Source organism: Chanodichthys erythropterus, chromosome 10 (genome assembly GCF_024489055.1).
Source record: "Chanodichthys erythropterus isolate Z2021 chromosome 10, ASM2448905v1, whole genome shotgun sequence".
In the NCBI taxonomy this organism is placed as follows: Eukaryota; Metazoa; Chordata; class Actinopteri; order Cypriniformes; family Xenocyprididae; genus Chanodichthys; species Chanodichthys erythropterus.
The window spans coordinates 39,229,951-39,301,006 of NC_090230.1; the positions used below are offsets into that span (position 1 = coordinate 39,229,951).

The following is a 71,056-nucleotide window of genomic DNA, read 5'->3' on the forward strand; positions in this document are numbered from 1 at the left end:
TCGCGTATCAAACCGCGAACAATTGAAATTTCGAAAAAATTTATGACATAACAAAGCCTTGTTTACTGAAATCACGTGACTTTGGTGCTGCGAACCACTGATTCAAAACAAAAGATTCGTAAAAAGCTTTGAATGTCATCTTAAGGCCCCCTTGGTTGAGAACCATTGCTTTATACTCTTTCTTGAAGGGCTAGACTGAGGCCTATGAAAACTCTAATTGTTTAATAATAATAATAGATGTATTTTAATTTAAATAATAATATCTGAATAATAATAATTTAATTTAAATAATAATAAAATTATATTTGAATAATAATTATTATTATTAATAATTAAGTTGTTTAATTATTATGAATAATATTATTTTTATTTTTATTTTAATTAAACTATTTTTTGGGCATTTTATTTGGTAATTGTGTCACACCCTTCAGAACTGCACAACATGAGTCCTTTAGTTTGATACAAGTGCATTGTGAGACTGTTTGCTGTTGCCCTGGAGATAAAGAGAGGGTGGCATGATCGCTGAAACACAGGCAGGTGGAGGAATTTCCCAGGCTTGTTCGAGATGGAGAGAGATGAGCGAATGCCATTTAAGAGAGAGAGAAGTATGGTTGAGAGAGAGTCAGAGTGTGAACAGAGGAAATTGTGAAATGAGAGGCTAAACTTAAAAGGCTCTGGAGTTTAAAAGATTCTGGAGTTTGGGCCCCCAGGAGGACGAGAGGCCTAAACAATGGCTGCTTTCTCTTTCTGGTCTGGGGATCAGGACTGCAGAAAGGACACTGACTCATTCAAAATCCTAACCTTAATTTGTTTTGGCAAGTCAAAGTCATTTTGCCTAAGAAAACTGACTTCTACAGAGATTTCAATTAATCCTAAGACTTTCACAAACTAGTCCTTTTCAGCTAAATTAAGATGAAAACAATTTTTTGTTATTCACCACCACCATTCTACATGATTTTTGTATCAAAATCTTGGTTCAAGACCTGTTTTTTGTTGTTGTTGTTTTTTCAGCAGGGATTTTACAGGGAAGTATATGTATTGGAATGTGATTTAGTTTCATTCTCATGGAAGAAAATGCTAAATTCTAATTCATTCTGTCTAGGCATGGCAGCACTGGACAGTCGTGCCTCTGGAAAGATGGGCATGCGTGCCGTCATATACTATATGACCACCACTTTCATCGCAGTGTTTATCGGCATCATTATGGTTCTGATTATCCACCCGGGCAAAGGCTCAAGGGATGAATTCACCAAACAGCAGAAGATCGAGAATATCAGCCCAGCTGATGCCTTCCTGGACCTCATCAGGTAACTGGACAGGTGTAGCCCATCAGTTACTCCAAAATACTGATATTAAACAATTTTACAACTTTATTCAACACATATGCTCTTTTTGCAGAAACATGTTTCCACCTAATTTGGTTCAAGCCTGCACTCAACAGGTAAGAATGTTTTTCCCTTCATCCTATCACTCAAAATTTCTCATAAACAATTATTAAATATTAGCTGTTTGCATGCTGTAACGTTCGATTACTGTAATAGTGATATGAAGGAGATGATTAGAAACACCCAGTCTTTAATATAATGGCAAACTCAGGAGAATAACAACAACATTAAACGCAGACAATGACTAAACTGAACAGGGAATACATATGCAGGGGATAATCAGGAACTAAATAAGATACAACTAATGATAATTAATCACAGGAACAAACAGGAAGATAACCGAAACTAAACAGAGCAGGAAAACATGAACTAAACGAAACAGAACAGAATATCAAAATAAGAGTCCATACCCGTGACACATGCATTATGAAATTAGAAATGGCCAATTTTCTTGCCTAAAATGACCTTTATCACTAAAATAATATTAAAAAGAGATCATTAGTAATTTAATTTAAGATATAATTTAAAGGATTTGTTCACCCAAAAATGAAAATTATCCCGTAATTTACTCACCCTCAAGCAATTCTAGGAGTATATGACTTTCTTCTTTCAGTCAAACACAGTCTGAGTCTCATTCTTATAGATTTTTGAAGTCCCAAAAAAGCACATCCATCCATCCATAAAAGTAATCCATATGGCTTCAGGGGGTCAATAATGGCATTCTGAAGCAAAGCGATGCATTTTGTAAGAAAAATATCCATATTTATAACTTTATTTATAACCCTTTAAGTGAATACTAAAGAGGAAGATAATTAATATACACTAACATCTGAATGAAAAATTAATGATATAACATCTAAATAAAAAAAAACATATCTATTACACTGTCACACAATGTTGTTTCTAGGCAAAAAATGTTATATCATTGTTTATATAAATCATATAAATACTTTATATAAATGTGTGTGTATATATATATATATATATATATATATATATATATATATATATATATATATATATATATATATATATATATATATATATAAAAATTAAACATAAATGTAAATAATACATTTTCATATAACTAAATTTTGAATTCTTGAAAAAAAAAAAAATTAAAATGTACTCACCAACAAATGTGAATCATATTTTTGATGGGTGATAAAAAGTCTCATAATGCTGCCATGCCCGAGAAAATGATTTTTATTGGGTTATTATAATTTTTTTTCTGAATTATTAACCACTTTATTGCCAATTAGGTATTGTCAAAAAATTAAGACCCATATTCATATAGATAGACTCTATTGTACACTGTAAAAAATGACCGTGATTTTAACAGTAAAAGACTGTAAAAATGCTGCGGTGAAAAACTGTCAATTGGTTTACAGAAAGTTTCCGTACTATATACGGTGAATAACTGTAAGAGATCTAACGGTACATTTAATGTCATTTTACGGTAAAATACCGTTAAATTCACAGTTTTTGGAAGTGAAAAATAACAATTCATTGTAAAAATTTACAGTGAAAAACCGTAAATTGACATTCCCACAATTCCCTGCGTGACACTTCACATTTGATATATTTTCGTTGAAATAACTCTGTTTCTTCTTAGTTTTTCTCATTTTTTTTAATCAGTTATGTACATTAGGGTTTTATGTTACATCTAATGTTGTTAAATTAATGTTTATTGCATTTTTAAAATTTCATGCATGTTACCATGATGGTGTTTAGTGTGTGTGTGAATGACACTGTGTGCACCTTCTATATATTAGTATTGTCCTCCTCAGCTGGTGGAAAATCTGCTTGTGATGAACTTTGATTCATCATGTGACTCTTATCACCACTGTGTTTTGTGACTATCAGTGTATTATAAAGGTACAAAACAGATATTAGTACTTCATTATGTTAACATTATATCAGTTAATGAAATACGTTATTTTACTGTAAATTTAACAGATTTTTTTTTTTACGTTGCTACTGTATTTTTTACGGTAAAGTTCTGGCAACCACAGCTGCCGGTTTTTTACCGTAAATTTTACTGGGATATTTTTTACAGTGATATATAATGTTGTGTGGTTAAATATGTTCAGGAGACCGTTTGAAGTGAAGTTCTATGTTTCCCTGTTCAGCAGGAAATCAATTCATCATTAGACTTGATGAGGCTTGATGACATCTCAAAGGACAGAAATTTATAATTTATCATTCTTGGATCAAAACGTTTTTTTTTTTTTTTTCAGGGAGTTGTACAAATATTGCTTACAAGTTTGACAATGTTTCATTTTTCCTGCTGCTGGCCCAAGCATGTAAGGAATAGACATTTAGCATTTTGAGAATCTGGCTTGAGTTGGACCCACAGCTGTGCTTGGACCATCTGAAAGCTTTGGCAGAGCTGTGATGGTGCCACAGTTGGGTATAATAGGACAGAAATGGCCACACAATGACACTGAAGAGCCTGACAGTGGCTCACAGTATGTCCGGACACACTCCACAGGGACACCCTGTAGTCAAGCAGATCTAAAAAATAACATATTTCAGACATATTGAAAAGTGATTTTCTCTAAATCATGGCTGTGGAATGTTTCTAGCAATTCAAATCCCTAAATCAAAATGGATCATATGAAATTGATTCTTAAATCAGATTGATTCTTGCTCATTTTTAAAACTAGTTCCCTTCTTCTCTTTTTCCTCTGGTAGTTCAAGACCCAATATGGCAAGAGGGTCATTCAAGTGAAGGTGATTGTGAACGATTCTATATTCAACCTTACTAACGCCACCCAGGAGATTGCCCAAGAGGAAGTGATTCCTCTCCCAGGTGCCACCAACGGGGTTAATGCCCTCGGTCTGGTGGTGTTTTCAATGTGCTTCGGCTTGATCATTGGGAATATGAAGGAACAGGGACAGGCTCTCAGAGACTTCTTCGACTCCCTCAACGAGGCCATCATGCGACTTGTTGCTATTATTATGTGGTGAGTGATCCCGGACACACAAACTTTTGAGTTAAAAAAAAAAAAAAAAAAAAAACGTGTTTAAAAAGTAAACTCATTTTAAAACTGTGTTAATGTAGCCTAGGGCAGGCTTTATAATGCTCGTTCCTTATTTGAAACATATTAGTTTACAATAAACCTCAAGAGGGAGCATAACATTTCATCAAGTGTTCCTTAACTGCTAGCATTAGATTTAACTTAGAATTTTGCCATCACATTTTTAGCTCTTTAATCTAAAATTATATTATATTATATTATATTATATTATATTATATTATATTATATTATATTATATTATATTATATTATATTATATTATATTATATTATATTATATTATATTATATTATATTATTCAAAAGTGTGGGATCAGTAATTTTTTTATATAAAAAAATACTTTTATTCAGCAAAATGCATTAAAATTGATCAAAAGTGACTGTAAAGACATTTGTAATGTTACAAAAGATTTTTGTTTTAAATAAACGCTGTTCTGTTGAACTTTTTATTCATCAAAGAAATGTATGACTGGTTCCACAAAAATATCAAGCAGCACAACTGTTTTCAACACTGATCCTATATATAATCCTATATATATAATAAGAAATGTTTCCTGAACACTAAATCAGCATATTAGAATGATTTCTGAAGTATCTTGTGACACTGAAGTCTGGAGTAATGATGCTGAAAATTCAGTTTTTGCTGTTTTGTTAAAATTACATTTTATTACTGTTTTCACTATATTATTAATCAAATAAATGCAGCATTGGTGAGCATAAGCCATATTAACTATTATCATTTTAAATGCATAAATATTTATTTGAATTTATTGGTATTTATTTGTTTAATGGAGTAGTAATGTATTGGAAAGTGTAGCTTATTAGGAGGCTTAACAAAAATCAACTTTGTTGCTTGTCATGTAAGAAACTTACAATAAGACATTCATAATAATTCATCACAGAAACACCTCATAATAACTTTCACCTAATTCTAGAATTAGATGAATTTCCTCTATGTCTGGACAGAAATGTGCCCTGTGCTCTAAATTTGTATGACCCTTTTTCATGACCTCCTTTTCATCAGCATGTGTAACTCATTGACATTTTAGGAAACCTTATTAACAAGTGACTCTTCTTGAAGCAGATCCATCCCTGATGTTTAATCGGTTTCCTTTCCACCGTTATAGTTTGGAAGTTTAGTTTAAAATAAATCAGAAATAACAAAACTGAAACTTTTGTAACTCAGAATTAGGCTTGCTTTGGTAGTTGGTTCAGCCGCAACACCGGTTACATCACTTTCCCACCATGGCACCACCCCCACTGTCGTTTTTTTTTTAATATAGTAATAAAAATCATTTAATTCTGTTAGAGATACTACAATTACGCTACAATTAAAAACTGAATGCATCTGCTCAATTCAGCATTAGTCGAACAAGAATCCTTGCACAGATCAGCAGCAGGAGTCAGATTTCACTTCACCCATTTCACCTCTCTCCTGACTGACAAGACAATGGCGGAAGATTTGGTTTTAAAGCGAAATGTAAATGCACCTATTTAAGCAAGTTTGTCATTGTACCGTTTTGTTGTTGTGTTTTTCGTTAGGAATTATAATGAACCCACCATTCAAGCAATCGATGTCCCCGAATTGCGCACGGGCCTTCATAATGGTGCGTGTCCACTGGTGCAGAGCAAAACGAGCATTTTTAGTTCATTTCTTTGGAAGTTGAGCTTCCATAGGAATGAATTGAAAACTCTCGCTCTGCACCAGTGGAAAAACTCCAGTGTTCCCCGCCCTCCCCCGGTGATACCGTTATTGTCGGTGTTGTCACATGTTGATTAACGGGTGGGAAAATTTCCTCATCCCTACTCAGAATGAATGGTGCTAAATGAGTGCACTGTGTCTTTAAACGCTATATCCTGTTCCCAGGTACGCACCTATTGGTATCCTCTTTCTGATTGCTGGAAAAATCGTGGAGATGGATGACATCACTGAGATGGGTGGTCAGCTCGGCATGTATACGGTTACTGTGATAATCGGCCTCATGATACATGGCATGATCGTTCTACCGACTTTGTACTTCGTCATCACCCGAAAAAACCCTTTCGTCTTCATCACGGGTTTGCTGCAGGCCCTCATCACGGCTCTCGGCACCTCTTCCAGGTAGATCCGACAACGTCAAGCTGCCGAAATCAGTAATATTGTGCTATCATTTCAATATTTTTTTTTTTTACATTTTTCGTCCCCCAGCTCTGCCACTCTTCCGGTTACCTTCAAATGCCTGGAAGAGAACAACAACGTCGACAAACGCGTGACTCGATTCGTGCTGCCCGTTGGAGCCACGATCAACATGGATGGAACAGCACTGTATGAAGCCCTGGCAGCCATCTTTATCGCCCAGGTTAACAACATGGAAATGAACTTTGGGCAGATCATAACAATTAGGTCAGATTTTTTAAATCTAAATAATTTTATACATAAAATGTTTGAAATATAAAATGTGATTGATATTCTCTTGAATAATACAGCATCACAGCCACTGCTGCAAGTATCGGAGCAGCCGGAATCCCCCAGGCTGGTCTGGTCACAATGGTGATTGTGCTGACCTCTGTCGGACTGCCAACCGATGACATCACCCTCATCATTGCAGTTGATTGGTTCCTGTGAGTGACCTCTTGTAGAATCGTGATTTGATTTGGTTTGAAAGGGAATAACAATGCGAAAAATATATTCATTGAAGAATTTTGTGAAAATGACTGCGTTTGGCACTTTATCTGGTCTCTTATTTGGGACTCCCTTCATTTTTTTCCATTATCAACCCAGGTGACACACTTTGATACGTTCCCATGAGACTTGCTCCATTTTTTTCATGCATTTCATGTAATTCAATTGGTTTTAACATAGAAACGTAATTAGGTTGGCCAAATTAATCATTCCAGATAGATCCCCTTTCCCACAAGTTACACAGCTAAAAGAGACTCTTTTTAAACTAGGATGAAAACTGAGCTGAAAGTAGGAAACTTTTTGACAACTAATCAAGTATGGCTGATATTTATTGTCTCAGGGTGAAATACACGGATTGATTCTTCATTTTCTGTTTTACTTACTTTTTTGTTGCACTTACAGGGATCGACTGCGCACAACAACTAACGTCCTGGGAGATTCTATAGGAGCTGGAATCATAGAGTTCCTGTCCAAAGATGAGCTTCAGAGCGGCGATGTGGAATTGGGGAGCTCTGTGCTGGAGGAGAACGAAGTGAAGAAACCTTATCAGATGATCCCTCAGGAGAACGACTATGACAATGAGAAACCACCACGTGACAGCGAGACTAAGATGTAGAAGGCTGCATATTCAATGCCCAACCAAGGATTTTTTGTGTGTTTGTGTCTGTATATGTACAGTGGCCCCAAAAAATATATATGAACACTTAAGATACACTTAGAAATGTAAGAATTGAATTGCATTATATAAGAAAATATCAACCTAAATGCATTTATTTGAAAGAAATATTGCACAAGCATGCTATTCAAGCAAAACAAAAAGTATTTGGACCCTTTCTGGTTGTGGAACGGAGAATTATATTTGTAATTAGGGAAATGAACTACACATGATTTCATACGTTCACTAACAATAACAGGGAACGTTCTCAGAACTTTGGTGAAGAAACATTCTTCCAATAACGTTAATAGAATGTTTGTTCAAAATGATCCGGTCTTTAATAATGTTCTCAAAAACATTGTTCATGGAACTTGGTTCATCTAATGTTTTTTAAGTGTTACTGCTTGTTCAGAGAACATTCAAAAGCAATATTCCATTGCAACATTCTGGCATGTTTGCAGAATGATAAAAAGGAATGTTTCCTTAAAAATGGGATGTTTTGAACGTTCAGACAAAAATCAGAAATAACATTTTCATAACTTAAAGGGATAGATCACTCAAAAATGAAAATTCTGTCATCATTTACTCACCCCCAAGTTGTTTCAAACATTTATGAATTTCTTTCTTCTGCTGAACACAAAAGGAAGATATTATGAAGAATATGGGTAATAAAACAGTTGATGGACTTAATACAAAAAAAAAAAAAAAAAAAAAAAAAAAAAATACTATGGAAGTAAATGGGGCTCATCAGCTGTTTGGTTACTGACATTTTTCAAAATAGTGTTTTCAGCAGTAGAAAGAAATTCATGCAGGTTTGGAACAGCTTGAGGGTTTTTTGGTGAACTACCCCTTTAATATGAACGTTCGTAAAGTGTTCTTAGAATTTTTTATTTTTTTTTAAGCTGGGATTACATTGAAAAAGAATTTTGATATTTTGCTATGCAATAAAATGTATACATTTGTGAAGTGTTGCAAAAGTGTCCAAATATTTTTTTTATGGCCATTGCATATATAGATACATATATATATACAGTATATATATATATTTTGTTTTGTTTTTGAATATTTTTTCAACCTTCTTTTGTCATTTTACTTTAATTTTGTTTTTGTGCTTTGGTTTGGTTCTCCAGGTCATACCGATTGTTATTTTGATTTGGCAGGAGAGATTTACCTTTACAAAAATATATAATAACCATTCCTTTTTTGTATTGCTTTTTCATTATTTTAATAATTAGCTGAAATGTGAATCTATGTAGGATATGAAGGGCATTGGTATGTTGGTGACCAACGGCTGTCACATGAGCTACAAGAATGTTAAAATGAACAGGGTCGTGAATGTACACAAGACTGATTTTAAGCAGAAATTAATGTCAGTGCTTTTCTCAGAGTAAATTATTCATCTGATGAACAGACAGAAGTTCATTTCACTTCGTTTGTGCCAAGTTCTGCACTTGGTGTTCAGCATGTGCAGGAGTCCAAGATCAAACACTTTTGGGCTCCGTTTATAATGTGATCATCTATAAAATATGTCTTATTGTAAATATCAAGAGAAAATTATGTTTGGCTTTGAAAGCTGCTTTACACATCTTTATGTATGAGAAGACTCATTGATATTCCTCAGTGTTTCAGCAGCTATTTGAGTTTTTTAATTAAACAACAGCTCGCACAACTAATTCTAACTGAACTAACACATATGCGTTTGAGATTTTTTTTAAAGTTGTTTTCTATTTTGCTATAGTTCATCCACTGACCCTTTTATTGCCATTTGCTAACATTAATGATACATAGAAATAATACGTAGCTGCTACTGAATATTAATTGTAGAAAAAGAGACTGAATGTTTACAGTCTTGTGGTTGCAATGACATACAGTCATTTTGAAAACTGTAAATCTTTTGAAAACATGCTATAACACAGGTTGGACTCACATGTACTCAGCTGGAAACTGTGATCTTATATTTGCCTTTTTTAAAATTCTTAGTTTTTTCATGTTGCTGTATATTTCTTGTCGAACTCCATATAAAAAGCAAAATGGGTGATTAGAACTATAGAATAAAGAGCATACGCATGTTGTGTGTTAAATATAGTTTTGAATAAAATGGAGAGTGGTGATGCATTGTGTTGGAATTTTGATTAATTATAGATGAGTAGCTTTTGATATTGGAGAATTAATCTTAATTACACATGACTAGAATGTGGAATATAATTAATATATTCAAATCTATTTATTTAAAAATGGCCAGAAATTTTTTTTTAAATAGTTTATGCAAATATAAATAGATCAATAGTCAACACAAACTTATAGTGGATAATTCTAAATGAACTCATGCTGCCATCTAGTGGACAATAATTTTCTTCAGGCAACAAAAGCTCCTTTTCAAATAAGATTCTAGTAGTCGATAGGTGCATTTTAAGCGACTATGTCCAAATGACTAAATTGGCTGAATGCATTATGCACCGCATTGTCATTAAAAAGCTCTGATGAAGGAACATTATCCCTGACCCGGACTCCACTAAACCCCTGAAGGTGGTATTTGGCACCAACATGCCAGCAGATCCTTTAAATCCTGTAAGTTGTGAGGTGGGGCCTCCATGGATCGGACTTGTTTGTTCAGCACATCCCACAGATGCTCGATTGGACTGAGATCTGGGGAATTTGGAGGCCAAGTCAACACCTCAAACTCGTTGTTGTGCTCCTCAATCCATTCCTGAACAATTTTTGCTTTGTGGCAGGGTGCATTATATTGCTGAAAGAGTCCACAGCCACCAGGGAATACCGTTTCCATGAAAGGGTGTACATGATCTGCAGCAATGCTTAGGTAGGTGGTACGTGTCAAAGTAACATCCACATGGATGGCAGGACCCAAGGTTTCCCAGCAGAACATTGCCCAAAGCATCACACTGCCTCCACCGGCTTGCCTTCTTCCCATAGTGCATCCTGATGTCATGTGTTCCTCAGGTAAGTGATGCACACACACGCGGCCATCCACGTGATGTAAAAGAAAATGTGATTCATCAGACCAGGCCACCTTCTTCAATTGCTCCGTGGTCCAGTTCTGATGCCACTTTCGGCGGTGGACAGGGGTCAGCATGGGCACCCTGACCGGTCTGTGGCTATGCAGCCCCATACGCAACAAACTGCGATGCACTGTGTATTCTGACACCTTTCTATCAGAACCAGCATTAACTTCTTGAGCAGTTTGAGCTACAGTAGCTTGTCTGTTGGATCGGACCACACGGGCCAGCATTCGCTCCCCACATATCAACGAGCCTTGACCCTGTCGCCGGTTCACCACTGTTCCTTCCTTGGACCACTTTTGATAGAAACTGACCACTGCAGACCGGGAACACCCCACAAGAGCTGCAGTTTTGGAGATGCTCTGACCCAGTTGTCTAGCCATCACAATCTAAAGAAGAATATTTTTAAGAAATTCTTTCCTCCAGACTAAAATTCCAATATAAATGCATGCAATTTATTATTTACAATAATTGTTGGCAAAAACCATGACTTGACATTTTTTGTTCATTACCTTTTTTATAGCTGTTTCATATTTTCTACTGTTCAATTCAGACTTGTAAAGGTTAATTATTTGCAGGTTTCATAGTAACAATTAGCCCCATATAGTGTGATAATACTATGTCTTGTCTTTGGGGCAAGTTGTCACAAAAGGTCACTGGGTGTTCAATGAACACCTTTTTTTTTTTTTTTTTTTCTGGTGGAAATGTTTAATAGCTTTTTGTAGGCAAGGCAGGTTGTTTTATATATTTCATACACAATGGTATTTCAAAATGCTTTACATAGAAAAGGACTTATAATAATCATAAAATAATCGCAACATATACATAAGAAATACAAATATGGGAAATAAAAATAACATCGTATTTAACTAAAGGTTGCCTGAATCAATCTCTAACTGCCCGAATCACTAAGTTCGGGGTACTAAGTTGTAGCCAAGACTTTAAGGATTGTGCCTCTACAGAAGCAGACTGACAAATATATAGGGCCTGTTTCACAGACAAGGCTTAGCCTAAACCAGGATTAGGCCTTAGTTCAATTAGGGCATTTAAGTATCTTTTATAAAAGTTCACTAGAAAAAAAAAAAAACATTACTGGTGTGCATCTTGAGACAAAACAGTAGCTCTGACATATTTTAAGATCTGTCAGCACAAGTTACTTTCAGTAAAAACAGCTCAAACATGTATATTAGTCTAGGACTAGCTTAAAGGGATAGTTCAAATTTGATGTTTATCTGCTTACCTCCAGTGCATCCAAGATGTAGAGGACTTTTTTTCTTCAGTCGAACGCAAATTATGATTTTTAACTGCAACCGCTGCCGTCTGTCAGTCAAATAATAGCAGTGATTGGGAACTTGAACAATAAGAGTCGAAAAAACTTCCATAAACAAATCCAAATTAAACCCTGCGGCTCGTGACGGCACATTGATGTCCTAAGACACAAAACGATCGGTTTGTGCGAGAAACCGAACATTATTTATATAATTTTTTACCTCTAATACACCACTATGTCCAACTTCGTTCAGCTTCCTGTTAGTGAGGTCAAAAAACACGTGATGACGGAAGTGATGTCTCGCGTTCATTGAAGTATATGGGCGAGACATCACTTCCGTCTTCAGAACGCGTTTTTTGACCTCACTAACAGGAAGCTGAACGAAGTTGGACATAGTGGTGTATTAGAGGTAAAAATTATATAAATACTGTTCGGTTTCTCGCACAAACTGATCGTTTTGTGTCTTAGGACTTTAATGTGTCGTCACGAGCCGCAGGGTTTAATTTTGATTTGTCTAAGCAAGTTTTATTTACTGTTATAGTTGAAGTTCCCATCTACTGCTATTATTTGACTGACAGACGGCAGCGGTTGCAGTTAAAAATCATAATTTGCGTTCGACTGAAGAAAAAAAGTCACCTACATCTTGGATGCACTGGGGTAAGCAGATACACATCAAATTTTCATTTTTGGGTGAACTATCCCTTTAAGCCTTGTGTGTGAAGCCTTGTCAGTGTTGTAAAAAGTGTGCCCCTATTTGCCTGAAATATTAGTGTAGTACCGTGAGGGGGCGATATTGAGCTCACATCCAGATGCGTGTACATACAGCATGAACAATAACACCTTGGTTCAATATTAATATCAAATCTTTGTGTAATATCTACGTTCACACACATTTTCTAATAAAAAAAATAATAATCTGATTTTAATTAGTCAATCAATTTGATAATAATTAGAAAAGATAAGCCAAAACACCATTTCACTGGAGAATAAGGTAAATATTTTAACTAACTGATATCACAATACTTCCCTCGCAGGAAATTAAGACATTACAAGTTTTCTGAAATGTTATGTTTAAATATGCAAATAGGGCGTTATGTAATCAAAAATTAAACTTATATAGTACATTTGCAGACCATAAATATGTAAATTGGATAAAGCCAGGTTCAAAACTCATTTTGGTGACAGGCATAGATTTTAGATAATGTTGTGAACAGTCAGAAAATACATGTTTTTAGGAATGAAATGTTATATAAATCAGGAGAATGTACTGTAGAAACCTTTATAATATATGTATATATATATATATATATATATATATATATATATATATATATATATATATATAGAGAGGAATAAAACTCGAAAGGCTAAGTGCTACTGAAGTGGATTTTTTTCTTCAAACAGATCAAGTGTGATAAAATAAACACTTATATGTGTATTTTTCCTCCACTAGTCTGAAAGAAGACATGCTATGGAAGGAAAATAGCCCAAAATTGACATGCATGAAAAAACAATGGTTTGCCTATAGCGTCTTAAATTAAAAAGTGTATTTTGCAAACAAGGCTCCGCGTTAATGGTACGCTATACACATTTATACACACACACACACACACACACACACACACACACACACACACACACACACACACACACACACACACACACACCTGATATATTTGAATTACAGTGAGAAGAAGAGATGAGGGAGAGGAAAGCAGAGTGGAGGATGATAGAGGAGAGGATGGAAAGCAACGGATGGGAGAAGGAGGGAAGGGGAGGAGAGCAGGCAGCGGAAGTCGGCGGGTCGCTGCTGGTTGGTTCGGCGCCGGTGGAGGGAGTCATTCCTGCAGCAGTGCTTCCGGTCGGCATTTTGTTCTGCGAGAGAGAGAGAGAGTCTGTGTGGATTCTTTTATGAGCGCCCAGGAGCCTTTCGGCACCGAATCCTTTCTGCCATCGTCCGGAGTAAAGTGCGAGCTTCCGCGGGCGCCTGCGAGAGGAATGACCGCCGCCCGTCCGTCTTCATGTTCGCAGTGAGAGGAAGCAGTGCGACCCGGATTATTGTTGTGAGAGGGACACAGCGAGCCCGAACCCCTCCACCTTCACCTTTCAACAGCAGAGCCTCAGGTAAACGCGCCGGACCCGTTTCGCTGGTTCCGAGTGGGGGAGCACAGTAGCCAGGTGTCGGGGTGAGACGTGCTTCGGACTTTCCGAAAGGTTATCGGTGTTGTGCAGCCCTCGCTCAGTGTTAGCATATGCGTTAGCTCGGTGCGGGCCCGCAGGCGAATCCGCGGTTCGGATGGTTCGCGAGCGAAAGGCCAAAACGGGCCGTTTAAACGGACCCAACCGGTCCAGGGGGCTCGTCTGGAGATGCAGGTGTGCAGCTGAAGGCAAAGCCCGGAGATAAGAGTCGTACAGGCCTGCAGCTCCGCAGACCAGAGTAAACAATACTGTCCTCTCAGAGTAAACCTCATTCACCTTCCATTAGCGTAAACAATACTGTGCTTTTAGAGTAAAACCGCTTTCAGTTTCTGTCAGAGTAGACAAAACCATACCAGAACCATCTTTAATAACTAGAAATCAGAATAAACAATACTCTCATATTGGAGCAAAACTTATTAGCCACCAGAGTAAACAATAGTCATACTACAGCAATCCTCATTAACTGTCTGTCAGAAAAAATAAAACTTTCAACTTATTTGCCATCTAGCTGAGTAAACAATAACATGCACATCTAGATTAGATAGCAAACCTAAATAAATCAGAATAAACAAAACACAATTCTTAGAGCTAAACTTATTTGACATCAGAATAGTTTTATTAATGAACTTCCAAAACATCTCATTATAGCAAACATTTGAGCATCTGTCAAAGTTAAGATTCAAGAACAAACAATACATTTCTGTATTGAGTAATACTGGTCTTTAATTAACCAGAGACAGTGTATAATCATATATCTTGTCTTGGTCATGGTTTGGACAGAATCATTATCAAAATATTCATAACTAGCTGGCCGTGTGAAGGGAATATGAATGAATTATTGATATTTAAAGGCCTTTAGCTGCAGCTAAATAGTAAACTAAAAGAATAAGATAAAGAGTTACTGTTTACTGTTAATTATCTCTGACTTGAAGATAATGTAAAGCATATTCAAATTAATTAGTGAGGTTAATGTTATGATAAACAAATATCGTAAACATTTGTAATGCTCAATCTCTGAATATATATATATATATATATATATATATATATATATATATATATTATATATATATTATATATATATATATATGCTAATATTATTTCTTTATGTATATAAAGAACAGAATGAAACGAGTCTTTTATAAACAAAAAACTGTCAATAACCGTCATATGTAAACAGTTTTTTTTTTTAAAAGAAAGTGCATTTTAAATATTTTGTTTTAAAACAGAATTTTGCACATTTGTGGATTTTAAAAACAGTTTGGCTTCAAAAAATAAGATGTTTTTTTGTGACCGCTAGGAAGGAAGGAATGAATGAAACAATGAATGAATGAAGGAATTGCCCTGAGGTTTAGTTAGCTTTAGCAGTTCATATCCAATGTGTGCTCAATTTGAAAACCAAAAGTAAATTCAAAGTTTTGTGTCTGTTGACAAGATTGTGGATTCATAGCAGTAGGAATTACAGCTGAAATTGCTCACATTTATGACAAGACCGATTTGTTTGCTTAAATTGTGGTGGTGTTTTATTGGAGCAGCTGGTGCTGGAGAAACCGTGAGCTGTGGCTGTAATCTATGAATTAGATTTAACAGAGGAGACCAATATTAATGTATTAACCTTTAATTAAAAAAAAAGCAGGTGTGATAAAGCTTGTCCTGAGCTGAACTTAAGCCTTCATTTGATGCTTTTGCTGTAGATTTTGTTCGTCATTTCACTTTTTCATTTTTATTTGGATCAATGTTTGTGTAATAACAAGTATAGTCACTCAAGAAAATATGTTTTTGTTTTATTGAATCTTCTTCTGTACATAACTTCAGAGCAGCACTTTTCCTTAGTTTTGATGCACTGTCGTCTAGTCTATAAGGCATCATGAGTCATATACGTATATAGCCAGTGCTGGGTAGTAACTGATTATTTGTCATCTGAATTACGTAATCAGATTACAGTTACTTTTTTATTGATTACATAATATTCACAGAATGGCAGTAAATTATTAACCGATTCTCCCTAATTCTTTGTTTTATGTTTTAAATTTTCTCAAAAGTTTTATGAAATTGCACACACAGCCTGGCCACTAATCAGGCGAATATAATAACATGGAAAATTGAGAGGCTGCACAGCATAAACAAATTAAATATTTAATCTTTTTTTAGTTAATGTTTTATTTCGATTGTTTTTATATACTTATAATTTAACGTTTTTTTTTTATGATTTAATTAATTATTAGCTTAAACCCCTGCAGTTCCTTCCCAGAAACCTTGACGTAATGTAATGTTCAATGCACTTTATGTTGTTGATAGCAAAAAATAGAATAATTTTTGTTTCTCTCTCTTTTTTTTTTTTATTATATTATATGGTACAAGATTATTCTATTCAAATCAATATTATAAAAAATGTTAGGTCAAAAGTAATCAAAAAGCAGTCAGATTATATTATCTAATAATGTAATGGATTACGTTAACTACAATTTTTATTATGTAATTTGTATTCAATATTGGAGTACAATTTGTAAGTAATCTGCCCAGCTCTGTGTGTGTATATTTATATATCTAGAGCTGTTCTGTTTGATTGGGAGTGTCAATATAGCGGCCCTCAAATTTGAGCTATATTGGTGTATATACCAGCCTATGTAATCCAAAAACAAAGTATGAGAGCTGTCATGCACGTCTGAGTTTGTGTTGCACAATGTGTGATTCTTTCTGATTTGTTGTTGTGCAATTATGGTCTGAATTTTACTTGATTGTTTCCCTCAATTTGAGATTACCACCTGTAGAATTAGTGAGTTTTTAGTCCTTCTATTTATATAAAAATTGTACCTGATGTTCTCGAATGCTGAAGGTTCATCACAAGAAATGAACTAAAAGTGCAAATCTCTCTCTAAATGCAAATAATAATATTAATCCATTCTCTTCAGACTGCAAAACATAAGTGCAAATTATCATTACATAATAAATATATATGTATAATAATAATAAATCATTATACATTGTAAATATTGTATTATTATTAATAATAATTACTATTATTATCAGTAATAATAATAATAAATAATTATGCATTGTAAATATTGTATTATTAATAATAATAATTACTATTATTATCAATAATAATAATAAATCATTATGTGTTGTAAATATTTTATTATTAATAATTAATATTATTATCAGTAATAATAATAATAATATTATATATATATATAACATGAATATTCTGTTTTTATTGTAGTTAAAAAGCAAAAATAATACATTAAATATTCCTGAATATCATAATAATAATTAATAAAAATTATGCATTGTAAATATTGTATTATTAATAATAATAACAACAACTTATCAATTATTATAATATATTTATTTACCATGCATAACATGTTTTTAATTATTGTAGTTAAAATGCAAAAATAATACATGGAAAATTATCCCTGAATATCTGTTCTTAAACATTTAAATGTAAAATGAATCTATATTGGATGTGAAAAAAAAAATATTGGTGAATCTCTTTTCTTGTTTACAAATAGCCATTATCGTCAGAAAAAAAAAAAGTTTTTCAATTACTCTCAATTTTCTTCCTCCTCTGGTTGTATTTTATGAATGTTTTCTCCGTTCTAATGCTCCCAGCTCTTATAGCAGTAAAACGCGGGGCATCCAAAGGCAGCTGCACTTCTTTTATGTTTTGGAATTGATGTTGGAGCCTCACTGAGACTCTGGTGGTTTACGGTAGAGGAAGCGATTGGCTCTTTAGCAGCTGAATGTAGCTGAAGCCAAACTCGGGCTTCTTCCAAATTTGTTGCAACCGTCTGGGGAAGACCTTCCTGTTTCAACAGGACAGTGTCTCCTGCAGCCTGTCCCAGTGCCTGATGGGAAACCCTCCTGGAGTGGAGGCAGTTCTAGCAGCATAGGGGGAGGGGCAACTACAAAATAAAGCCCATTTGATGAGCAGATGCGCGTGTAGTTTTGGCCATGCCTGGTACCTCTTTTGTTCTGAGCATAATGCATATGGTAAGTTTAAAATGAAGGTTTTTGTTTTTATGCATATGGGTCTATGGTAACATTGTGTCCACACAAGTAAACCTGATGTAAACCTGACAATGATCAGAGTTTTACTGAACACGAGCCCTGATAATTTCTTTGTGGATAGTTACTTCCTTTGGTATTTCCACATTTTAATTTACTGATTTCCAGATGTCAGTGCAAGCAAACATTATCATGTTGATCAAAACATTGACTAGTGGTCATGCAATGAGAAAAACGAGGGGTTTGTGAAGTTATTATTGCTATTAAACTATTATGAAGGCAAGAAGTGGCAGTGAAAAAGATTATACACTACCCTTCAAAAAACATTGTTTTACTGTATGTCTCTTATGCTCACCAAGGCTGCATATATTTGATCAAAAATACAGTAAATATAGTAATGCTGTGAAATATGATTGTAATTTAAAATAATTGTTTTCTATTTTAATATGTATATATTTTTTAAAATGTAATTTATTCCTGTGATGATAAAGCTGAATTTTCAGCATCATTACTCCAGTCTTCAGTGTCACATCTTTCAGAATCCTTCAGAAATCATTCTAATAATATGCCGATTTGGTGCTAAAGAAGCATTTATTATTATCGATGTTGAAAACATTTGTTCAGGATTATTTGATAACAAAACAACATTTATTTGAAATAGAAATGTTTTGTAATATCATAAAGGTCCTCACTGTCACTTTTGATCAATTCAGTTCATCCTTGCTAAACAAATGTTTTCATTTCTAATGGAAAAAAAATCTTACTGAACCCATCCTTTTAAACAGTAATGTATAAACAATAAAAAACTTACAAATTGAAGTACAGATAAAAAGTAGTGACCTTTTTAAAACTATAGTAACCTTGGTTTATACTGTTTATAGAGCCTTGCTTTCCTCATCTAAAGCTTTGTAGTATCATAAGATTCAAATGGAATATTTTAAAAAATGTTTTAATTATAATACAGTGTTATTGTTTCCATATGACAGAAAGGAAAGCGCTGTTATCATTACAATGGTTGTGCATGCTGAAAATGATGCTGATGATATCATGTCCTCTTCTTCCTCTTGCAGCAAAAGATGTAAAGGTGGATCAGTGAGCAGCGACACTGAGCGACCTGTGCATCCACGCGAGCTCCCTGCCCTTCTTCAGCATGAATGGGGATATGCCTCATGTTCCTATCACCACTCTCGCTGGGATCGCAAGCCTCACCGACCGTAAGTTGTGCAAAAGTTTTGTAACTGAACTTGTATAACGAATCCAAAGCTTGCTTATATTAATTAAACACATTGTATGTTTTAAAGATGCTTTTAGAATTGGAATATAATATGAATCTTTTAATATTTATGGCATACTTGAAAGTATACGATAATAGGAGTGGTACCAAGACATAGTAAATAGTGTTCAGTTGATCATGTGACTTCAACATGGTGGCAACCTTAAGAAGGAGACCATCCTTCTATAGAATAAACCATATTTTGTGGTCAACTGATATTGTTGAAGTTTTCATCTCATGTGAGTGTACATAATTTAAAAGTAGTTTATTGAAAGTATGGCTTTTTATCGCCGCACTTCAAAGTGCACGTGATTCTTGGATTAATTGCAAAGTTTAACCATCATAGAGCGAAAGTTTAGCGTTTTCATGTGTTTTAGGTCCTGTCAGTTTAAACATTCAAGTGATTTTAAAACATGGGTGCAAGAAGATGCAAAAGAGAACTCAATTCGGAACTCACACACCGTTTTCTTTTTCACATCCATTTGTGTTTGAACACATACACGCAAAAACACAGTTGCTTATGGCTTACGTTAGCATAAACAATTGAGAAAGAATATGGATGTGTATCATTATTGGATCCGTGCATTCGGTCTTAAAGTGACAGCATCCTAATAAACCTGCTGCTGATAAATGCCCTGTTTTGATTGGCTATTGAAGATGTTGATTAAATGTCTGTTCGTACCTTTCGAATCAATTGGACTTTATTTGTTAAGGCAATAATTTTCTTTGAATTGAGTAAAATATTTCACGCCTCCTGTTGTGATAAGGAATAACTCATGTTTTTGTGTTTATTTCTTAGTGTTAAATCAGCTGCCTCTCCCCTCCCCTCTACCTGCCACCACCACTAAGAGCCTGCTGTATAATGGGAGGATCGCCGAGGAGGTCAGCTGTCTGCTGTCCCGGCGGGACGACACTCTCGTGTCCCAGCTGGCTCACAGCCTCAACCAGGTGTCCACCGAGCACATGTGGGTATCTCACCTCTGCCTTACCAAATGTCTTTATCTTGTACAATAAGTGCAACATCTGTGTGTTTCATTCCGTGTTTGCAATTCTGCATGCAGAGAGCTGAAGGACAACTTGGGCAGTGATGACCCGGAAGGAGATGTGCCTCTACTGCTACAGACGGTGCTGTCCAGGAACCCCAATGTCTTCAGGGAGAAAAGTACGCCCACCCGATACGGGGTTCAGGGCGGTAAGGAGAAACTGCAGAAATAAAGCTGTTTAGTCTGGGCATGCTTTTACTCTGTGGCCTCTGTTTGAGCTCCCTGGATTAAAAATCCCATTTTCCCAGTTTCCAGACTGTAATTAGTGTTATTTAGTGGTAACATTAATTATAATTTTAGACATGAAATCAAATGCCTTTGAAACTGCCAATATGTAATCGTTGTACATTTTGGCTCTATGCATACACTACCATTTAAAAGTCAGTAAGATTTTTAAAAGAAGTCTCTCATGGTCACTAAAGCTGCATTTATTTAATCAAAAAATACAATAAAGACAGTAATGTTGTGAAAATATGTTTACAATTTAAAATAACTTTTTCTTAACTTTTTCCTTTACTTTAACATTTTCTATTTTAATGCATTTGAATTTTTAAAATGTAATTTATTCCTGTGATGGCAAAACTGAATTTTGAGCAGCCATTACTCTAGTCTTCAGTGTCACATGATCCTTCAGAAGTCATTCTCAAATGCTGATTTGGTGCTCAAGAAATATTTCTTATTTTAATCAATATTGAAAAATTGTGCTGCTTAATATTTTTGTGAAAAAACGTGATACATTTTTTTAGGATTCTTTGAATTATAAATCTTACTGACCCAAAACTTTTGAACTATAATGTATTTCATAAGTGTTTATTTTGTTTACATTTGGATCGCAAAATGTAATTTCATTTTATTGCTGACCAAGATAAAACTAATCTTGTTCTAGTCAGACAGCATAGCAAACGTGCTTAAATTGCCAATTGCCACATGATGTCAACATTTTAAACCATGGTTTGTTGACACTCTTTATTTTATATTTTGAAGGTTTAATGCAACAGCCAATGATACCACCGTACAAGATGGCTCCAAATTCCATGCATGGAAGTCCGGCGTCAAACTACCAGCAAACCACTATCACTCCGAGCCCTCCCAGGTACTGTTCCAGTTTCCTTTTTATTTGGGTTAGATAGGTAAATGGCCAACAGCATACCATTTTAACTGCAATTAGTGTGAATAAAAAAAATTAGTTCCATTTTCAGCCTGTATACTGACCAGTTCCACTCTCACTCGACAGCCGATATGTTCAACCTCAGGCGGGTTCTGGTACCAGGTACATTCCCCAGCAGAACAGTCCAGTGCCCAGCCCGTATGCACCACAGAGCCCCGCAGGCTACATGCAGTACAGCCATCCACCCAGCTACCCTCAGCACCAACAGATCCAGCAAGGTGAGTCCACGCTCTCCTCTCTGACGAGAACCTCAAGGGGATTGTCACCATTTTCAGTGTCTGTAGTCTTAAAACACCTCAAGACTCAAGGAAAAGTGGATTTAATAAGATTTGCTACTAGTGAACCTTCTTTTATCCGATCCTGGCTGTTAAAAAAAAAGTGAAATGTGCATTTACTTTCTTAATGGATGCTTCTGGTCTTATTTTGATTAATTAATCAGTAGAGATTGATCCAAATAAAAAACAGTGATGGAGTTGTTGTTGTTTTTTTTGTGTCGCAGTGTCCGTATCCAGTCCAATAGTTCCTAGTGGCATGAGAAACATCCATGACAACAAGGTCTCTGGTCAAGTGTCGGGCAACTCCAACCACAATGCGAGGCATTGCTCCAGCGACGAGTACATCAGCATCGTCCAGAGGCTTGGAAGTGATGTGAGTGCTTGCCAACAGAAGGTTTTATAACCCTAAAAATATTTCTGCCTCCAAATTAATTTTTCTTAATTCAATTGGGCCTGGATTGGCACATTTTTCAACCCATGTTGTCTGTTTTTTCACAGGAGAGTGACCCCGCTATGCGAAATGCCTCCTTTTCTGTTCGCTCCGTCTGCTCTCCTGCTGGAAGTGAAGGGACTCCGAAAGGTGGATTGCACCTCCATTTTTGTACATATAACATTTTTTAACTCTTAGGCTTCTCCTTCTACCCCATTGGTCTTTTTCACATTGTACTTTGGGTACATTTGCGTCATCGTGTTTACTAGCGGCTGCTGTGTACCACAGTAAGTAGGTAACAACTCAGGGTGAGATAATGCAACAATTTATTAATGTTATTGTCATTTTGAATGTACATTCTTAACACGTACGGTTGTGCTTATCTGTCATGGATGTATAGCATAAGTATGCCTGCTGTTCTCCAAAGACAATATATTCAGAGACAAGAAGCTGTGAGAAATTATACCACCCACTTGTTAAGTAGTGATGTAAGGAATACTGTCACACACATTTAAGCTAAGCTTTAAAAAAAACTAATGTGTACACTACAGTCTCTGGGCATGCAGTGTCTCAGACACCAATATTTTAAAGGGTTTGTTCACCCAAAATTGAAAATTCTGTCATCATTTACTCGCCTTCATGTTGTTCCAAACCTGTAAGACTTTCGTTCATCTTGGAAACACAAATGAAGATGCCCTACGCATCTACCACTTTGACGCTTCAAAAAGTTCATAAAGAGATCGTAAAACTAACCCATATGAATTGAGCAGTTTAGTCCAAATTTTCTGAAGAGACACAATCACTTTATATGATGAACAGATTGAATTTAGGTTTTTATTCATATATATAAACTTTGATCAGCGAACATAAAGGGAAGCTTAACCGAACCTGCTTGATGCTTGAGAACAAACCTCATTGGTTCTTGCGGAAGCTGAAACATTCTGTGTAACGCATGAGAACAAACCTCATTGATATTTTCACATCAAGCAAACATGCTTGAGCTTCCATTTACCATAACTGATGTGTGAGCTGATCAATGTGTATATGTGAATAAAGTCTCAAATTAAATCGTATAAAGTGATCGTGTCTCTTCAGAAAATTTGGACTAAACCACTCAATGGATTTGAATTAGTTTTATGATCTCTTGATGAACTAACCCTTTAACAGTTTATCACTCTTTAGCCAACTGATATTTTGTTATGCAGATAAAGGGTTAGGATCATGAATTTTCAGTACTATTAAAGCACACCATAAGTGTATATTAGCTCCGTATGTTGTTTGTTTTGGGATCTGATAGTGTTTGGACTAGGAAACTGTGATGTGTGATGTAAGATTTAACAAGTTTATAGTGAGTGTGACCGAGGTTGTGCAAAGATGCAGAAATTGCACCAACCCAAAAAATGAACTCTGACAAATTTGTTTACACCAAAACAATTCCACTGAAGTTTTTTGCTTTTTGTTTAAATTTCAGTTGGATCTCGGCCGCCCTTGATTCTTCAGTCTCCTCCACCCTACACCTCCCCAAGAGATGCTGCTCCTGACCTCCTGCTGGACTCGCCTGAACGGAAAAAGAAGCAGAAAAAGTTAATGAAAGAGGAGGGGGGTAAAGGTGCCATGTATGACATTGTCAGCTCGCCCACTAAAGACTCCACAAAGCTAACGATAAAGTTGTCTCGAGTGAAGTCGTCTGAGACAGAACAGTCAGCTGAGCCGTTGTCGGTGCTAGAGCATGGCTCAGACGCTGAGAACGAGCTATCGTGCAATAGCTTACCATACCATCGGAACCCCCAGGAGCGGCTCTCTGCCGGCCAGTGTCTTTCGGGGGAGCAGTCGGCCTATCAGCAGGTTCCTGTATTACAGAACACTGGGGCACTCGCAGCCAAGCAACCTGGGGTAGTTAGTGGAACCCCCTACGACGAGGCAGAGTTGGACGCTCTTGCGGAGATTGAAAGGATTGAGAGGGAATCCGCTATAGAACGAGAACGCTGTTCTAAGGAAGTTCAAGATAAAGGTTGTTTATTTTCCTTTTATCACTTGACATGCATGCTTTTGATTGATTAATATAACTGCATTAATCTGTATGGAAGCTTTTATTAATGGTGCTTGTAAAGGTGTAACGCACTAGCAATGTTTAGGACCACAATTGTTAATAGCAAGTAACACCTCAGGCTGTATGTCCACCAAAGCATTTTTTTTCTGAGGCTAGCATAGGCTGTTCTCAATGGGTGGTTTTTTTATGGTCACCGAGAGTTGAAGAATGTTAAACTTTGGGGAGAACACAGCACTCCAGTCACAGTGGAGGAGGTGGCGGGACAAATACCACACCAACCAACCACCACATCCTGGTTGTACAGCGGCAACAGATGACAACAAGCACAACAACGGAACAAAATAATTTAAAACAAGAGCCAGAGAAAATACTTTACATTGTATCGACATTTTTATATTCAGAAACAGGCACTCGCAGCTAGGCGTTTCCAGCTGGCTAAAACGCTTTGGTGAGCACACGGCCTTACTTTAGCAACTGCAAAGCAGTGCCCTGGTAACCACGCAGAACATTCCAGCAACCACACAGTAATATAGTAACACCTTACCTTAATATAATAATAATAATATAGTTAGGGTGCTCCGATTGATTGGGTGCCGATGGTTATCGGCCGATAATAGCTTTATATAGTTTCATTATAAAGGCCAATCAGATGACGCAAAACTTGCGAGACAATTTTTCTGTGTGCAGCTAAAATTGCTTCACGACATTTCTACCAGGCGTCTGAAAAGGAAAATAAATTTGCAGTGTCTCTGTGGACAGCGGAGACATTGCAAAGAAAGCAACCCTACAGCAACAATGGCAAGAAACTAGGGCTGTGATATTTTAGTGCATTTCTTTCCTTCACAGTGGTGCACTTTCTTTCCTCCCTAAAAGCCCAATCCTAACATCCAAATCAGCTTGATTAGTGATTGTCTTAAAATACAGTCTACTGTTGCTTAACTGCAGCATATGTTTGATAATAACAAGAGTTATTAAAATGGCATTAAGTGACGCTGTTCTCCAAGCGGCTTTCTGTGCGCAAGCTCCAAGAATCCTGATCGGAGCACCCTTATAATATAGTAACAACTTACCTTAGCAACTGCAAAGTAGCACCCTAGCAACCACATATTAATATAGTAACACCTTACTTTAGCAGTTGCTCTGGCAATCACCCAGAAGTTGTTAGCAACCAGATAGTAACATGTTAGTAACCAATCAGAAAACATTAGCAACCAAAAAACAGTGCCCTGGCAACTACCCTGAACTTCCTAGCAATTGCATAGTAGCACCTTACCCTGGCAAGCTTCTTTAACATCCTAGCAAACACATAGTAATATGCTAGCAACCATTCAGAACCCCTTAAGGACCACATAGCAGCATCTTGGAAACGACCCAGAACATCCTAGCAACCGAGTAGTAACATGCTAACAACAAATCAAAACACCTTGGGGACCACAAAGTAGTCAGTGACAGCATATTAACATGTTAATAACCAAACAGCTTAACAACCACATAGCAGTGCCCTTGGAAGCACATAGTAACATGCTAAAAACCATTCAGAATACCTTAACAACTGCATAGCAGTGCACTGTCAACCACAGAACCCCCTAGCATCGAGCCAGCAAGTTTTGCCCTGGCAAACAGCACTCAAATTTCTTGATGAAAGTGTCAATATCTAGTATTGAACACTGCTTCTTACCTGTGTGATTATAACTCTACAGATAAACCTCTGAAGAAGAGAAAGCAGGATTCATACCCTCAGGAACCAGGAGCTGCTGGCACCGCGGGAGCTTCTGGAACACCTGGCGTGGGTGGTGGATGCAATGCTGGGAACAAATTGGTACCTCAAGAGGCTTGCGCTGCTAGCAATGGAGCCAGTCGGCCGGCCTTGATGGTCAGTATTGACCTACAGCAGGCAGGCAGGGTGGAAGGGCCAGTGGACTCCTGTCCTGTCCCTGCAACAGAGGCCCAGCGCTGGCCGGAGGAAGGCTCCGAATCCACTGGTGTCTTGAGGCTCAAATCGAAGACTGATGGAGAGGTGCAGAAGACAGTAGATGGTCGTCCAGAGGTCATCAAGCAACGAGTGGAAAACACACCACAGAAAACCGCTTCAGATGGACGACCAGAGACTCCCAAACACAAGCATGAGAACCGCCGGGAGATCTCAAACAAAGTGAGCTCAGAAAAGAGATCGGATCTTTCCAAGCACAGACATGATGGTAAGCCTGACAAAGTAAGGCCTGAGGGAAAAGGTCACGAAACTTCCAGAAAACATGAAGGACGATTGGAGTCAACTCGAGAGAGCAAAGAGGAAAGGCACAGAGATCGAGACAGTGAAGGCTCTAAAGTCCGTCGATCAGACACATCTAAGTCCAACCGGGTAGAGCACAACCGAGACAGGGACCAGGAGCAGGAAAAAGATGGGGACAAGGAACAGGAGAAAGATCGAGACAAGGAGCTGGAGAAAAATCGGGACAAGGAGCTGGAGAAAGATCGGGATAAGGAGCGAGAGAAAGTGCGGAACAAGGTGCGGGAGAAAGATCGGAACAAGGAGTTGGAGAAAGATCGGAACAAGGAGTTGGAGAAAGATCGGAACAAGGAGTTGGAGAAAGATCGGGACAAGGAGCTTGAAAAAGATCAGGACAAGGAGCTGGAGAAAGATCGGGACAAGGAGCTGGAGAAAGATCGGGACAAGGAGCGAGAGAAAGTTCGGGACAAGGTGCGGGAGAAAGATCGGGACAAGATACGGGAGAAAGATCGGGACAAGGTGAGGGAGAAAGATCGGGACAAGGTGAGGGAGAAAGATCGGGACAAGGTGCGGGAGAAAGATCGGGACAAGGTGCGGGAGAAAGATCGGGACAAGGTGCGAGAGAAAGATCGGGACAAGGAACAGGTGAAAGATCGGGACGGGGAACGAGAGAAAGATCAGGATAAGGAACAGGAGAAAGATCGGGACAAGGAACGAGAGAAAGATCGGGATAGGGTTCGGGACAGGGATCGAGACCAAGAAAAGAAACGCCACACAGAATCAACAGAGCACCGGGACAAACGTTCTCCTGAGCAACGCTCGCGCCCTGACAGTCCTCGAGTGAAGCAGGAACCCCGTAGTGGAGCAGAATCCAGAACAAAACCTGAACGGTCAGTCCACAAAACTTCCAACAACAAAGATGAGAAACGGAATGGCGACAACAAGAACCGACTTGATGGACACAAGCCTCCATCCTCAGACAGTAAAACCGCAGAATTTCCCAACTACCTACTGGGGGGCAAATCAGGTGCATTAAAGAATTTTGTCATTCCCAAGTTAAAACGGGACAAAGATGGTAACATTATGCAGGAAGTGCGACGAGAGCTGTTTTCCGAGCCTTGTGTGAAATTGGAAAAATTGGACTTGGTGGAGGACCTCAATAAGGGTGCCAAACCTGTTGTGGTTCTGAAGAAACTTTCCATTGATGAGGTCCAGAAGTTGATCAGTAATTCGCGCAGCTCGAAATCAAGCAAGAGCAAGTCATCTCATGGCAAATCATTTGGAGGTAAGTCCCTGTGACCACTGTTTTCTTGCTTTTTCATGACCAGAGAGTGTTTAGTTCATTGTACACAGATTTGACAGACTCTCTGAATATGCATTTGAAGATTTTGAGTAGCCCTCCCTGTAGGGGGATTCGATGATTTAATATTGATGGAACTTTGTCATGTCCTGCCAGAAATTGATTCCCGTATGCCACTGTGTGAGAGGGTGAAAATGAATAAACGCAGACGCAGCGCCACTAATGATAAGCCCAAGTATGCCGAAGTCAGCTCAGATGATGACAGCAGCTCTGTAGAACGTGAGTAAATATGCTGAATCTAAGGTCGTTTACACACTTAGAAATCAGGGTTTCATCATTATTGTTAGTAGAACTGGAAGCTGTTTGTTGTCAAGTTTTATGTTTAAAAACTTGAAAAAACAACAACATGGAAAACAATGTTTTCTTTTGATTTATTTTACTTTCACATTCATTAAAAACTTTTTTTTGTTTTGTGGTTCACATGATCCCCTTCCATTTCTAATGGCTTTTACATTAGTCCAGAATCAGTCTTGATAAGAATCAAGAATCAGAACACTTAGTGTTAAAGTCATAGTTTGTCTGGCTGTCAGTAATCATTCCTCTGAATTATAACATGTCCTCTGCTTAATTATTTGAGTTGAGAACTTTGTAGGTATTATAGATTTATGTATTTCCATTGAAATTGTATTCCTTCCTGGCTTTTAGTGGCCCCAAAGCGGTCAAAAAAGGACAAAGACAGAACGTGGGAATATGAAGAAAAAGACCGGAGGGGTTCTGGAGATCACCGGCGGAGTGACAGTCGGAGAAGTTCAGGCAGTCGATACAGAGAATGTAGCCCTGTGGACTCGGATGAAGATTCTCCCCCTCCCAGCCTGAGTGACCGTAAGTGACCAGTTAGACGTGTTAACATTTATTATGTTGGTAATGGTGGTAGTTTTGTTGCTCAAATGGGTGGAAGGGTGGAAATCAAATAACTCTGACCTCTGACATCCTTCAAAACCAGTCGCCAGAAAGTTAAAGAAGAAGGAAAAGCAGAAAAAGAGGAAAGCCTACGAGCCCAAACTGACTCAGGACGGTAAGTTCGCAGTTTGTAATCAACTATGATCTATCTGAGATGCTAAGATCTTTAGTAATCTACCTTGTGCTTCTCAGAAATGATGGACTCCTCCACATTTAAGAGATTTTCCACCAGTGTTGACAACATTCTTGAAAACCTTGAAGAAGTGGACTTGACATCATTAGGTAAATGTGCAAATATGGAGAAATTATTACATTTGACATTGAAAGTTTAAATTATTTGAGATTTTATTGTACTGGAATGCTTCTGCAAGTTGGACAGTAATTGATTTAATGAACTTTTCTGCGGCGGCAGATGATGATGAGATTCCTGAGGAACTGCTGCTCGGAAAACACCAGCTCTCGGAGTTAAGCAGTGAATCAGCCAAAATAAAGGCCATGGGCATCATGCATAAGGTTGGTAATGGATTACTCTGTCAACAGGAGAGACTGAGACCAGTATTAAGAGACATCATAAATACCAAAGCAGGTTTTTGTTTACCTCATCTTTTAATGCTAACTACTTATATCTTTAGATTCCATCTGATAAAATGGTGAAAGTCCAGAGTATTTTGGAAAAAAACATTCAGGATGGTTCAAAGCTCTCCACTCTCATGAATCATGTAAGTATCACTGTAGTTTCTATTGGCAGAGTGGCTTTGCCATCAAACCTCGCTGACAGTTTCCCTGTCTTTGTGATTTCAGGACAACGACAGGGACGACGAGGAACGTTTGTGGCGTGACCTCATCATGGAACGTGTCACCAAATCTGCTGATGCTTGTCTGACGGCTCTTAACATCATGACCTCAGCACGAATGCCGAAGGCCGTTTACATTGAGGATGTTATTGAGAGGGTCGTGCAGTACACCAAGTTTCATCTACAGAACACACTGTACCCACAGTATGACCCCGTCTACAGAGTGAAACCTCACGGCGGTCAGTATTGCACCTTGACACAGTGTCCTAACCTACAATATCCTTTCTATTCCATGCTAACTTCAGTTTTTGTCCTTATCAGGCAGGGCCACAAAGTATTGTCCAACAAGACATCTTGTCTGTTGCTTTGTTTATATTTTTTTATCCCGTCAAACTATGTAGTCCGACCTACCGTGAAAATTATTTGGTAAAAATCTGTTTCCTTTAAATATGTTCTGGGCAAATTTATTTTTAAAGGTTCCATTTTTTTCTTGTCCAGTGTAGACCGCCTCAAGCTCTTGCCGTGCTGTTGTGTCTGGTGTAGAAAGTGTTAGCATCTCAACTAGGGTCCAAAATTAACACTCGTCAAGCAGCAAATGAAAGAAATTAAGACAGCCATCAATATTATTATTGTCATTTTACTGTTGTTCTGTAAGATAAAATGATTAGGGGCCAACCGCAGAAGGTGTGTAGGCATCGGGGGAAAATCAGTTATCAGTAATCGGCGCTCACCAATCTTTATGTGTGAACTACTCAACAACGAATCGAAGAGGCTCGCTGACACGTTGCCAATACCTCGCAGACGGCAGACAAATATCTAGCATGCTAATTATCTGGAGCTGTCGGCCGACTTTATATCCTGTGGTGTCACGTGTTCTGACGCAACAATGAAATATACACTGATGTCTATGGAAGCAGCAATAGCAATCCATTCAAATAATTTACAGACCTTTATTCATATCAGATACACATTGTGTAAGTAACTATAAAGCTCACTCACTTTATTGTTCTCCCAGTTCACCGGCCACATGTACTTCAGGACAAATGGATGAATTCATTTTATACATTAAGATCAAGGTCATTATATAGGATTTTAAATGACAAAACACTCACTTGCAGATATTTGAGAATCAGAATATCAGATAGTTGAGTACATGGTGAGAAAAGCAATACATCTCTCATACAGTGTGGCTGGCTGGCCGCGGTGTGTCACGTGACAAGCATAACGCGTCGTCATGGAAACAGTAAAGGGAAACGTTAAAAAAATAACAGTCGGCTTAACTCTGGGAGGTCAGACAGAATGTTTTAAATTTATGTGTGACAGGGTTATTTTAATTAAATTTAATTCAAAATTTAGTCTAATTTCCTCCCAACATCCATTTTCAAATTAAGTAGTTGGGTGACAGTTGTCGTCAGCTCGTGTAGTGTGTAACCTCCTGTTGCAGATCATTTTACGTAGTGTAAACACCACAACGACTTCAAGACTCCACAGCAAGTCACGTAGTGTGAACACCACAACGATCTGCCGACGTTTAAAGTCCTGTAGTGAAAACTTGGATTTAGTCTATGGCAGCCCATAGAACTGCTTGTGGGAAAATGATGAAATTTGGTACACAGATAGGGGGCAGTCTGAACATTATCCATAGCAAATTTGAAGTCTTTAACTCAATCCCTCTAGTGCCACCAACTGTTTACGTTTATGCTAATAACTTTTGAAATGTTAGGGTAATGATCTCACTGCACCCTATTTTCACCAAAACTGTTTCTCATCATCTTCAAATCATGATGGCAAAAAGTTATAATTTTTTTTTTTTTTTGGATGAACTATGCTATACTTTACTGAACAATTTGCCCGAAAATCATAAAACTGGTCACTTTAATGCAGCATACCAAGTCAAATTTTTTCATGTTGATTATTTTGGACGTCTGCCGTTTTACATTTTTTATTGTTAAATGCTGTATTTTTTTTTTACAAAACTTTCCCATGGTTATCGTCACCATTCCCTGAAAGTATCAGTGATACTGGCCTTCATTCATTGTGCTTAGTAAAAATATGCCATTAAACAAATTTTTAAAATATACAGTTTTTATGTTGTTTCTACATTATTTTCAAGAATCTATATAAAAAATATATTAAAAACTTTAATGTTAGGTGCGATTAATCATGATTAATTACAGAAAAATGTGCGATTAGTTAATTAATTAATTTTCTTTATTGATTGACAGCGCTATAAATATTTATACTAAAATAATTATAACAGTTAAATATGATAATACCTATTATTATTATCATTGTATCGTAATATTTAATGGGGGGAAATTAGGTTTTTTTTCTTTTTTGTCCTTGGCTGATCACCACATGTCTGATCATGACAACAATTTCCCAACTTATAGCATACCTGTTCTTGCTCCATTTCAGGTGGAGCACTAAGCTCAAAAGCCAAGCGAGCAAAGTGCTCAACGCACAAGCAGAGAGTTACTGTCATGCTCTACAACAAAGTTTGTGATGTTATCAGTAACCTGTCTGAACTCCTGGAGATTCAGTTGTTGACTGACACGACCATCCTTCAGGTGAGAGTCTGATTCCCGACTGCTGCTTCTTCTGGATAACATCCTCTTGTTCTGTCCCAAATGCTGCCCTCAACCCATGCAGTTAGAAAAAGAAATGTTGTTTCAGAGGTAGAGCAAGTTATTACATTTTCACAAGCTATTACGAAGACAAACATTTCATGCACCAATGAATTGAGCAGAATAAGACCAGAAAGATGCATTTAGAATATAATTGTAGTCAGTTTTAATTTCACGCTGACTCCAAAATCAGCTTTTCCATTAGCAAAATTATGAAATCCACACTTGTGTATCTCTCCATACAGATCTCCTCTCTGGGTATCACTCCATTCTTTGTTGAGAATGTGAGTGAACTGCAGCTTTGTGCCATTAAACTAGTGACGGCTGTAAGTACCAGTGCAGTTCAGATTTCTTTATGCTACGCCTTCCGGTGCTAACTGCGTCTAATACTGTTATGTTGTGCGATTCCCAGGTGTTCTCTAGATACGAGAAGCACAGGCAGCTGATCCTGGAAGAGATCTTTACCTCTCTGGCCAGACTGCCAACCAGCAAGAGGAACCTACGAAATTTCAGGTATCTGCTGCAGGCCAGTCAACCAGTTTTCACTGGGCACGTTTTGAGCATGTGTGTTGACTATATTGTGTGTTCAGACTGAACAGCAGTGACGTGGATGGTGAGCCCATGTACATTCAGATGGTGACGGCGCTGGTTCTACAGCTCATTCAATGTGTGGTCCATCTGCCTTCTGATAAGGACTCTGATGATGATAATGACAGAAAGGTAAGAATTACAGTTTCGTCTTGAGATGTGCTGTGGCATTTTGATGTTGCCTTTAGAACATGGCACTTTCTTTAATGGGGCCATATCATGGAAAAGAGGAGTTTTTCCTGCTTTTTTGACATACACTGTATTCAACACAACTTCTACAGTCCATCCAAAATGTTTTTTGAAAGCTATGCTGCAAAAATGATTAATTCATAATCTGTCACAGTTATGATGTCATAGTATTAGCACATCAGCATATGACCAAATGTTTGGATTCAGTAAAATTTTTTTCAAACAGTATTTTGAAATATTATAAAAATTTGTGAAATATTATTACAATAAAGAAACCCTGTCTTCTATTTTAATATATTTTAAAACGTAATTTGTTTCTGTGGTGACAGCCGAATTTTCAGTATCAGTCTTCAGTGTCACATGATCCTTCAGAAATCATTCTAATATGCTGATTTTCTGCTCAAGAAACATTTTGACAGCTATTTTTTGGTTTATAATCTTGGCAAATAGCTAAATGCTGAAATAACTGTCACAATATGATATGTAATTGTGAGTCTCTTTAATAAGAAAGTTTATTTACATTTTTAGCCAGATTTTAATCTGTTACATTTATTTATTTATTTTTTTTTTTCAGGTTGATCAGGATGTACTAATCACAAACTCATATGAGACTGCAATGAGGACAGCACAAAACTTCCTCTCTGTTTTCCTCAAAAAGTAAGAAAACTCACCAACGTTATTGCAGTGACACACCTCAACCCATTTATATTGGGGAAAAATTAACTTGAAGTTATTTATATTTAAACAGTGTCCTTCTGGAATCAGTAAATATGTCTATTTGTCGACATACCGTGGCTTTAAGCTGAGTATGTACAGTCTCTCAGGAAACACCTGTTTTACTCTCATCTGATGCTTTGTAACCATCTCAGGGCAAACACCACCTGCATCTCCTAAATTATCATTGTTGTAGTTTTACATCACAATTATTTGTACTAATTTTTTGTACTTTATTTTGCTTTGTAAATTCTGCCTGACATTCATGTAATTGTTTTAATTTTATAGTTTATTTGACAGGAACACTACTGAATAACATTACTGCACAGTTTCGAGCAGCAAATGCTCTGACAATAGATACATAATTGAATTTTTTTTTTTTAAGGTGTGGTAGTAAGCAAGGTGAGGATGACTACAGGCCACTCTTTGAGAACTTTGTTCAGGATCTACTGTCCACGGTGAATAAACCTGATTGGCCAGCTGCAGAGCTGCTGCTAAGCCTTCTGGGAAGATTGCTGGTGAGTTTCAGATTGATATTTCAGAGGTACAATGTGACAGGCTTTGATGATTGCAATTTGTCCAGTTACATCACTTGAAAACTCACATGAAGTCCTGGTTCCCCTTGGTAGGTTCACCAGTTCAGTAATAAGCAGACGGAGATGGCTCTGAGAGTGGCCTCTTTGGATTATCTGGGCACAGTGGCCGCACGTCTTCGCAAAGATGCAGTCACCAGCAAAATGGACCAGCGTTCCATCAACCGCATCCTCGAAGAGGTAAACAGCAGAGTCTGCCCATCTGTTCATTACATGGATCCCTCCTGGTCAGAATGAAACTGATGGCGTTTTGTGTTTTACAGACCTCAGGCAGTGATGAGATTCAGCAGTTGCAGAAGGCTTTGCTGAATTACCTGGACGAGAATGTGGAGACTGACCCGTCTTTATTGGTGAGAAAGTTTAAACATTATTGCAAGTTAAAAAACCCCAACTAAAGCTCTATTCGGACTAGACTAGTTTTCTAAACGATGTTTGAGTTACGATTTTTATCACCCGACATCTGTGAGTTTATGTATCATTTCGGACAGGACTAACATCTCCGTGTGCATCACGTATGATTTCTTTTAATTATTTATTTATTGATATAATTTTAACTTATCATAAAAACCCTATTTAAATAAACTTCACATGAGCTTATAAAAGTGGCTGTTTATAATAAACCCAAATAAGTGAGCAGAGAAATCTAGACGGGAATCTTACCTGACTCTGACATTAAAATGGGCAGTCTTAGCAGTTTTTTATTATTTTTTTTTATTTTATAATTAAATTTTTTCATCTGATACCATCCATATTGAAATTAAATGAAAGTATGCTGAAGATTGGTGCGCAAAAGGTAGCTCAAGTAGGTCAAAAAACATATGAAGCGTTAGGATAGTACAACATCAGCAATCACAGACATTTGCATTCGGATGGGATTAGATTGAGTTAGCTGAAAAACAGTAGGTAATTTGCCCTGGAATTGTTACAGAGGTTATGTGAGAGAAACAGACATGGCAGATTTGGACAAAGTATGCTTGTGAAACACAAATTTCTCCAACGTCCTCTGGGAAAACTAGTCCCTCTGGTGGTTTTAATGATGTTGTGATGTCTTCATCTCCAACAGTTTGCACGGAAGTTCTACATCGCGCAGTGGTTCAGGGATACCAGCACTGAGACGGAGAAAGCCATGAAATCACAGAGCCAGAGGGACGACGATTCGTCAGATGGGGCGCACCACGCCAAGGATGTCGAGACCACTAGTGAGATCTTACAAAAAGCTGAAGCACGCAAGAAGTTCCTCCGGTCTGTTATCAAGACCACGGCATCAAAATTCAGCTCACTGAGGTACAAATGGCATTTTTGTTAAAGAGGGCCTATTATGCTTTTTTAAATTTTCAAGTTGCTGTTTGAGCATGAAAAAGGTCTGCAAAGTTACAAAGCACAAAGTCACTCCAAAGAGAGTTATTTTCCAGATCAATAAGCACGGTTTCTGATCACTGAAACACCTCGATTGTAGTCTTGAGTTTTCTTCTGGGAACGTACACGTCACTGTCACAATATTCCTTATTTAAATGATTCCAAGGCATACACAAAATAAAAGGAGGTCCTGGTTGAGTTCTATTAGTAGTGATTTGAAATTTGCGGTTATGTTAAGGGGTGTGACATTTCCCAAACTTGCTCGAAGCAGTTGACCAATCACAAAACACTGGTCCAGCTGACCAATCAAAGCAAGAAGGCATTTCGAAGGCATGGCATCATAGAGACAGGAACTAAACAGAGCGTCACTGACAGACTGGGAAGAGAGGTGCTGCAATAATGTAAAATATGTGGAAATTTTTTTTTTTTGAACATTCAAGCATGAAAAGCCTATATTAGACCCAAAAACAAAATCAAAACTTTATAAAATTAGTTAATTTAAAATTAAATTAATAGTCAATTTAAAAAAAAAAAAAAAAAAACTTTTGAAACCTGCTATGCGTTTTTCTGTAGAGTCAACTCGGATACTGTGGACTACGAGGACTCGTGTCTTATTGTGCGATATCTGGCCTCCATGAGGCCGTTTGCACAGAGCTTTGATATTTATCTCACACAGGTAAGAGGTCATCACATCTCTCAGTATTTCCCATTGTATTTGCATGTCAATAACACATCTCCACATTTGTATCTGTAGATCTTGAGAGTTCTTGGTGAAAGTGCCATAGCAGTGAGAACTAAAGCGATGAAGTGTCTTTCTGAAGTGGTTGCGGTGGATCCGAGCATTCTGGCGCGGGTGAGTGCAGTTTTTTTTAAACTCTTGGAGAAATCTAAAGCTTTTTAATGTTTAATGTGCATGTTTTTAATGCTCTCGTTTGCAGTCGGACATGCAGCGGGGAGTTCATGGCCGACTGATGGATAATTCCACCAGTGTGAGAGAGGCTGCGGTGGAGCTGCTGGGGCGCTTCGTTCTGAGTCGACCCCAGCTAACCGAACAGTATTACGACATGTTGATTGAGCGCATCCTGGTTTGTTCTTTTTCTTTGCACATATACACTTCAGTATTATAGCATTTTATAGACAGTTTTTTTTTTTGTTTGTTTTTTTTGTTTTTTTTTTGTATGACTGCAAAAATATTTGACTTTTGACCCTAACAGAGTTAGTTAATAGCTAGTTAAATGCTGTAGCTAGTTTCTTTCTTCTCATATAATAAGATCATTTAAACTTAAATTATTCTTTCTTTTTTATTTTTCCTGTTATACAAGAAAAAGGCTTTTCTTTAGAAATTATTTCTACAATGGCTGTCAAACGATTAATCACGATTAATCACATACAAAAAAAGTTTGAGTTTGCATAATATATGTGTGTAAATAATATGTATATATAAATACACACAAATTAATGTATATATTTAAGAGAAATATGTTATGTACAAAAAATGTATTTATATATAATATAAATTATATAAAAATATAAATAAATACATATTCTTGTAAATATTTCTCAAATATATACATGGATGTGTTTGTATTTAAATATACATAATAATTACACACAGTACACCCACATATATTAGGCAAACTCAAACTTTTATTTTGTATGCGATAAATCGTTTGACAGCCCTAATTTCTACAGTAAAACAAAAACAATTAATATTAATATGATTACAAGATTATCAGATACTGTATGCATGACATCAATCCTGGAAACAATATTCTTTAATTTTCCAAATGTTTTGTTTTTTAACAACTATATATAAATCAATATTTCAAATCAATTTATTTATTTATTTGTTTATTTATTTGGCAATAGTCATGAAATAAGCCACTTCAGGATGATACAAGACCCCTCCTCTTCACATCCATCACTCTGTCTGGGTTTATATAGCGATAATTACCGTTTTATTATTGTACATTTATTACATAATGTTGTTTCCAGTTAACAATGTAGGCTGATTTGTGCTGGCAAATATGTTTTCTTTAGGACACTGGCATCAGTGTGAGGAAGAGGGTTATTAAAATCCTTCGAGACATCTGTCTGGAGCAGCCCACCTTCAACAAGATCACAGAGATGTGTGTAAAGATGATCAGGAGGGTCAATGACGAAGAAGGCATCAAGGTTTGTGATGTTTTTCTCTTTTAAAAATTGTATTTAGTTTTATTAAGTATATAAATGAAAAATATAGGGGCTTAAATAATAATTAAAAAAAAAAAAAAAAAATATTATTTTATGTATTTATTTTCTCTGGTTCAGAAATTGGTGAATGAGACGTTTCAGAAGCTCTGGTTCACTCCTACACCTAATCATGATAAAGAAGCCATGACACGCAAGATTCTCAACATCACAGATGTGGTAAGGATTTGCAGAGTGGGCTAAAAACCATGTGACCCCAAAATGTGTGCATTAATACATGAAGTTTAAGGTCACATTATGTCCCTCTGACATGAATCAATGTCTCTCAGGTGGCTGCCTGCAGGGATTCTGGTTACGACTGGTTCGAACAGCTGCTTCAGAATGTAAGTTGCCCATCTACTGTTCATTAACAATTTTGATTTGTTATGGTTTGTCCATTTTGCATTGTTAGTTCATTTAGAGGTTCTCAAAGATCTGGAGGTGCGATCACAGCGCCATGTCGTAATTACCGTAATGTTTCTGAACTGTAAGAAGGTGTTCCACAAGAAGAGGCACTGTTTAGACCGATCAGTGTATTATATCAAAGTACCGTGAGAGCAATTCGAAGCATACGAAACATTATTTACGGTAATTACGACATGCTGTGAACGCAGCATGGGATTGTAACTGGAAAGGTTGTAGGTTTGAACTTCAAAAAAGGGGTGATACATAAGCAAAATACTAAATCCATTCTGTTCCTCCACTTTTCCAAGTAGGAAGTTGTAAATTCTGACTTTCGGAGTTGAATTAAATGCAGCATTAAGCTGCAGTGCCATGTCACTTTCAGACCAAGCAGTTTTCTGTTGGTCAGTGCAGCGAATTTGTGTGACCAACTTAAACATGAACTAAATCTGCTTGGGGAACTTTCTTCCTCACAAAAAAGCCCCGGCGTGCAGATTGAAAATGAAATGACTAGATTTCGCCCACAAAATTTCACAGAGCATCTATAAATATGACTGCAGTTTTAGTTTTTTACTGGCATATCTGTACTTTTTTTTTAATAAAAATTATATCGTAACCTTGTGTCATCACAGTTGCTGAAGTCAGAGGAGGACGCCTCATACAAACCGGCCAGGAAGGCTTGTGTTCAGCTGGTGGACAGTCTTGTAGAGCATATTCTGAAATACGAGGAGTCACTATCTGGTAAGGCCTGTATTTAATTATGAAGTAAAGGATTTACCTCAATTGAACTTTTGTTGAGTTGTTGCTCTTGTTTTGCAGACTGTGAGAATAAGGGGTTGACATCCAGTCGCTTAGTGGCTTGTATTACCACACTGTACCTGTTTAGCAAGATCCGACCCCAGCTGATGGTAAAACACGCCATGACTATGCAGCCATATCTGACCACAAAGTGTAATGTGAGTATGCTGTAGAGAAACTTAGGATGTATTGCAATAAGTGGTGTCGTGCTGCCATCTAGGGGCCAGAGAGTGAAGGTGCTTATTGTGTCCCTGCAGACTCAGAGTGATTTTATGGTGATCTGTAATGTGGCTAAAATCCTGGAGCTTGTTGTTCCTTTGATGGATCATCCGAGTGAAAGCTTTCTCACGACCATGGAAGAAGACCTGATGAAACTCATCATCAAATACGGCATGACGGTCAGTTGAAGTGAGAGTATCAGCAGCTCTCATGTCCAGCATTTTGTACGCCAGCAGCTTAACGATGCCGTCTCATTTGTTTACCGCAGGTTGTGCAGCACTGTGTAAGTTGTCTCGGTGCGGTCGTCAATAAGGTCACCCATAACTTCAAGTTTGTGTGGTCTTGTTTCAACCGATACTATGGTGAGTACATTTCAAAACCTGTCAGGATTGTTTTGTTCTGTGATATTGAGAGTGATAATCACTCAAATTCTTCTTCCATGTGAAGGAGCACTAAACAAGCTGAAGTTGCAGCATCAGGAAGACCCAAACAGCACCGTACTGGCCTCTAATAAACCTGCACTGCTGCGTTCACTCTTCACTGTGGGGGCCCTGTGCCGACACTTTGACTTTGACCAAGAGGAGTTCAAAGGCAGTAATAAGGTTAGATCCTCAGTCACAAGACATGATTTCTGGTTTATAAAAGTCTTGAATCCCAGGAAAAAAAAATGTTATGCATTAATGAAAGTAGTAAACCATTTATAATAGATTATAATGGACTCTGCAGTCAAATCTAAATGTTTATTTGGTTTTTAGATCAAAGAATCCTTTTGTATTTCAGTTAATCTCACAAAACATGTCAAGAGTTTTCTTCATCCCAAAATGTATTTAAAACAAAGAACAAGTCTTATTAATTCCCAAAATCAAAATAAATAAATTCTATATAAATATTTATAAACGCAAACAAATAAATTTGATTGTATTAATTTAAATGTATATTATAATTGCTATTATTTTTTATATATAAATACACACAAATGAATGTATATATTTAAGAGAAATATGTTATGTACAAAATATTTTTATTTATATATAATATAAATTATATAAAATATAAATATATATTCTTGTAAATATTTCTCAGTTATACACATGAATGTGTTTGTATTTACATATACATAATATAATTACACACAGTACTTACACATATATTAGGCAAACTCAAACTTTTATTTTGTATGCGATTAATCGTTTGACAGCTCTATTTTTTTGGTATTTATTTAAATGATTTCAATCATATATCATTTAAAATTAAGTAATTTTATTATATTCAAGGATGGGTCTTATTAATCCCATAATATAAATAAATTCTATTGAGTTTATTATGCATTATAGTTACAGCATTATTTATTTTTCATTAATTTTTTGTTTAAATCAATTATCAGTTTATTTTTTAAAATTCTCAAAAAATCTCTCATTGCTGTGAAAAAGCTGATAAATGTATGTTTATATACATACTTGCTGCTTCTAATCCTGATTTAAATCATTTTAAAAAGTATAACAAACACTGCATTAAAGAAATTAGAATCTACTGAGAATCACCATTGTCAGTAATGAGAATACATTTTTTAAAAATAACAATATATATAAAAAGAAACGTCCAGATGCATTATGATAATGAGAATTATGGCTAAATGTGCTTAATTGACCACTTAATGGTCCTAAAGTATGTTTCATTTTTTATCAAATGTAACCTGGACATTTACCTGTCTGGTTAATGGTCTTCCTCTCTTTTAGGTGGTCATAAAGGACAAAGTGCTGGAGCTGCTGCTGTATTTCACTAAGAACGAGGATGAGGAGGTGCAGACGAAGGCCATCATTGGACTAGGTAAATATTTGCTCTCCATAATCACTGAATTTCCTGTTTTCACCTTTGACTGCACTCACCTGGTGTTGGTTCTCCAGGGTTCCTGTTCATCCAGCACCCAGGCCTAATGTTTGCTTCGGATGTGAAAAACCTCTACAACTGCCTCCTGGCTGACAGGAAAACGTCGGTGAATCTGAAGATCCAGGTGCTAAAGAACCTGCAGACCTACTTGCAGGAGGAGGACTCGCGCATGCAGGAAGCCGACAGGGAGTGTGAGTGTTGCTTAAAAAAGGACATTCAACTTGGAAGTAGCTAGCCAATTTGCCGTTCTCATTCTACTTCTTTGGACCTTGCAGGGAAGAAGATGTCTAAGCAGGAGGACTTGAAGGAGATGGGTGACATCTCTTCTGGCATGAGCAGTTCTATCATGCAGCTCTACCTCAAGCAGGTGCTAGAGAGCTTTTTCCACACGCAATCCAGCGTGCGGCACTTTGCCCTCAATGTAATCGCCCTGACGCTCAACCAAGGCCTCATTCATCCCGTACAGGTACGTATCCACTGCTCAAACTCTCCCAAAACCAGTCTGAAAGTGTCTTTTAGTTTTAATTTTCTTGTATCCTCCTCCATCAGTGTGTTCCATATCTTATCGCCATGGGAACGGACTCGGAACCCACAATGAGGAATAAAGCCGATCAGCAGCTGGTGGAAATTGATAAGAAATACACGGGATTCATTCATGTAAGTGGATTTGAGCAACTAATGTGCTTTTGTCATGTGAATAATCCACAGCTAGCTGTGCTTTAAATGATTTAATGCACGACTTGGAAGCAAAGAACCACTCTATGCAAAGTGGATTTATTTTAATGCACAGCTAGCCATGAATCATTTGACTGAATTAGCCTATCGAGAGAGAGAGAAAGAGAGGTTCGTTTGAATTACCTGCATCTGTGCAGCAGCTCTCCACAAGCAATGAAGGTGTGAGTTTAATTACTTCAAAAACAGCAATGTTACAGCCTCTTTGCTGAGTTTTATAAATGAGTGATTCAGTAGTGAAGCTAATTTATTAAACAAGAAGTTTCTGTGCTCTATTTTGTGTTGTACTGTATCTTTAAACATTCCTTCTAATGTTCATTCATGTTTATTTTGTGTCAATTTTGTGCTATAAGTAGTAGTACAAGTAGTAAAGCGGAAGAGTTGATAATTTTACGTGCCGCTTGAACTGAGGCGCTACAGTGATCCGTCAATCCAATTTTAAGAGCGGCAAAACTGTATTTATTGTTTGAATTTCAAAATACAATGGACACAGTTTGAATTCTGTGACTTTGTTTCATATTAAAAGTAACAAAGCACAAAGTTGATTAATTGGATAGGAGACGCGCTACCATGATCCGTTCATTTATAAACTGAAAACAACATAGACTGAAAGATCAATTCTTGGGATTTAAGAATCAATATCGGTTCATAAAACTGATAAATAACACTAGGCGTATGTGCTATCCAAACAGATGAAGGCTGTGGCGGGGATGAAGATGTCCTATCAGGTTCAGCAAGCCATCGTGGGTTCAAAGGACACTGTAATCAGGGGTTTCCGACAGGATGAGATCAACACGGCTCTTTGCTCCCACCTCTACACCATGGTGCGTGGAAACAGGCAACACCGCAGGGCTTTCCTCATCTCGCTGCTCAACCTGTTTGACGACAATGCGGTTAGTGACCTTTTTTGCATCATATGTTACTCTATCGTTTGTTTTCTTTTGTAATATGATCTGTAACTACAGTTAATGCTTCCCTATAGCGGTTAGCCTTATTGAGTGGTGTGTGTTTCAGAGGCCTTTGATAACGCTATTTTGTTTTCTTCCCATACAGAAGTCGGATGTGAACATGCTGCTGTTTATCGCAGACAATCTCGCCTGTTTCCCGTTTCAGAGTCAGGAAGAGCCGCTGTTCATTATGCACCATGTAGACATCACACTGTCTGTGTCTGGCAGCAACCTGCTGCAGTCTTTCAAAGAGGCGAGTTGCTTTCTGAACCACTCGATCTGTTAAATTTCTATGCTTTTACCTTATCTCTTTCATATTGGATAGATATAAAATTATTATGGCATGAAAAGTAGGCTTTGGTTTAAACACTTGTACTCTTATTCCAATAATCCTATTCCTGCATTCGTGATCACGAGAAAACAAAGAAAAATAATAACCAGATTTTCATGGTTAATGCTAGAAAATTATTTTAAAAAGATTTCAAAAATACATGTATTTAGATTTTGGTAACAGGGTTGCATCTTCTTTCACTCTGACTTTTGTGAGGGCTGAACTGACATTCCATTTTCTAAAAAAAAAAAAAAAACCTTGCCTTGTATTACAGTCCTTGCTGAAAGAGCCAAGACCACAGGAAAAGAAGAAAAAAAAGAGAGGGAAAAAATATGGCTCTGAGGAAGAGGATGAGAGTAGCAGGGAAAGCAGCAGTGACAGTGATAGCAGTGATGACGATGTCATCCGTCGGCCCAAGAAACCCAGACGAGCTGCTGCAGTGAACTCAGACTCTGATTCAGACCTCGACATAGAGGATGTGGACAAGGTGATGCTGCGTCTCCCTGACAACCCCAATCCCTTATTGGACTTTGCCAATGCCTCTCAGGGCATCCTGCTGCTCCTGATGCTCAAGCAGCACCTTAAGAACCTCTACGGCTTCTCTGACAGGTAAGCTTTAACCCCTAGTCCAAATGCATTCTGGTCTGGAAATAACTAACTGTAATATGTTAATGGTCACTGGCTTCATAACAAATGCTTTTTTGCTCTTCCTGCAGTAAAATTTTGAAGTACTCGCCAACAGAATCTGCAAAAGTTTATGACAAGGCTGTAAACAGGAAGGCCAATGTGCATTTCAACCCACGGCAGACATTAGACTACCTGACGAACAGCCTGTCTAATGCAGATCTTACTTACGATGTCAAGAGGAGAGTCGTCAGACAGTATTTAGATGTAAACATTCTGATTTTCCTCTCTTGATTTGTATTTTGCCTCATATTTTAGGTGCAGCTAAATTATTATAATGTATTATATTATATTTTATTTATTTATTTGCTCTAAACTGACTTAAATTAAATTTAAATGTTTTTTTTTTTTCAGTCAATTAATCAAGGCTTGTTTTCATTAGAATAAAAGGAAGAATTATTTAATAAGTTAATATATGTATAATATGAAAATATGTCTTGATATGCATTTTTGTATAACAACTAACCAACATATAAAACTAGTCTTGATATTAGGGCTGTTCAACGATAACCGTGGTTACCGTGTACAAAATAAGAGTCTGTGTTTACGTAATATATGTGTGTTTGTTTTGTGTATAATTATTCTGTATATATAAATATACACACATACATGTATATATTAAAGAAAAATATCTTATATTTCTGTACAAATATTTAGATTTATATATAATTTAAATATTTAAAAATATTTATATATTTATACATACATGGTTATATTTCTTAAATATATGCATGTATGTGTGCGTATTTATATAAACATAATAATTATACACAAAACAAACACACATATATTACATAAACACAGACTCTTATTTTGTACACGATAACCACGGTTACCATTGAACAGCCCTACTTGATACTAACTAAAACTATTAAAAGTCATTTTTCTAATTGAAATAAAGTTGAAATAAAATAAAAAATATTTGATGAAGAAATATTAGATGAAAAACTTCATAAATGAATTATTAAATGAATATTAAAAATGTTTCTTGACATCTACATGAAAAAAATAAGTACTAAAAAGAAAAAAAGTATTAAATACAAAGTATTAAAAAGAAAACTAAACAAAATGAGAAGTACATAACAAAAAACATCTAATTCAAATTCTATTATAGTATACAAATAATATTAAATAACACTGTTTGCAACATTTTAATATATAATATTAAGATTTTTTTTACTAATGACACAAACAGCTCAATGAATTTTGTTTTATTAAAAATGGACAGTTTGAACTGATTCACAACAATGAATCGAACTTACCCTCTCGAACTGGTTTGCTCTCCAGTTTAAGGTACTAATGGAACACTTGGACCCGGATGAGGAAGATGAGGAGGGGGAGGCTTCAGCCAGTACCCACGCAAGAAATAAAGCCATCACTGCTCTACTAGGAGGCTCCAGCCCCAAGAATAATGCTGCTGACTCGTACGATGACGACAGTGATGCAGACGAAAAGGCTCCTGGGGTAAGAGAACTTTTTACCCGACCGTTGATGTCTTGCATCTCGCTGTTACCGTCACTTTAAAACGCCGTTTGTTCTCTTCTAGTCGTCACGGAGATCCAGGAGAAGCGGAGATTCGGCAGAGGCATCGGGTCACATGAACGCAACGGTAGAAGCCAAGGACGTCATCGCTATCTGCTGCCCCAAGTATAAGGACCGGCCGCAGATAGCACGTGTTATTCAGAAGACAAGCACAGGCTACAGCGTTCGCTGGATGGCCGGATCGTACTCTGGTACCTGGGCGGAAGCCAAGAAACGTGACGGACGTAAACTGGTGCCTTGGGTGGACACTATAAAGGAGTCTGACATTATTTACAAGAAAATTGCCTTGACGAGCGGACACAAACTGACCAACAAAGTAGTGCAGACTTTACGTTCACTGTACGCAGCCAAGGAAGGAACTTCCAGCTAATTAAATCTGTAATAACTCTCGAACTGTTACACCCAACAGACTCTCAGCAGCCAAACTTCATCAGGATTCAACGTTTTGTAAACTTTAAAGTTGGAGAGAAGAGTACTACAGACTCACAGGTTTTAAGATCCAGTACGGAACTGGTCGTATTGCGGAATGACGATTTTAAAAGTGTGGTCTGTTTGGAAAATGTAGATGTGAATCCTGTACATCTTTTAAGTTAAACGGAAAAGAAAGAAATGGAGCTCCTTCGCTGTTCTGCAGCAACTTGGTTGTTTGAATAATTTTTTCCCCCTCCACTGTATCATAGTTTAACACAAAACAGAAACAAAAAATGTTTATATCTCTGACAAAAAAAAATCTGTTTAAAGAAATAAACCTAAAGTGAATGTTGGAAATTAGTCTGTTGATGTTCTTAATAAAGTGACCTTGGAGTTTAACCTAGCGCCGGATGGATTTCTTTAGCTTAGCTCAGTTTCCAGGGAAATAAACTTTTAAACATCTCCTCTGCTTTATGTTTTACTTCTTTTGTGCTGTAAAATGGAGTCTCCTGGACATAATTTATTCAGTTAAAGCAGAGCATGCAGTATCTGTTGCCGACATGGAAGGGTGGTTTTTTTTTTTTTTTTTTTTTTTTTTGTAAATGTAGATTTTGATGTATTGGGTCAGGGTTTGGGTCTCTACACCCCACAGCGGGACAAGGGACCCCCAGCATGTGTGGAGGAGCAAATACTGCAATAAATTTTTTACTTCTCTTTGTTACTTGTCTTGTTTGCATTTGACTTTGATTTTTAAATCTTCAGAATTATTTTTAAAAGACAGTTGTTTTATTTAAATCATAAAACGCATACATTACGTTCACATTTCGCAGTTTGTAAAAGTGCTGTTGGCATGGCTGTGCATTTTATTAATGTTTATGTTTCATCAGATATCGGCATACGTATACACTAATGTTCAAAAGTTTAGGGTCTTGGTAAAAATGTTTTTGAGAAGTCTCTTATGCTCACAAAGGCTGTTTATTTGAACAAAAATACAGTAAAAACTAATATTGTGAAAAATTACAATTTAAAACAACTCTTTTCTATTTTAATATAATTTATTCTTGTGATCAAAGCTGAATTTTCAGCATCATTACTCCAGTCTTCAGTGTCACATGATCCTTCAGAAATCATAATAATCTGCTGATTTTCTGCTCAAGAAACATCAGTGACGAAAACAGTTGTGCTTTTGTAATATTGTCTTTATATGTCACGTTTGATCAATTAAATGCTTATTTGTTGAATAAAAGTATCTTTTTTAAGTGTATTGCTCCCAAACTTTAAACGGTAATGTATCTAGTTATTGGTAATTTAATAAGAAACTGAGTTTACCCAAAGGTGAACTTTTTTCTTTTCTTTTTTAAATGCATAAACCATTTAAAAACTTGGTTTAGATGTCTTGATCTGACCAACTGGAATTGCTTTTTTTCTGAGTAGAAACCAGGGTAAATAATATAAAAAATAAAAAACACAAACCATTATCATAACATCTGTTCTGTATTTTACTGGAAATGGCAGCTCATAACAGTCTAAAGGTTGGTCAATCAGTTCAAGCTGTTGTGATTAATCAGGCCACAAACTGCTCTACTGTCTTGCAGTTTGTTTAACCACCTAAACCAGCTGGAGCTGGAACAGCTTGAAATTCAATCATTGTCTGCATTGAGTAAGTGGAATTTTTTGGGGAAGGGAAATAAAAAAAAATATGCAGATTTTTTGTAAAACTGAAACTGTAAGTTAAACCTATCAATATACTTGTTTCCATTTGTTTGGAGGATCATATAGGATACATTTTTTACAAGTTCATGTTTCAGCCTGGCCAAACTGGTGTTCAGCTGGATATTCCAGCCCAAAACGCTCCCAAACCTCTACAACCATCCACAGATCAGCCTGGGGTGCGTTTCCCAAAGAGAACTATGGTCGCAAGTTCCATCGTTTCCAATAGAGTTCAATGGGACTTAGGACCAGGGTGCGATTTGTAGGGGGGATTTCCCCCCTTCTGGTCTATGTATCACTGCCTCTGCTTAATTATTTTTATCCCCGGTGGGGATAAAAAAACATCCCTCCCAGGTGAAGCTACTCCACAAACCACCAACAGAGCATATAAAATACCAAAAATAAAAAAAATCTTTTCTTAAAACATCGCCAAGTAAAACGCTGCGTTTATATAGAACCGTCTCTTTACGACCACAACAAACGGGACACTTCTCAGACACGCATTCGGACTTCGCCTCAGCCACACGAGCAAGTCAAACGAGCGCGGAAAAGGTGCAGGTGACGACGAAGGAGCTTCAGTTGAACAACAGTGAACTGCGGTCAGATAAGATGTTGTCAGGCTATGTGGGTAAAACTCAGAAAATTAACATGACTGTCCAATCAGCCGTTATATACTGTGCTCGTGGTGCGCACTCAAGAACTGCATGCGCAAATGCGCCGGCGCGCGCTGCATAATAACTTTATTATAGCTTAAACAAAGCGCAAAAGAAACCACGAACAATGAGCGTCGTTGTTCTGTTGTAAGTTAAGTCATGAAATTACCAAACATGCGATTAAAGCTGCTTCAAAACTGTGCATGCATTTATTTGTTGACATGGTTTTAAATTGTTATCCAATTTGTTGGCCTTAAAACGTCTTAAAAATGCACATTATGTACACCAAGGAAATCAATTCTCGGGGGAGCATGTCCCCGTACAAACTACATTTTCTGAAACCCTGCACACGGCCCGGCTTATTCTATCTAATGAAATATGAGGTAAATGTGCATTTCTCCAAATGTGCCCACTTTTGGACTTTTTTTGGAAGTTTGTATGTATGCACTGTGATCAAAAATAATTGGGACCAAGCGCGATTGAATGTAAAGGTCTGTGTCTCGTTATTCTATTAATAACTACCGATTGATTTTGCATTTCTATCGGAAATTAAGAATTATTAGTGTCATTAAGCTACATATCAAAGCTATCTAATACTTCAAATCTCAAGGTTAAATCAGAATATTGTTTTGTAAAAATGTTTCTGTAACAGCTGCCAAAAATAGTATATAGCTCCACTGTGGTTTTTAACAATTTTTCAAAAAATAAAAAAAATTCAAAACACCCCTCTCGCACCCTGCTTAGGACCATAGTTGGCTAACGATGCTTTCGGGAAACTCACCCTTCACAGTCCGCAAAGCATCTTAGACTGGCTTGAACTGGGTTTTTCCCCCTGCAGGGGAATGACTTCAATGTTCCGAAGGGAAGGGAACATTTTTGTCTTCTCTCAGGGAAACGCTGTTGCACCACTGAAGGGTAAACTGACCTAAGACACTAATGGGAAAGATGTTCTAAATCACTAAAATCTACCATGATTTAAAACTGTTTGCTGTTTAAAAAGAGGACGCCTGGGTATGGAGCACTTAACCCCGCTATAGCTATAACAGTAATACATGTGATAAATCTCAAACTTGAAACTTCCCGTCATAATGATATGAGTCAGTGACTCGAGTGCCTTTGATGCACACGGATTCATAAACCAGCTCCACACCCACCAAACCAACCAAAGCGAAGGGCGATTCATGAGCTGGACGTTCCCTTGGGTCTGTCCTCAAGAAGTTAAAAAAAGAAATAACATGCAGAAAAACATAATTTCGCAGTTTGTTATGGACGTTATCGAGCTAGGGTCGTTTGTAAACAGCCCTCCTCATGGATTCACTGCCGAGCGTCGCGCGGGCTGCACACTCGTGAAATGGGATCAGGAGAAGAGCTGCGTGTTCATCGATGAAATCCAGTCTAGCAAGGGAAAAGTTATTTTCTGTAATTCTCCAGGAAGGTAAATGGATTTAAATAAATAATATGTCATATGAGAATATACATGTTTAGATGTAACGTGCTTTTTGTAACTCTTCATGGCCATTTTAGGGAAATCACAGTACGTACTTTGGGAGAGTGCACAGATTTGAGACGACAGCTAACCTCAAAGACAATATACATACTGGTGTCTGCATGCAGCAATACTAAGGTCGAAGAAAAGACAAACAGAGAAGTTCCAGGTACGTATGATTTATTAATAGGCTACTACTATTATTTCACACAGTGGACGCATTTGATCTGCTTCTGTAACTCAGACATTACCTTAAAACACACAGAAAACATAATTAAGGGTGTCTATTTTAATATGTACTTGAAACAGTGATATTTATGGTCACATTGATATTAACAATCACTAAAGTGAGTCAACAAATGCAAGAGATAAATGTCAGTGAAATCATCATTAAACTCTGACACAGCAGCATATTGTATTTGTAAAGTCAAATGCCTCACCCTTCTTATTATTGTCTGCAGCTCTCGGATATTACGTGGTGGCGATCAATGGCAGTCATCCAATGATCAAATGGGAGATGGAGAGAGGTTTAGACCTGACTATTTCATCTGTTGCTGGAGAGAGCTATACAGTTGATGTGAGTTCCTCTGTGATGGAGGCTCGTTTCTGATGTACTAGTGTTATTTTTTTTTGGCAAGGTGAAAAAAAAATACTGAAAAGTGAATGCTTTTTTTTATTTAAGGTTGATGTTAGTGCTGCACTACAGGGATGGGTTGGTGAGAACTTTCACATCATTGTTGATGCAGAAAAGGTGAAACCCGTTTGGAAAGACACGCATTTCACCATCAAGTACCGTTCTGACGCCCTTTTTGACTTTCCCTACTGGTTTGGCTTCAGCAAACGACAGTTCAAGGTTTGTTTTAATAATTCAGCAGGCCTCTCTGATGGGTGTATAGTGTTGAGAGTATGACTGGAAATTTGATTTTGCAGATCTCTTATCATGGGAGATGAGGTCAACACCCAAAATGTTGTTGTGAAAGCAAATATCTACTGAGAACTTCAGTCTGTGGAATTGAAACCCACAGATAAGGAGACCATGACAGCTATAGAACTCATTAAAGCGACTGTTTTATTGTAAATAACTTTATTTTGCTCATGTTAGCAATAATACATAAGATCATAAAGAAATGGAGATCACTGGAATTTAATCTTAATTTTAATTCTGTTGAAGCAGAAAGGTCAATTTCATAAAAACTCATGGTAGTTACAGTATTTTTTAAAAATGCTTTATGCAAAAGTGCCCAAACAGTAAGTACATTCATTGCTTTAAATGGGTCATATCATGAGGCAACATCCTTTTAGGATAATTGCCCTGACAGCAACATAGTGGCGGCCCAGATCCGGCCCACATCTGGTCTGTGTGTAATCCAGATGTACCAGATGTGGGCCGGATCTGGGCCTCACTAGTCAACAATCTGGTTAATTCTGCAACTTTCTGATGTCACACAGAGTAAAACGTCGCATTACCCTCCAAGTTCACACATTTCTTGTGCTGTTTCTGGCTGTGTGTAGCACTGTATACCTCCAGATTATTGTAAGAGACTTGTGCATAGGATAATTTAATTCTAATCTTGACACATTTCAGCATTGATTATTTTATAATCCTGTTATGTAATGCAGACGTTGCAAAGAGGCTGTTGATTTTGCTGAAATATATTTCACACAACAGGAAAGCTGCAATCCTGTGCATGAGCAGATACTTACAAAGACACAGTAACAAAACCTGACCAATTCAGAGAGAGAGAGAGAGAGAGAGGTGTGAAAATGGTCATGAAAAACTAAACTAACCTTGTAAGTTGACCTCAGGGGAAAAAACCTAATCATTATATGACCCCTTTAAAACATTTCATCAAATACCTTATACTGGGATAGGACTAGTCAAATTTTGTGTTGATTTGTAAATGTGTATGTGTATGTATATAAAATTTTGCAATTAAATGCTTTTGTGGCTATCAATGTGTTCAATGCTTTACTTTTTCCTTGCCACATCCTCTGACTAAGTGACAACTGAAAGAGTTTATCTACGCCCATGTATTTGCACTCTAATGTTTCAGCTCAGGGAGAGTTAAATCTGTCTTGCACAGTTCAGGGCAAGAGCAGAAGGGTTGACGCTGCTTTAGTGATGGTCTGAATGTATTCTTTGTAGTCACTGCCGCCATAGTTGAGCATCAGGTGATTTATGATTCCCACAATGCACATGAGTGACAGGAAAAAGAGAATTCTTTTCCCGAACAGGAAGCCAGGAATGCTGTCAGACATAGAAGAAGAATATCTGTCACCAAATCTGGTTTGTGAAAATATGGTTGGGTTACAAAATTTGGTGAATGGACATGTTTGTATAAAGCAATATCCAGGGTTAAAACTGTATTGACACAGTGATCTTATCAACGTTCAGCCCATTTGCAATGCTTCAGTGGATTTAGTGGAGATTATCTAATGATGAACATCTAATGATGTTGGAATGCAGAACAGCCCACATTTGTCTGTTTCATGTAGTTTTGAGGTTAGTACCTTAAGAAAGAGCTAGCTTACTGTAAAAGTCGGCAAAGTTTCAGGTGACTTTAATGCAACTTCAGCACAAGAAAAAAAATGTCCAAAATGATTTATTTGTTCACAGTTATGGATTTTTAAGTTTTGAAATCTTACCCCTGGCAAGTCTGCCCCATGTAGCCAACAAAGTACTTCTGCCGGACCACAAGGTAGAGAATGCCAGCGAAGGCAGCTGGAGCTGTAACAAAAATGGTTTATTGTTATAAAATGTCTTTGAAAATGTTCTTATTATAGTTATGGACTACCCAGCTAACAGGGAATGTTCAGATAACGTTCTGGAAAGGTTCTTTCAAAGTTATCTGGTGTTTAATAATGTTTTCAAAATATTAGCACAAAATTTATACATTATTCATGGATTTGTTTCTCCTGAAATTTTGTAGTTGGACGTTCATTATTATTATTATTATTTTTAAATGTTACACATGTTTGTTTCTTTTAAATCTTGTCTGAACATTATTAAACGTTCCCATAATGTTTGCAAAATGATGTTGACATAACTAAAAAACTGATAAAAACTATAAAAACGTTTTTATAACTTAAAGGTGATAAAGAGGATCTTTTCGTCGACTGAGAAACCAAAGACTGTTACTGAGTTTTTGAAAGAGCGCACACGTAAGAACAGCCGAGGGAACGCCTCCCAAAACTCGTGCACGAGTATTGGAGCACGAGTGTTTACCACCGGCATTCGCTGTGTCGTGTTAGTGGATTCATTATGTCGGACTCACCGCAGGTAACTCATAATCTGCCGTTGTTACTCCTGTCTCCCGACAAAAACATCGCATGCAGCGCCTGTGGAGTGTGGAAAGTTACTGGAGCGCGCAGCCGCGCTCGTCTCTCACAAGGAACGTCATGGTAGTGACTAACAAGCCAGAGGGTCAATCCGCGCACGTCTCTCACAAGGAATGTCACGGCAGTGATTGACAAGCCAGAGGGCCAGTCGTTTACGCGATTGGCTAATGTTTTTAAGGCCCTACCTCGTGCACAGATGATGTATATTAATATTATTCCTTTCAGTGCACCTAATAAATAGTCTTTTATCAGTTAGTAAAGACAGTTTCAAGTAATATTGCAAAAATGTATAAAACAAAACATCCTCTTTAGCACCTTTAATAGGACCTTTAGTAAAACATTTTTATATTAAATGTATTAAATATATTTTTGTTCCCAAGAAATGAATGTACAGTTAGTGAGGTAATTTTCTGACTCATAGGTATTTTTATTGAGGCTGACGCGTATTATGTAGGCGTCGGTTGCTTAGCAACGTGATTATCTTTTATTATTATGTTGACAAATATTTGCATATGGGTTGTAACATGAATTATTAGCAGAGAAATGCAAACCATTTCTACTACATTACAAAAGGGTCAGTTTCTTTGGTGTATCTTCCTCCATCGATTAAAAAAAAACAATTTAATTCTATAATCTTGTGATTAAGTGTTCATTTAGTCAGAATATGGTAAAGAAATGTGATTTTTTTATTATTATTTTATTTTATTTTTTTGATGAAAGTGTTGGTATGAATTAAATCACGTACCTTGGCTGAGGCAGATACCAGCGCACCACAGTACTGCCAGAAATGTGGGGTATGTGTCCATGCAGTTTCGACTTAAATGGTGAGAAAACAGTAAGTACATCAATAATTATGCAGTTAATTTATAATAATTAGCATAACTTTATGTAAACTTTATACATTTTCAGAAACTCTGAAAAATGTTAACCCATTCACGCCGCTGGTATTCTACTTGACCAAATACAGATAAAAACGTCCTATCAGTTCCGACTTCCTGTAGCTTTTGGAAATCTTGTGAAAGAGTTGTTACTTCCTCTCTGGTGGTGGCTAATGACACTTTTATGATTGCATCTATTGAGACAAACTACCAAACCAGAAACCAACAGCCTAGGTATGCATTTGACACTAAATGCTGTCAGTTTGGTATATTGTGCATATTTGAAAATATATAGGCTATTTAAAAAAAAAAAAAAAAAAAAAACACACACACACATAATAAAAATACAGGTCTTACTGGAAGTAGATCTTTTAAAAAGTAAAAATGAAAAATATGTAGAAATAGTCTAATAAATAATAGGGCCAGAAACTTTTTTCTGCATTTCCCCCCCCTTATGCCCACACTCATAATTTACCAAAATTTAGCCCAATTTACTTTAAAGAAAGAAATGTGTTAAGAAATGTGTTTAAATAAATAAAAATTTAAAAGTGGCTATTGGCTCAGTTACAGACAGACCAGTGCAACCCTTTTGCAACATTAGAATTATGTAAATAAAGCAGGAAGTTAGTTTCACCAGCAACAGGAAAATGTGGAGCTGTTATGCAAAAGAAACCACACCAACACTATTTCATGAATGGGTTCTTCGTCTGTATATATATATATATATATATATATATATATATATATATATATATTTATAAAACGCTCTTTTTTGGTGCTTATACTCATTGCTAATCTCAAATGATTTCAGTAAAATTCTAAAAGGGATGAACAGAGTGGAGGAACTTGAATCAGTGGTACTCACTTTGCACAGGACAAGCGCTCAAAAGCTGTAGAATGTTGTTTAGAATTAAGACCTGTGCACTCTTTTTCAACCTTTAGGGCGAAGAACACTAGAGGAGAAGTCCGTATATTAGAGATGAAGTATTATGGTTATTTTAATGAATTTGCATGTTTATGTAGGCTACATTATGGACTAATTCCTGCGAGATGTAAAAACACAAAACAAGGTGTTCAAAGATGATTTGCATACACATTCAGCATAAACATCATTAAACTGTACAACAAAAAAACGAGAGCAAAATCAAATGTCTTACCATTCTGAACAACGCTGAGAAGAGTGACCAGGACTAGCAAGAAAATGTTTTCCATCACATCAGAATACATGTTCTCCGAGTATGAGCTGTGGGTCTTGTCTCAGAGCTGTTGGTGTGACTGCTCTCTGATCATTTTTAGAATCACCGATAACATCACCACTAAACTGATGCGCTTCCTGGTGGGAGGGCCTCTAGAAATTCAACTCTCTTCTGCTTCATGTTGGCACGTTTAGTACCTTTTGAAACAAAATATCTGAGTGTGGAAATAGTTCCCGGTACAGCTGCATTTTCCGTTTCACAGCTTATGCTATCAGCTATTTAAGGACAAAATGCAGTTTAACCAACACACACTAAATCTAAAGTGGAAGCTGACAGTTGATCTCACTGTTACAGACTGTCCTCTGCTGGACTAAACTGGTTTGCTGGTCTCATTGTAAAACTTTGCAGTGCAAATTTTCAGTAATTAACTGGCAGCAGCTTCACCTGCAAAGTACTGTTGTTTTACAGTTTTTTACTGTAAAAAGTTGTTCCGTAACATGCTGGCAGCTCAGTTGAACTAAATTAAAACAAATTAATTCAGAAACTGACTACCATAAAATACATTTAAAGCTTATAAACTAAAATAGTGTACAAATAATGTGAGCATATTAAAATTGTGAACTTCACTTCAATTATCTAAGAAAGACTCTTAAAGTAAACAAAATGAAAGAAAAAAAATTTATTAACTAGTAAACATCAAACACTACATCAGCAACTACACAGCTATTGCTTTTAAAGAAAGCAACATACAGCATAACATCAGTGTTTCTTGGTAGAGCACAGGCTCTACTCTCCAGCACAACGGTCACCACACAAAACAGACAACAGAAACCCTTTAAATTCTGCCAAAACAGAACATTAAAGGCTTAGTTCACCCAAAAATGATAATTATGTCATTAATTACTCACCCTCATGTCGTTCCACACCCGTGAGTCCATCGTTCATCTTTGGAACACAAATTAATGTTTTTTTGATAAAATCTGATAGCTCAGTGAGTCTTGCATTGCCAACAATAACAATCCCTTTTCAATGCCCATAAAGTTACTAAAAACATATTTAAAACAGTTCATGTGAATACAGTGGTTCAACCTAATATTATAAAATGATGAGAATACTTTTTTGTGCGCCAAAAATAAAAAACAGCAGCTTTATTCCAAAATATCTAATGATGGGCGATTTCAAAACACTGCTTCATGAAGCTTCAAATCTTAACAAATCATTTGTTTCAAATCAATGGTTTGGAGCGTGTATCAAACTGCCAGAGTCACAGGAACAATTGAAGTGTCAAAACACTTATGAAGTAACTAAGCCTCATTTACTGGAATCGTGATTTTGGCGCTCTGAACTACTGATCTGAAACAAATCACTTGTAAAGCTTCGAAGCTTCATGAAGCAGTGTTTTGAGATCACCCATCACTAGATATTGTGGAATAAAATCACTATTTTGTTATTTTTGGTACACAAAAACTAATCTCGTCGCTTTAAAACATTACCACTGCAGTCACATGAACTGTTCTAAATATGTTCTTAGTGGCTTTCTGGGCATTGAAAAAGGAAGTGTTATTGCTGGCGATGCAGGCCTTACCATGCAATTGGATTTTATCAAAAATATCGCAATTTGTGTTCTCAATATGAACAAAGGTCTTATGGGTGTGGAACGACATGAGGGTGAGTAATTAATGACAGAAATTTCATTTTTGGGTGAATCCTTTAAACACAAACAGGTCACCGCTATATCATCATGTGGGGGTGTGTAAAAAACAAACAAAAAAACCCCACACATTTACTCTTCTGATCAGTCATTGAGATTTTCTATTAAGTGCAATCTGACTTCACACTAATTTTACAGTAAACTACTGGCAGCAGGTTTGCCAAATACATTTCACTGATGTCTTTTTATTTTACACCTTTAAGCCTTTTAACCCCACAGCAAAACCCAGCAAAAAAAAGTAAAAGTAACACTGAATCAATATTGCCATTAATGAGATAATTAAGTGATTAATTAAGTAATTAAGCATTAGTGAACAACACCAGCAGTTACTAAGCAGAATCGCTGAAGGAAAGAGAAAAAACAAGAACTACAACTGACTATAAAAGAATACATTCAATCTCTTACGATCTAAGCAGAGGATTAAACAACTCCAAAAAAAGCATTACCAGCTTCACTTATTACCAGAGGTGGGAAGTCCAGGGGTCAGAGAGTAAAAGTCCTGCCATATTTTTATTCCACCCACTGAAGCATTAATGAGATAAATAAGTGATTAATTGAGTGATGATTGACCATTATTGAAGACACCTGATGATAACAAGCAGAATCACCAAAGGAGAAAATCACTATTTTTAAGTTACCATCATCGAGGTCAGGGTTTGTTTTGGTTGAGCTCTTGACCCTTGACCTTTTAATATTAGAGTTTGTTTGGGCTGTTTTAATTGTATTAAAACCAACCAAACAAGCAAAATTAAAAGATGATCATGTGATGTTGGTTATGTATTCATGTAATCATTATTTGATCTGAACTCATTTAGAGCCCAATCTCTGAGTTCGATTTATATTGATTACAGTAGCACTGTGATTCTACAGCAGAAGATCAACTTCAGCAATAAAAAATTATATTTTTTAAAGTTCTGATTTAAAGAAAAAGAAACTTCATTTAAACACACAGACATCAAGAATCAATCTGTGAATCTCAACAATGGTGAGAATAATAAAGCATGTTGCAATGCATTCTGGGTGCCACCAATCAAAATTCATCCATGCCTCCCATCATACATTGCTGCATGAATAAATTATGATCTGAATTGTCTTTGTAATTTTCTTTATTCTCACTATTTAAATGTTGCTGTTTTTCTGTGACTTTTTAGTAGCTTGTTTTCTAATGTTCAGAGTTGATCTGTTTATCAGAATACGTTGCTGACATTCAGATGCTAATCAATAATGTAAATCTAACTCAGAGATTGGGTTCTAAATGAGTTCAGTAAATCAGATCAAATAATGGTTATGTGAAAACATAACCAACACCACCTTGTTACCTTTAAACTTTGCTTGTTTGGTTGGTTTTAACACAGTTAAAAACAGCCCAAACAAAATCTAACATGAAAAAAGTCAAGGGTCAAGAGCTCAACTAAAACAAACCCTGACCTCGATGATGGTAACTTAAAAATAGTGATTTTCTCCTTTGGTTATTCTGCTTGTTATCATCAGGTGTCTTCAATAATGGTCAATCATCACTCAATTAATCACTTATTTATCTCATTAATGCTTCAGTGGGTGATATAAAAATATGGCAGGACTTTTACTCTCTGACCCCTGGACTACCCACCTCTTGTTATTACTAACCAGGGGTGTGTTTCCCAAAAGCATCGTTAGTTAACTATGGTCGCAAGTTCCATTGAACTCCATTGTTAACAACAGAACTTGCGACCCCCGGTTTGACTTTCTGTCATACATCTACAGAAATAGTATCTAAGATTTAGATGCTGATGTTTTATTGAAAATGTTTGGTTACCATTATGATGAACCATGTTTTCTTGAGTTGGGCTACTGACCCTTAATTTCTTAGCATTAGTTCTTTTGGCTTGTTTATAAAACACATTTGCTATTGTTATGTAGGTTATTTATTGATGATGATTTAATCATCCTGTAGTAGTCTGATCTCATCCATTATCTAATCCATTATTGAGTGTTATGTAACATTAAGGTACTTTAACATTGCCACAATTATGATAATGCCATAGTCAGTTACAAAAAAAATTTCAAACCCACTGTTGAAATAAGCTTTCAGCCAAACAGACAAAGACATCAAGAATCAGCATATGAATCTCAACAATGGTGATAAAATTATTAATGCTGCAATGCATTAGTTGCTGGGAGTCATGGGTGAGTTTTGTCCTGTGCTAGTACCCAGCATGCATTGTGACATGAAACATTTAATGTCACCATCATTGAGATTCATATGCTGATTCTTGATGTCTCTGTCTGAATGTTAGAACAGCTCAAAACTTTTTGTGCCATAAAAACAACTGATAATCACAATATTGTTGGATCTCATGCTGTAAAACCACATATCTATCAGGAATATAAACTGTATTCTGGATGAGATCAGTTAATTTTACCACTTGATGTTAAAGGGTTAGTACACCCAAAAAAAGAGTCTTCTAAGAGATTAATTGCTCGCTCTCATGTCTTTTCATACCCGTCTTTTCATCTTCAGAACACAAATTAATATATATTTGATGAAATCTGAGAGGTATATGACTTATCCTTTCAATCTCACTTTGTTTTTGGCTGATTGTTTGGTTTCAAAGCACATTTGTCAAAAATGCAGTTAGGTGATGTTGGTTGTGTTGACAGTATTGATTGGCTAAAGTCACTAATATCATCCAGAATCTAGTTTGTTTGATATGTTTAGTTTATATTTCTGATAGACATGCGGCTTTATAGCATGAGACCCAGCAACATTGTGGTAATCAGTTGTTTTGAAGGACTCTAAAAACATGTTGTGCACAAAATATTTTGAAGTACTATAATGTTCAGACAAAGACATCAAGAATCAGCTTATGAATCTCAATGATGGTGACATTAAATGTTTCATGTCGCAATGCATGCTGGGTACCAGCACAGCACAAAACTCACCCGTGACTCCAAGCATGCATTGCAGCATGAATATTTTTATCACCATTGTTGAGATTCATATGCTGATTCTTGATGTCTGTGTGTGTTTAACTGACAGCTTGTTTCAAATCTTTGTGAACAGTAAGTTTGAAAATTATTTATAATTGAATGTGATATCACAGATGTAGTAAAGTTAAGATGCATTAATGACATATAAGTCTAAATTATTGGCTAAACACCTTGAGATTAGTGAATCAGGTTACTACATTAGAATAAAATCATCAATTAGTAATTCACATCACAATCATATTTTTTTCTATTGTTTTTGCTATAGCAAACATGTCTTAAAAACATATTGCAACAGCCAAAATAACTAATTCTAAAAAATCAAGACAGTAGCCCAACTCAAGTAAACACGGTTCACCAAAATGGTAGCCAAACATTTACAATAAAACATCAACATCTAAATCTGTTATTTCTGAAGACGTATGACAGAAATAAAGTCAAATTGGGGGTCGCAAGTTATAATAATAATAATTAATAATTCATTACATTTATATTGTGCTTTTCTAGGTTCTCAAAGCACTTTACATATGGAAGGGGGAATCTCCTCCACCACCACCAATGTGGTTTGACCATTGGTTTAAACTAATGTTTAAAGTTCTGTCATTACCAATGGAGTTCAGTGGAACTTGCGACCATAGTTAGCTAACGATGCCTTTGGGAAACGCACCCCGGTTAGTATTCTCTGCTGAGATATTGAGAGATTTACCCCCGGTTTCACAGACAAGGCTTAAGCTAGTCCTAGAGATGTTTGAGCTGTTTTAACTGAAAGCAACTTGTACTTACATATCTTAAAACACTGCCATTGTTTTGTCTCAAGGTGCGCACCAGTAATGTTTTTTTCTAAGGTATGTTTATAAAAGCTATCTAAATACCCTAATTGAACTAAGGCCTAATCCTGGCTTAATTTAAGCCCCATCTGTGAAACCAGGCCAAAAAGACACATCAGTGAAATGTATTTTAACAGTAATTAACTGTAAATTAAGTTTAAAGCATGGAAACGGTAGAAAAACTTTATATATTGGCAAACATGCTGCTGGTAGTTTATTGTAAAATTAGTGTGAAGTCACATTGCAAAAAATGTATGCAAACTCAATGGCTGATCAGGAGAATAAATGTTTAAACTGGTGTTATTTTATGTTTTTACACATAATGATATAGGGGTGATCAGTTTGTGTTTAATGTTGTTATAGAGGAATTTGAAGGGTTTCTGTTGTCTCAGTTCTGTATGGTTACCATTGTGCTGGAGAGTAGAGCCTATGCTTCAGTCCAGAAGAAGACCAAAACACTCTGATGTTACACTGCAAATTGCTTTCTTTAAAAGCAGTAATTGTGTAATTGCTGATGCAGTGATTGCAGTTTGTTAATTAAATTAAAATGATGTTTTAATACATTTGTTTTTTACAATTTTATGCACTTTAATTTTTCTTAGACAATTGAAATGAAAAAAGCTCAGTTTTAATATCCTTACACTGTATTAGTTTATAAACTTGAATGGCAACTGGCTTTTTGATGGCAGGCAGTTTCTGCAAGTGAAGTGAATTAAGTTTTAATTTAGTACAACTGTGCTGCCAGTATTTTACATATAAATCACAGGACTTTTTTTTTTTTTTTTTTTTACAGTAAAACAAACTGTAAAAACAGTACTTTGCAGGTGAAGCTGCTGCCAGTTAATTACTGGCAAATTTACACTGCAAAATTATACATATTAAATTTCTTTGCATTTCTTTGTTTTTTTCCAACCCTCCCAATTACATGGCTTGGGACTCACATAAACATATACGGACAATTTAACATCTCCAATTCACATGCTGCATGTTTTTGGATTGTGTGGGAAACCCACTCCGACACAGGGAAAACATGCAAACTCCACTCAGAAAGGCCTTCTGGCTCAGCTAGGACTCGAGGGCCGGCGATACACACACATACACACCCACACATAAAATTGTGTATTAACACTGGAAAAGCCATGATCAAATTAAAAAACAATTGGAGGAATTCCATATAGAATTATTGTGAGGCACTTTAACACCTAAGCAAAATTATATGCCGATAACCACACTGTATTCAGTTTGAGAGCATTTAATATGAACTGTTTAAATAACCATAAAAAAAGACAACTCAAAAAAACATGAATAAACAGACAACTGTACAATGCTGTACAAAACTTTACAAAAGTATATTGTTCATAATTTGATCTTCAAACATTGCGTACACTGCGCCATTTAATGTTCTTTAGACTTCAAGTAGATCAGGCAAAATATAAACTGATTTCAATTAACTGATGATGAACCACATGCTTTCCTAACAAAAGTCTTCCTTTCCCAATACAAAACTACAAAGAACAGTTCTTAACTTGAGACAACAGACCAATGTCGTGATTTTTAAAGTCTAAAAGCTTTACTTAATCAGAAAAATATATCTAAGCCATTAAAATCGGTGTTCTCAATGGCAGTTTGGCCCATCCCTGAATGTATATATTCATCGAAAGTCAACATGGAGTCATTTGTAGAAGATGGGTAGGTTAAAGTTGCTTCTGGAACCACAGTTGCTACTGAAGAATTTTGCTGTGCGCTTCCAATTGTAGTCTCGCCATTCTGGCCATTGTTCAACATCTCCATGAGACCTGTGCTGTCAGGTGAGAGGTTACTGGCGGTCGTCACAGGTGACAAAAGCTCAGCGAAGAACTGGTCATATGCCGGGCTGTCGTAAGCCGAGGTACTGGAGGTGACGGAGTAGGGCGACGAGAGGGCTGTGCTGTCCGGTCTGGGTGCAGCTTCTCCTTTGCTTCCCAGAAGCTGGTTTAGCTTGGCCAGTTTCTTTTTCTTGGCCTTGAGCTTTTTCATTAGCTTTAGCCTGAGGGCTTCTGTAGTGTTAATGGGCTGCTGGTCTGCTGAAAGGCTTGGAGTTCTCTTAACAGGCGGACACATCATGCCACCAGGAAGAGTGACTGGTTTGTGTTGAGGCGCTACAGCAGCATTCACGGCACTTGAATTTAGCGATTTCTTGGTTATGAAGCCACAAAACATGTCGGCCGGCTTTGCTGGTAGAGCTTCGTTGTCACATTTCAGAATGGGTTTTGGTTTTGGAGCAGGGGGAGGAAGTCTCACTGGTGTAGAATGGAGGGATGGATGCCGTTGAAGTAGCGAGGACATCAGTAGTGGTGGTGCATGTACGTTTGTAGTCTCTGATGATCTCATCACTACTGGACTGGCCACAGGGGTTTGAGGTTTTGGAGGGTTTGAAGGTTGACAACTGGATATAGACGTCTTAGAAGACAAACTAGATGCTACTGGAAGACTAGGGAGAGTGGCTGGCTTGACGGCTGGGCTCTGGGGAATCTTGACATCCTCAGTGGCTCCGTTCACATCAACCAGAGTGAGGGTCACAATGTCCGTATGTGACAGACCCTCAAATGTGTCCAGTAATGTGGTGCTTCCAATGGACGCATCCAGAGTGCTGGCAGCAGTGGAGTCTCCCACAGTGAGCGCGTTAATGACACACGTGTCATCGGCTACAGAGTCTGACAGTTCGTGCGGGTGTTTATTATCAACATTTGTGACCGCCGAGGGAGCTGTCAGTGAGCAAACCTCTGAAGCTTCATCTTTAGTGGAGTCTGCCTCCCAGAAAATAATGTGAATTTCATTGGCAGGGAATGAAAACCTCTTGTGGGTCATGCAGTAAGGGTGTTTCAAATCATCTAGTTCCAGCCATGAGCCTTTAAGACAGAAAACAGACATGTAAATTAACTAGAGATGCACTGATGTATCGGCTGATAAAAGCAATTATTTTCACTATCGGCCGATTGATCAGGGCCGATTATATACTGTCAATCAAAAGTGGGTGGAAAAGTGTTTGATTGCAACTCATACTGTGTGTGAAGAAAATCTCTCTTGTATTGAATTTAGGGCTTTCAAAGCAGCAGCTCTATCTGACCCTATGAATCATTTGTAGATCAAGCCAGGGTTGTCAGGTCCATAGTTTTTCCAATTTTTTTCCCTACACAAGTCATAATTTATTTATTGCACCTCTCATCCAATAATCGCAAAGAGCTTTGTGCTTTGTTACTTAAAAATAGACAGAATTTGTTTCTTATCACGAAATTCAAACAATATATATGGCGTTTTGACAGTGCGACTCATCTCTTCCACTTTAACAAGAAATAGCACGAAAAAAACATGCATGAACATCAGAAGGTATGTTGAAAGATACAGTAAAACTTACTCAATGGTATCACATCTCAATAAAACTGGTTTTGAACAATGTCAAAAAGCATTTACGTCAGAAAAGTTATCCAATGTTCACAGTTTGTTGGTTAGCTATGAAATACACCAGAGAGGAGCTTATTTACTATTAATTATAGTTTACATTAGTGGGGAGAGATTTTTTTCCCTTCGAATAGTAAATGGCAAAAAAAAAAAAAAGAAAACGGAAAATCATACATCGGTAAAGGCAAAACTCACAGAATCAAAATGGAGACTCACCATTGCTCTGACGGATCCAAGTGACAAAGTGCTGAAGATGTTTATTGTACTGAATAACAGTGCTAACATTGTAGTGCACGTCCTGGAACTCGAACGAGTATTTAGAGAGGTCTTTCCTGGGCAAGCCCTCTACAAAGTGCAGTGCAAACACAGAGGACAACCTGCAAAAAATTAACATAAACACAATTATTAATCAGCCACAAAGACCAACAGAGTTCCAAATATCGTTAGCCTCATAGCATAATTTCCCAGATCATATTTCAAAGGCAGATATCACAATTTGGCCAAAAAAATGACGTAGGCAATTATGCTATGAGGCTAACGATATTCAATTGTGATGAAGCAAGGGGATGATCAGGAAAAAAGAAATAAGGAAATTTATAGTTATTCCAACTCTTACCTTTCAAGCACCATTTTCCTCCTCTGGTTTTTCCGGTTGCAGTTATTGCACTGAGTGCGGTGAATGGCTTTTAATGGGTGCCAATCATTCAGAATCTGAGTGAACGTTGTAAGAGTCTTCTCAACACTGCAAGATAAAAGGAGGGTTGTGTTACAGTACATGTGTGTGTGTGCTTGACACCAAAACAATTGTCTACTTATTCAAAAACTTTAATCACCAAATACAAATTATTTTAAATTAAATGGCTAAATCCTTACCTGTCGCTTACAGTATAACTACATGAAGTGCACTTAAATTCCCAACGGACAGTATGCTGGAAAAGATCCTGAGCCCACTTGTCTGACCGTAGAAGGAGAGGGAGCGCAAACACAGGTGTTTCCTGCTGACCTACATGACAGACAGACAAATGACCACTCAATACAAATGGCAAGCAACACATCGATATAAAATCGTTTTATGAGTAGATGTTCTTACCAATTTCACACTTCAGTGTAGGCTGAATGAGTTTGAAGAGTGACAGACGGAGCTCAGACAGCCGCCGTTCTGCCTCAGCCAGGACATCAGCAGGGACTCTGGTTACCTTATCTGCAAGAGAAAAACAGGTAAGCTCAACATATGCATATAAATGCCAACCTCTTAATAAAAGATTTTTTAGTAAATTTTTAGTTAAATTTAATTTGATTATTAGGGGCCAAGCACCATAAGTGCGTAGGCTCTTATTGTATACGTTAGCGTTCTTATTAGGGGCCAAGCACCCTAGGTGCGTAGGCACCTATTATATCAGTTGGCGGCGTTCTTCTTTCGCTCTGGATGTCTATGGCAGCCCACAGAACTGCTTGCGGGAAAGTTACGAAATAAATTTGGCACGCTGAAAGAGGACAGTCCCAACATTAACCACACTGATTTTGGTGTCTCTAAATTAATGTCAAATAGATGTAAAGCTCCATCTCCTCAATGCTTTATCGTATTCAGACCAAACTTGGTCCATGACATCACAAGCATGACCTGAGGTTACATGCTGTGCAGCGCCACCTAATGATCCGGAGATGTGAAAAATGGCTATGTTTGCTTCCAACTTCTGAATGATTTGTCCAAAAAAAACATAAAAGTGGTCTTGTTAGATTTGGGGTGTCATGCCAAGTTGAATGATATCCAATTTTCCCAAATCTGCCATTTTGCATTTTTGTAGTAAAATGCTGTATTTTACAAACGCATGAACGTTTCATTTGGAAACTCGGTATGGGTCAACACAATGCCCTAAAGGAGTCTGAGAAGTTTTGGAAAAAATTTACATGTTTATTTACATGCTTATAACTTTGGATGAGGTTGAATTATTTTCACGGGAGTCATCTCCTTGGATTCCTGAATCCTTGCAGAGTAATGCCTTATGGTTAATGCAATGTTGTGATTTAGCATTTAAACAACATTCACAAATATCTTACCATTAGTCTAAACGAGACAAAACCACCGTAGGAAAATCGGAAACATAGGTTGTTGACAATGCTAATGGCCAAATGTCAAAATTTTGATAGTAAATGGCAAAAAAAAATGTAATCAAAGTCAGGTGTGGGGTTTTTTATATGTTCATACAAATAAATTTGTCAAGTCAGATTTTTCACCAAATTTGACATGCTTATGCAGTAGTTCCCAGCCATGTTCCTGTAGCCCCCACAATATTGCACATTTTGCATGTCTCCTTTGTCTGACACACCCATTTCAGTTAAGGAATCTGGACTAATGAGCTGATGATCTGAATCAGGTGTGTTTAATTAAGGAGACATGGAAAACATGCAGTGTTGGGGGGGCTACAGGAATGTGGTTGGGAGGCTCCAGGAATGTGGTTGGGAACCCCTGCGCTTATGCATGGGGGCATTCTGAGGAGACACAGAAAAAGCGGTGAGACTGCAACTTGGTGGTGCTTTAACACTAGAACTACCAAGGCAGTCATTTTGACCGTTTTAAAGATTTGCAATGTAATAACTTTGTTGAAATAAAACCCATATAACTACAGTTCCATGACTTTTCTTAAATTAATGTAAATTTTATTTTAACATTTTTCCGCCGTTAAAGATGTGCGTAGCTGTTGCCTAGCTGTTGCCTAGAAACCTTTCTCTGGCAGTTTTGTATGCTTTTGCTAAGCTAAAACTTAGCTTTACCGTCAAAATGGCAACAAGAAAGAAAATGACTGTCACTGAGGTTTTATCCTTGCTTGAGAACATTGATGATGCAGAGTCTGATGGAGGAGCAGAGAGCGATGTCTCTTGACAGTTCGTCTGACACTGATTCTGAGAGTGATTCAGAGATAATTCCAAAAAATAATAATATTTATTCATTCTAGATTTCATTAGAGGCTGCATAAAATTGTTCCCGATTCGTGTGGTCCAAACATTTCCGATAATGCTAAAGCATTGTAAACTCCAAAAGTCAAAATGTATTGAATAAAGACAGATGTAATCATTTCCAAAATTCACAATATGTTTTTATCTAACGAAATATTCTGCTTCATTTTATATTTGTTGACATTTTGACTTTCAAGAACAACATTTTAACTGCGGTGAAAAACTTTGATCTCCAGCTTGCCGGATGCAAATTGCGTAAAGCAAATTGCGGCATGCACTTTTGTGGGAGGTCTAGTAGCTCTTACACAATAATATCACGAACATATTATATTATGTATGCTTAAATTACCCCACATTTTTCATAAAACATGACCATAGAAGCTTTGAAGTAAATATAACATGACAAAAATGACATTCACTGCTGTCTGGTATGAACAGTCAAAATGACCGCTATTGGCAGTTCTAGTAGTTATAGAATTCCGGTAGTGCTAGTGTTAATTTAATAAAACTTGAAATTGGCTCTAACTACAGTACTGTTGGTCTGATGGACTTCAAAACTGACATGCAGTGTCTTTGTCTCAGTTGCTATCATAGTCGATTCTAACATTGTTGGTCTGTTGCTAGCTTCCTTGTTTACTTCTGTTGTGCTTGGCCCCTTAATTGCTGCTTGCAGCTATATTAAAAATGATAGTCTATTAGTATATAATTTTTGCAGAGTAAATCTGCAAAGTTTTAAAGATCAAAGTGCATGACAAATAAAGTTGTCCCCTAAAAAAAGGAATTGATTGTGAACTGCGAAATGAGCCGTCAGCAATTCCAGTCTCACTTTCTGTACTATGTAAAAATATATGCATCATTGGCTGCCCACAAACACCCTCAAATACTCTAGTTGAAGCTGTGGTCTGGAAGAGTTTGGTTTGTGTTGTTGACATGTCAATAAGACGCTGTTTTCTGTGCTGCAAATCCACTTTGCATGCACTTCAACAGGATGAGTCGCTGCACTGGAATTGATACAGTAAAACCGACAACATCGTTACTGTTCGTATCACTGTGTATCAAGCACTGAGGAAGCTGAGGGAGATGAAATTCAGATATAGCAAAGGGCGTTTAGGTTCCAAAATGCTCTATTAAGTGTTAGACCAATCACAACAGACTGGGCCATCTGTCTAATCAGAGCAAAGTAGGCTCTCAAAAAAGGAGAGATTAACAGAATTTGAATCTTTGACAAACCATTTTCAGACTCTTTGAGAAGTTAGATGTAACTATTGCAGGAGACCACCAAGACAATGTTAGGAACCTTTAAAATAGCATAATAGGGGCACTTTAAATATATAAGAATATTATATATAATACACCCCTAACAGTACACAAACATAACGGTTCGGTACGTTCCTCGGTTTTAAAGGCACGGTTCCGTATGGGTTCGGTAGGGCTGGGGGGATTAGCTTTTAGCAATTAGCTTTTTACATAAAATCATCAAGACATTACTAACAGGTTAAGTAAATATAATGAATAGACTAATATAGTTCATATACGAAATGCTTCCCTCTAGAGTTTTCTAGTGAACTAACATGCTGTTGACACTGAATGCCTGAGGTGTAATGTAATGAGGTGTAATGTAATGCTATGTAAGTAATATAATATCTTAGATTAAACTCTCATAACATTCCTAATAAATGCATATAATATGTGGTAACACAAAAAGATCCCTTTACTTAATGCTTTCTTCTTACCTTCACACTGTTGCTCCTTGGCTTTTAGATATGCACAAGTCTTATCATATGTAGAGCAAAGGTTCCAGACAGCAGAGTTGCTGCACGGCACTGATGTCAACTTGTCTATTAGCTTTACATTCTGACATGGAGTCTCTCTGATGGTCTTGCAGTACACAAGCATCACCAACAATGAATCCAACCAACACAGGTTGTCCTCATTTTTCCAGAAGAAATGTGGTTGCACAGGAACCAGCTCTGATGATTCCATATCTACATCCATTCCGAGGATCTCCTCATCCTCATCTTGAGTACTAGATACACAAATATCCTTCTTGTCACACAAATCTAAATCCTCATGGGTAGCAGCAGGTAGCTCATTTGGATGTTGTTCCTCAGTGCCATTAATAGAGACAGTCATTCCAAGTATTGTTTGTTCACCATTAAACATTTGCGTTTTAACAGCATCTTTTGGAAGGGTGGCGTCATTGACATCAGCATCACATGGCTCAGACACAACAGACAAAATGTCTAGTTTCTCCTCTCTCGATCGCTTTGAAGGGTTATTTGAAGAGGATGCATCATCAACATCAGACAGGGAAGAAATTTTCCTCTTGCATCCATCTTTAGACAAACCAGCGCGCACATCTTCCAAAGATCTACTAACCAAAGGGTAAAGACACTGCAAAGTGACAGAAAAACACATCACAGATATAAATGACCATTTCATTGTTCAGTCAGTCTTTAAAATGAGTCAAGCATCTAATACACGACATATCATATTACCAAATTTAAAACAGTCATACCCAAAAAAAAAAAGGACACATTATATTTTGTTATATAAGTAAATAAAGCCTAATTTTAGAATATATTTTTTTGCAATGTAAACTTTAATTAGTAAAATTCATTAATATAACATTTTCATGACAAAAAAAAGCACATTTTCCCTGTCACTGTAATGCAAATTGTTACTGTAATGTGCTAGGGCTGAGACAATACATCGATTCTTGAGTCGCGATGCAATTAATCGATTCTGAGCTTAGTTTTAACAATATATGGCGCTCTAGGCTAGTTTTTAACCACACACTCTAAAATGATCACAAAGAAGAGTGCTGGACATCAATTGTGCGTTCGGCTGAGTCATGCAAGTGGTTAAATATACTTGCACCTTGGCTCAGAATGCTTTTATGACATGAGATTAATGTAAACAGCCCACTGCGAACACCCTTGTAATTCGCTTCAACCTTTTCTAACTTAATGAATGGTTATTTTAGGTTGTGTGGTGTGCATAAAGGAACTAGAAGCAAGCAAATTAAGTTTTTTTCTGAAGGACGTAGTGCCATCTGCTGTTAAAAACTAAGCTCAGAATCGATTCGAGAGAATTGCAATACATTGGAAAATATCAGAATCGCTCCAGATTCTTTGTATTGCGAATTGAGAATCAATGTATTGTCCCAGCCCTGTAATGAGCACATGTATTTCTCTTAATTTTTTGAGTCACAAGATTTTCAGTGGTGATTCTCAATACCTTTTTTTTTTCTATATTAAAATCAGCAAAAATAAAACAAAGTACAACAAACAAAACCTTACTGTGAAAATACAATTAAAATGCTTTATTTTTAACAATGTATTTTGGAATTGTAAATGCCTTCTCACACCGAGCGTGACAAGACAAAGCGAAGTGATGACAAATGATGCTTTCACGAAAAGATTGATTAACTCACGCCAGCATGATAGGTGGCACTGACCGAAAATGCATTTTACACCGGCATACTAGGTGGCGCAACCCACTATTCAGCTGATCGGCCAATCGTCTTTGACCACTGAGAAGAATCACTTAAATATCTGCGCATAGCACCAACCATAGAACAATTAAGACATTTGCAGGGAAATTGGGCATCCACTGAGGCACAGAACCTTTGAAACACTTTAAAATTTATTTCAACTCTCCTGCTGGGCAAGTTGATTGGCAGTATGAACACACTGGTCGGAAAAAAAAAAAAAAAAAAAAAAAAATCTCGCTGTCGTGCCTTGATTAATCACGCCTGGTCTGAATAGCTCCATAGGGATCTATGGTTTCAATTCAAGACCGTCATCTGGTTGCACATTCGTATCACTTAGTGTGAAAGGGCCTTAAGTTTCACAACGCAAAAATAAAATTATTATTTTTTTATT

General features: G+C 37.0%; 5 protein-coding genes across 13 annotated transcripts in view; 3 read left to right on the forward strand and 2 right to left on the reverse strand.

Moving 5' to 3' along the window:
• slc1a3b (solute carrier family 1 member 3b) overlaps nt 1-7,704 on the forward strand; it is a 9,422-nt gene extending 1,718 nt beyond the window's left edge. For 2 of the 4 annotated variants that reach the window (XM_067399145.1, XM_067399146.1), the window contains 7 exons: nt 1,103-1,307; nt 1,399-1,441; nt 4,083-4,354; nt 6,294-6,527; nt 6,615-6,809; nt 6,893-7,027; nt 7,491-7,704. In XM_067399145.1, the coding sequence (XP_067255246.1) occupies nt 1,103-1,307; nt 1,399-1,441; nt 4,083-4,354; nt 6,294-6,527; nt 6,615-6,809; nt 6,893-7,027; nt 7,491-7,704 (1,298 nt within the window). The remainder of the gene's footprint in view (nt 1-1,102; nt 1,308-1,398; nt 1,442-4,082; nt 4,355-6,293; nt 6,528-6,614; nt 6,810-6,892; nt 7,028-7,490) is intronic. The other 2 variants (XM_067399148.1, XM_067399149.1) reach the window with 2 other exon arrangements.
• Nucleotides 7,705-13,869: 6,165 nt separating this feature from the next.
• nipblb (NIPBL cohesin loading factor b) lies at nt 13,870-47,124 on the forward strand. Of its 3 annotated transcripts, none has more exons than XM_067397682.1 (47): nt 13,870-14,154; nt 19,311-19,454; nt 20,313-20,478; nt 20,575-20,705; nt 21,541-21,649; nt 21,791-21,942; nt 22,224-22,372; nt 22,498-22,579; nt 23,901-24,440; nt 26,180-27,991; nt 28,163-28,285; nt 28,712-28,888; nt 29,010-29,081; nt 29,159-29,248; nt 29,379-29,479; nt 29,599-29,685; nt 29,768-29,999; nt 32,179-32,330; nt 32,633-32,713; nt 32,800-32,900; nt 32,978-33,107; nt 33,739-33,821; nt 34,264-34,396; nt 34,508-34,651; nt 34,735-34,821; nt 35,535-35,755; nt 36,401-36,503; nt 36,582-36,680; nt 36,766-36,912; nt 37,868-38,002; nt 38,138-38,236; nt 38,347-38,400; nt 39,091-39,199; nt 39,278-39,414; nt 39,514-39,654; nt 39,744-39,837; nt 39,923-40,077; nt 41,212-41,302; nt 41,380-41,553; nt 41,638-41,828; nt 41,912-42,019; nt 42,787-42,987; nt 43,148-43,294; nt 43,647-43,981; nt 44,089-44,263; nt 45,344-45,520; nt 45,603-47,124. In XM_067397682.1, exons 2-47 carry the CDS (start codon nt 19,391-19,393, stop codon nt 45,966-45,968), a joined length of 8,457 nt encoding a protein of 2,818 aa, XP_067253783.1. In that variant the 5' UTR covers nt 13,870-14,154; nt 19,311-19,390; the 3' UTR covers nt 45,969-47,124. The 3 variants fall into 3 exon arrangements, with proteins under 3 accessions (XP_067253783.1, XP_067253784.1, XP_067253785.1); XM_067397683.1 differs by having other exon boundaries at nt 20,575-20,675; XM_067397684.1 differs by lacking the exons at nt 13,870-14,154; nt 19,311-19,454; nt 20,313-20,478; ... (3 more) ...; nt 22,224-22,372; nt 22,498-22,579 and adding an exon at nt 22,581-22,716 and having other exon boundaries at nt 45,603-47,123.
• A 2,137-nt stretch (nt 47,125-49,261) lies between these two features.
• Nucleotides 49,262-50,926, forward strand: LOC137028642 (mesenteric estrogen-dependent adipogenesis protein-like). Of its 2 annotated transcripts, XM_067397686.1 has the most exons (5): nt 49,262-49,807; nt 49,897-50,027; nt 50,320-50,435; nt 50,541-50,711; nt 50,789-50,926. In XM_067397686.1, exons 1-5 carry the CDS (start codon nt 49,554-49,556, stop codon nt 50,807-50,809), a joined length of 693 nt encoding a protein of 230 aa, XP_067253787.1. In that variant the 5' UTR covers nt 49,262-49,553; the 3' UTR covers nt 50,810-50,926. The 2 variants fall into 2 exon arrangements, with proteins under 2 accessions (XP_067253787.1, XP_067253786.1); XM_067397685.1 differs by lacking the exon at nt 50,789-50,926 and having other exon boundaries at nt 50,541-50,776.
• On the reverse strand, nt 50,910-55,467 carry alox5ap (arachidonate 5-lipoxygenase-activating protein). The gene is made up of 5 exons (XM_067397688.1): nt 55,233-55,467; nt 54,941-55,028; nt 53,943-54,013; nt 52,505-52,586; nt 50,910-52,106 (listed from the first exon to the last, which is right to left on the reverse strand). The coding sequence occupies exons 1-5, from the start codon at nt 55,300-55,302 to the stop codon at nt 51,944-51,946; spliced, it is 474 nt and encodes a 157-aa protein (XP_067253789.1). The 5' UTR covers nt 55,303-55,467; the 3' UTR covers nt 50,910-51,943.
• Nucleotides 55,468-61,226: 5,759 nt separating this feature from the next.
• Nucleotides 61,227-71,056, reverse strand: part of uspl1 (ubiquitin specific peptidase like 1) — a 12,071-nt gene continuing 2,241 nt past the window's right edge. For 2 of the 3 annotated variants that reach the window (XM_067397690.1, XM_067397691.1), the window contains exons 3-8: nt 68,903-69,563; nt 65,305-65,415; nt 65,088-65,217; nt 64,831-64,956; nt 64,431-64,591; nt 61,227-63,664 (exon numbers count right to left, since the gene is read on the reverse strand). In XM_067397690.1, the coding sequence (XP_067253791.1) occupies nt 62,355-63,664; nt 64,431-64,591; nt 64,831-64,956; nt 65,088-65,217; nt 65,305-65,415; nt 68,903-69,563 (2,499 nt within the window). In that variant the 3' untranslated portion in view covers nt 61,227-62,354. The remainder of the gene's footprint in view (nt 63,665-64,430; nt 64,592-64,830; nt 64,957-65,087; nt 65,218-65,304; nt 65,416-68,902; nt 69,564-71,056) is intronic. The other variant, XM_067397689.1, reaches the window with a different exon arrangement.

Bases quoted from the DNA above. Each gene is read 5' to 3' on its own strand.
- nipblb (XM_067397682.1), top strand. From the start codon at position 19,391: ATGAATGGGGATATGCCTCATGTTCCTATCACCACTCTCGCTGGGATC. The intron at 32,901-32,977 runs GTATCTGCTGCA...TTGTGTGTTCAG, and splicing joins AGGAACCTACGAAATTTCAG to ACTGAACAGCAGTGACGTGG. The intron at 41,829-41,911 runs GTACGTATCCAC...CTCCTCCATCAG, and splicing joins GCCTCATTCATCCCGTACAG to TGTGTTCCATATCTTATCGC.
- LOC137028642 (XM_067397685.1), top strand. From the start codon at position 49,554: ATGAGCTGGACGTTCCCTTGGGTCTGTCCTCAAGAAGTTAAAAAAAGA. The intron at 49,808-49,896 runs GTAAATGGATTT...TGGCCATTTTAG, and splicing joins TTCTGTAATTCTCCAGGAAG to GGAAATCACAGTACGTACTT. The intron at 50,028-50,319 runs GTACGTATGATT...TATTGTCTGCAG, and splicing joins GACAAACAGAGAAGTTCCAG to CTCTCGGATATTACGTGGTG.
- alox5ap (XM_067397688.1), bottom strand. From the start codon at position 55,302: ATGTATTCTGATGTGATGGAAAACATTTTCTTGCTAGTCCTGGTCACT. The intron at 52,587-53,942 runs GTACGTGATTTA...TTTTTGTTACAG, and splicing joins TGGTATCTGCCTCAGCCAAG to CTCCAGCTGCCTTCGCTGGC. The intron at 52,107-52,504 runs GTAAGATTTCAA...TATGTCTGACAG, and splicing joins ATGGGGCAGACTTGCCAGGG to CATTCCTGGCTTCCTGTTCG.